General features: G+C 36.4%; 3 protein-coding genes across 4 annotated transcripts in view; 2 read left to right on the top strand and 1 right to left on the bottom strand.

Annotated features, from left to right (window-relative positions):
- The window catches only part of BOLL (boule homolog, RNA binding protein), a 25976-nt gene extending 15005 nt beyond the window's left edge, over positions 1-10971 (top strand). For both annotated transcript variants that reach the window (XM_026081656.1, XM_026081655.1), the window contains 5 exons: positions 1402-1473; positions 2465-2512; positions 3957-4085; positions 5586-5684; positions 10948-10971. In XM_026081656.1, coding sequence (XP_025937441.1) covers positions 1402-1473; positions 2465-2512; positions 3957-4085; positions 5586-5684; positions 10948-10971 — 372 coding nt within the window. The remainder of the gene's footprint in view (positions 1-1401; positions 1474-2464; positions 2513-3956; positions 4086-5585; positions 5685-10947) is intronic.
- An 11482-nt stretch (positions 10972-22453) lies between these two features.
- RFTN2 (raftlin family member 2) lies at positions 22454-57888 on the top strand. Its single transcript, XM_026081672.1, has 9 exons — positions 22454-22958; positions 27884-28067; positions 30244-30355; positions 32468-32780; positions 36032-36232; positions 41108-41229; positions 42697-42800; positions 50506-50584; positions 56427-57888. Exons 1-9 carry the CDS (start codon positions 22820-22822, stop codon positions 56694-56696), a joined length of 1524 nt encoding a protein of 507 aa, XP_025937457.1. The 5' UTR covers positions 22454-22819; the 3' UTR covers positions 56697-57888.
- A 3141-nt stretch (positions 57889-61029) lies between these two features.
- MOB4 (MOB family member 4, phocein) overlaps positions 61030-72089 on the bottom strand; it is an 11283-nt gene continuing 223 nt past the window's right edge. The window contains exons 2-8 of the mRNA XM_026081667.1: positions 70454-70516; positions 69818-69918; positions 68109-68151; positions 67752-67838; positions 65947-66026; positions 64941-65052; positions 61030-64018 (exon numbers count right to left, since the gene is read on the bottom strand). Of these exons, the coding sequence (XP_025937452.1) occupies positions 63887-64018; positions 64941-65052; positions 65947-66026; positions 67752-67838; positions 68109-68151; positions 69818-69918; positions 70454-70480 (582 nt within the window). The 5' untranslated portion in view covers positions 70481-70516 and the 3' untranslated portion in view covers positions 61030-63886. The remainder of the gene's footprint in view (positions 64019-64940; positions 65053-65946; positions 66027-67751; positions 67839-68108; positions 68152-69817; positions 69919-70453; positions 70517-72089) is intronic.

Below are 72089 nucleotides of genomic sequence, written 5' to 3'. Positions count from 1 at the left end.
CTCTATTAATTTCTGTAAAAGCAGCATTTGCTGAGGCTGTATGTACTATCTGTATGTATGAATGCAAAATCCCTTCACATATTAGGGAAAAAGATGAATGGAATCTGTTACTGCCCTCATCTCTCTTTTGGAAAAGGCTATTGTTTTTTATTTATTTTTCAGTAATTATTCCATTATGGTGTTTATTTTGGCACTGTAGAATCTTGTTCTCAGGATTTACTAACCTCTGTTTTAATCACTTCTTTTGTAATTTTTAAGCTGTTTGCTCTTCTCATGGGGAATGACATTTGTGATTGACAACCTCATAGTGCCCTCTCAGCTTTAGAGGAAGGGCATAAATACCTGTTTATGTGTTTTAGAAAGCCTTTTTGTTAATGCTCAGTAGTTTTAGAGAACTTCTTCAAACACTGCCTGTTGGAAAAGGCCATGAATATTTTTACTGTGTTCTTGTACTGAACTTTGGCACTGATGCTTTGGCCCAGGTCCATTATATTTCAAACATACACTGCTCGATGTTTCTAATTGCAAATAGTACTGCCTATTTTGGTTTCAGTTATTTACATATTCTTCACTTTCATTGTTAGGAAAGTATCTATATCAAGAATTAAAAAAACAGCAACATTGAGATTTTAGAGAGTGTTAGCTATACTGAAGGTATTAATACCTTTTTGATTGTAGTTTTTTGCATGGATAACTTTATAAAGGTCCAGGTTGGGTCTTTTTTTTTTCATGTTGCATCCTGTGTTTTCATATAGTAGAATGAATTAGAGTGGTGTTGGGGCTGTTCTTAAATATTTGCAGGAATGAGGGAGTTTCATGACATAGGGAATTATACRAAGTACCTTTAACAGATCAAAACTAGAGGTCCATGGTCCTGTGTTGTCCTCTACCTCTGGCTGTTTGTTTCTGCGCCCTTTCAGTGGTGTTTCTCTGACCCTAAACTGGCCCCCCCGAAAACAGGTACGTTTTCAGCTGGTTTACCTCCCTAAACTGGCTTACTGCCAGATCAGATGAATGCTGGGGTTGGTGAGAAGAAGGGAATGGAAAAGGGAACATAGGGTTGGGGCTACAGAGAGGGCGGGAACACATCAGTGACAATTTAAATTGCCCTGAGTTGTAAAAATGTACCTATGGTCAGGACATGTGAACGACTTTAGAGGAAGGTGCTTTTTGGAAAGGAGTAGGTACACATGCTAAAGACTTTTGCTTCATCAGTAATGAACCCTTGGAAGCAGTAGTCTTGAAGAATCAAAGTGTAAGTTAAAATTTAGTAAATCTGTTTTCAAAAGGGAGTGACTATTCAGCATATAGTACTTCAGGTCTGTTGTTAATAGGAGTGACAATTTATGAAATTGCTGCATTAAGGCTTGTAACTTACTGTTTTGTTTGTTTGTTTTTAAGTCACGCTCTGTTTCCAGTTCGCCAGTGATGGTAACTCAACCGGTTTATCAGCCTCCTACATATCATTATCAGGTATCTGTTTGAAATGGGTTTCAGAGCATCAGGATTCCTTTCAACCATGCAGTTTGATTTGCAGCACTGTGTCGGTGCTGTTTATTCTTAACAAATAGAAAGACTGTCCAGAACAGAGTCACATAAAACAGATTCTAATTTTGTCAAAGATTTTCTTTTCACTAGAACTGAATTTCTTCCTGTCTATTTAACTACCTGGAAATAGAATAAATTAAAATTTTATTTTGTGTTGCTAGACAACTGGCTTAGTACCACTCTTAATTTTTATCATCTAGTCCAGCCTCCTGCTCAAAGCAGGGCCAGTTAGATCAGCTTGCTCAGGAACTTGTCCAGTTGAATTTTAAATTTCTCCAGCAATGGAGATTGCACAACCTTTCTGGACAGGCTCTTCCACTGTCTGTACATCATGATGGTAAAAAAACTTTTTTCCTTATATCTCCTTGGAATTTGCCATGTTCCAGCCTTTGTCCATTGACTCTTGTACTTCTCTGAGCGCCTCTGAGAAAGACTCTGGTTCAGTCTTCTTTGTGCCGTCCCGCTAGAAAGTTGTAGACAGCAATAATTACCCTCTCCCCGCTTTAGCCTTCTCAGGGCTGAACAAACCCAGTCTTCTCAGCATTTCCTGGTATGTCCTGTGCTCCAGCCCCTGACCTTCTTGGTGGCCCACTGCTGGACCTCTGCAGTATGTCTGTGTCTGTCTTGTATAGTGGAAAGTTGATCACATTTTGTATCTTCTCTTTTCTTACTTAAACACATTTCTTAAATGCTTCATTATTTTAGTAGCTAAGAAATGCCCAAGTGAGAGGACTGAGTGGCAGTCAACGAGATGGACATTCCTAAATTATTGGGGGGGGGTGTTATGAAAATTAATTTTTGTTCTTTTTAATTAAGATTTGAATAAAGAGGGGAGTGATTGCAGTGTATTGGGAAGGTGTGTGAATGCATATGTTCTTAATTATATAAAGTAATATCTTTTTTTGTTTCAATGTAGGCACCAACACAGTGTCTTCCGAGTCAGTGGCAGTGGAGTGTTCAACAGGTAAATACAGTTCACAGCTGCAGCATTTTACTGTTAGTTTGCATTTAGTTTAAAGGTACAGTGTGCTCTTCCAATTTTTGTAATAGTTTGTCTTCAAATAGAATGATAAAATTAAATTTCCCACTAGTTACAACACTATTGAAATAAATATTAGTTGCTATATTTTAACAATGCATTCGTAACACTTACTGATGTAGTAGAGGGCATAAAATAGCATTTATTGACATATCAAATCTAAATTCTTTATTAAAATAGCATCTTTCTCCCTATCCCCACCAAAATATTTGGGTATAGAAGAGCAGAAAGTTTCTATTAAAAGAGCAAATATTAGTTCTCAGAAGCTGGGATAAACTGCCACGTTTTGCCTGATAGGAGAAATGAATATTAACTAGCTCACTAACTGATACCGCCTGGGATGTTTTCAGTCAGACACACAAGTATGGTGAAATTAGGCTCAGATCCTTGCAATAGGAGGAAGACCGTGAAATTGCTGACAACCTAACTTTTTATGGGTTTTATCAGTGTTGTGATCTTTATAGCAGAGGAGCGTAATATGGAAATCTTGCCGTTCAAGGGATTTGAAGAGTTTGAAGTTAAAAGGAGCATTAAGGCCCTTAAACTTGAAGCATTATGATACATCCTCATTGCTTTAGTAGCAGGTAACCTGCTCCAGTTTGGATCAGTCCCACTCTGTTAATCAGTCTGCTGCTTTGAAAACTGGGTGCTGAATTGTGTTAGGTTTGTTGTGCATAAATAATGGCGTAATACTCTTCTAAACTTTGAATGCCTTGTTCGTAGCTCCTGCTGCAGGATACCTTGCTTGAACAGTGGGACCTTGCAGTCCTGCGCTTGGACTTCCATCTTAGTCTTTCCAGTGAAACAAATTGACTAATTCTTCTTCCAGGGAACTCTTGTCTCTGGGTATGAGGAGAAAAAATATGAGGTCTGTTCAGGTAGCCAGCTGGCTAAACCAAAAATGCCTTGAAAAGCGTATCTATAGTTTAATGTTTTTAATACATGGTTAGGTAAAGATGTGTGGGTAAGCCTAAGCATTACAAAAAATACTGGKTTTTTTTTAACAAAATACTCTGTGATTTGTAATGCAACTTTTTTGCAAGAGGAAAAAACTGTACTGTTTCTGCAATTTTAAGAGTAAACGTCAGTTTTGTAAAGTCATAGTATTTCTCTCACAATGTTCTTTAAAATGTAAATAAAATATAAAAATATGTATTTTTAAGTGATCAAAGGACATTTTTATATACCATCTGACTTTTTCTGCCCACTTTCCCCTCAGTTAGTTTCTTTAGGTTAACAGAGTTGAATTTGAAACTTTCTTTAAGGCTTTAACTTCATTTATATGTAGAAAGAAGACTATAAAATAAGCTTTGCTGATTTATAGTATGGAAAACATATAATTTATTAGAAGTGATGTGTTTTATTTCAGTCTCCTGCCTCTTCACCTTCATTCTTCTATCTGCACCCATCTGAAGTCATTTATCAGCCAATAGAGATTACCCAGGAAGGTGGATGTATACCTGCTCCTCTCTCCCTGGTGGAAGCTGCAGTTCCTGAGGTATTTTTATGAAAAAATTTACTTGTAATTGAAATGTTTATCTGCAATTGAAAAACATAGCCTTTTAGTTTAAGCGCAAGTAGTTCAGAGCACTTAAGTCAACTGTACTTTTTCCCACATCCGTACTGCTGCTGTGTTAAGTTATTTCAGTAGTCTTCAAGTTAGAGCATCTCTTTCACAGTTTCCTAGGAGGATGCTTTGATTCTGATATATTTTAGAAAGTCTCCAGTGATGACAGACAGCAGTATGAAGTATGAAGACTAGTCAGATTGTTTTATTTATAAATAACAAATTTAAACAAAACGTGACTCAGACTGAACTGCGTCTTCGGAGTGCTGAATTAATCTGGCCAAATCATATCAGCTTCCTGAAAGACTTCTTTTTCTTTTTGTGTAGAAGCGAGTTTGTAAGTATTCTGAAGGTCAGAATGAATTAAGGGTAGTTGAATGACAAAATCAATTCTGCTCTTCTATGCCTATCAGTTTTTTGCTTCTCCATCAACAGCAGTTCTGGTCTTTTTAAGAGATTATTAATGTACAATAAGGCTGATTACAAAATTGAAAATATATTACAATTAATTGGTACTTCTTTAATTAATTCTTCGTTAACAGAAATGCCTGAATAAACTTTAAATTATGGCAGAAATAAAGTATTTTTACAGAAGTTAGGTACTTTATTGCCACAAGAGTAAAGTTCCAAAACTGGTATTCTAAACATCATTGATGAAAAATGCCGACACACCTAGACACTTTAGTTTCCCTACAAAGTTGTTCTTACTACTTTTCTTCAATAATAAAAGACTTCGGTTGGTGGGGTTTTTTTCTTTTTGAAAATGCCTAAACATCAGTATTTATTGTACCAGCCATAAATCCTGTCCATTTTATTGTTTTACCTCTTGTATTTCATAAATCAGATATTTATCAGCTTATATACAGAGACATTTGAAATGTGTGAATGATAAGAAAACCCATGAAATTAGTTAAGGAAAATATTTGGATGTATCATGCTCTCAGTCCACAGGTACATATTTTGCTGATGTTAAAGGAAGCTGTGTGTGGAAATTCAGAAGACTATGTAAAATTCAAAGAAAGGCACTTGTATTATTTCTATGTAAATATCTTGTAAGTGTGATAATGCTGAGTATTATTCTTCAATATGCTAATCTACACATTTAAACACTGTGCTATTATAGCTGAGTGAAATGTATTTGTAATACAGAAGCGTGCTGCTTCTGTCAAGGAAAGTGCTCTCTGGCGCTGATTTAAATAAATTGTATATACCAAAACTTTGGTACAGTGGGGGGAAACATTTCAATTTTGAAATCTCAGTTATTAAAGTCATTGATTAACCAATCAGTAGTTTAGATTAATTTAGCCCACAATTTGAAATTTTCAGGAATCTAAATCCATTTGAAAGGCTTGCAAAACCATTAGAATGTGAAACAAGCTTTTCTGCTTTTTTTTGGTAAATAAATACAATTCTTGTTTGTTTTTATACCAGCCATATTCTGATCATGGAGTTCAAGCAACATATCACCAGCTTTATGCCCAGAGTGCCATAGCCATGCCAGCACCTGTGATTCAAACTGAGCCAGTTAAAGTAAGCACTGTAGTCTTACTGTCTTCTTTTTTGAAGGGGGACAGGAAGAGAAGAGGAGCAAGGATGAAAAAGTGTTTTATTATGAATTAGTAAATAAGGAAAACAGAAATGTTGCAAAGAAACCAGGTTTTTTCTTTACTCAAGGCTTTGTTGCAGAGGACCGGAGAATCCGGAGTAGGGATTACTTGTTCTGGAACTATTCTACTTTGAGGGGGGGGGGAAAAAATAGTTGTTTTAAAACTTTTGGGATACAAAGAAAGCTGCAAATGAAACATGTATTTTGAGAGAAAACAGTGAACTTTGTTCAGTTCTTTGAAATGATAGTTATAAATTCTTGTCTTTACATCTCTGGATCTTGAGTGGTTGAATTCATTGCTTGCAGCCTTAGACAAGCACCTCATACTATGGCGAGGTGGAGTTTTGGGACAGTGAGATTGAAAAATTGTCCCTGTTGGCCACCTTCAGGTATTTTTCTGTGCAGTTCTGATTTTCAATGGCCATTTTAAGATGTCTGGTTCTTCCACACTGAGGCAAGTTCTTTAGAGTCCCAGTTGGAAGTCCTGTTGCCTAAATTACTAAAACCTTGTTTTAACATGATATGTAAACATCCTAAGTTGGATTTAGCCTCTGGTACCTGTTACCACATGATAACAAAGGGCTGAAGGTATCAGTAGTTTTACTTGGTATTACAGTGCCTGTTCGTCTGTGAAGAGAAGATGCTTACTCAAGTACAAATGACAGAATAAATATGAATGAATCAAAGATGTGTTATAGGCTGTGTCTGTCTTTTATACCTTTTTTATTTTAGGGTTTTTTCTTTTTTTTAAGAGAGAAGGGTGGGTTTTTTTTTCACAGAGTACTTATGTAACGATATCTACTAAATATTTCCAGTAGAGGGTGCTGTCACATTGTGTTGTCTTGGATTAAACCAAAAGTAGTCCAATAAAAGACAAAAATAGAAGCTGAACATGAACTTGAGAAGAATACTAATCCTGAGTGATTCGTACATTCAAGATATGTGTAAAAGGGAGGTGGTAGAGCACAGTGATCATACCCAGTGTACATTCCACTTTCAATGGTGTGTGAAAACAGTGAAAACATTGGCAATCATAGTCTCAGAATCAAAAATAAGTGTGTGCTTATTGTATCAGATAAAGAAGCATAACCTTTTTCTCATACCCAGCACGTATATTAAAGAAAGTTCTATAAACTTCAGAATACATTTCATCTGGATTAAATTCTCAGTAAAGGGATGTTAATTGTATAGGCATATACACCTATGAAGAAAAACAAAGACTAGTGTGGTCAGACATCATTTGTGGGCTTCGTTTTGTTTTTTCTTCTGCTACTGGTGAAACTTTTTTGTTATATGTAGCATGTACTCCTTTCATAGAAAGCAAGTTTTTGTACCTTGAAACTTGACTTTTATTGTCTTTCCTAGGACCAAGGCTATAGGAACGAGATAGTGTCAAGTAAGTTACAAGATAGATTTAGAGCATATTAGCTCTTCCTCTTCTACAGTAATTTACACAGTACCATGCTTTTTCTCATAGCTAAGGCAAAGTAGTTTGCTCCATGATAAGTGATACAGGGTGTGTTGATTTACAGTAGAATAAGAACATCCATGTTAAAGCCATATTTGAATGGTTACTGTGGCATAGGAAATGAGCTGCAATCCATACTCTTACTTACCTCACTATATGATGTCTTGTATGTTTATTCCTAGCTTTAGAAGTAGTTTCACACACAGCTGAAGCTGGCATAAACCAGCAATTCATTCAATTTTCCACACTACCCATTGCCAGTGTTAATGCAGGTTTTCATACAGCTGTATGGTAAGCCAGGTCAGGGAACTGATGTGGTTTAAGGGCTTTAATATAACTGCTTTAATGAAGCCCTGCTCCCACCCACATCACCCAAAAGAGCTAACTTAAACTTGAATCAGTTCCCCACACCAGTTTGTCAAACAACGGCACACAGTCTTGTACTTGAACAAGTTTTGGAATAGGCTAGAGGAAGGAAGACTCATGTTCGCAGTGCAGGTCTAAGCCTGATTAAACTAAGCACAGAACTGCTAACCCTGTTCATTGTGTTGGTTGCTCATTTTTACCTGTCTTCTCAAAAGTCTTCTGTTAATTAGAGTCCATAAATGAAAGGTATGGACTTGAAAGTTAGGAAAGTTCTGATCAGTTTTCCAGTAGATTCACAAATATAGCTAAACCCTTTTATAAGACTTTGACAATTCTGATAATTTTATTTATTACAAGATAACGATGGATACCATTTTTGGTAATTTTTTTAGCAGTTTAGTAGTAGTTAGTAGTTCTGGAGTATAATTCTTCATTTGCTTTACCTTTTCACATAATCCTAATGGCTTTGGATATATGCCATGCATAATGAATTTGATCAGCTTGTATTGTGTTTATCACTATGGCTGGGCATTCAACAAGGTTTGAAAAAAGAGCAAGTGTTGAGAGCAGACTGTGTATTAAGCGAGAGGTTGCATCGTTACCACCTGTTCCCCAGCTGTGTAAAGATACCGCCTGCTGGCTACGGTCTTAAAATACCCCAGCAAATGTATCTTTGCTGCTTGAGAAGTGCTAGGTAGTGGCTGTGTAAGAGAGAACACATTCTAAGATAAGGACATTACCTTTAAAGTAGTTGGTTAATTGTCTCCTGTACAGATTTGCATTAGGAATAAACTTTATAGATACTTTATAGAAACATACTTTATAGTAGGATCTATGGTCATATGGCAAAAGTAATATGGGTATAGCCAGTATCCAGATATTTCTGGTGTTTGTGGACTTCTATAGCTTTCAAATGTAGCTCAAACAGAGTATGTATTGCAGTTATATTGTGATGAAGTCACAAAGGTGAACAAGAAGAATGGACAAAATGCTCATCAAAGAAGAAGCTCACGGATTTCTGAGCTAGCATTTCTGTTGCTGGTGTGGATATGTAAAAAGCGAGCTCAGTTCCTTACTTTTGTAAACCATTCAGCAGATAACAAAGGAAGCTTCAGTTCTGGCATTTTTAATTGATTCTTCATTTTCTCTATTTTACCACTTTAATAGTTTTGTGTTGATGGTCTTCAAGAAGAAAATTAGAAGAAAATGCTCTGTAATTTCTGACTATGATTCATTTTTAGATCCAAATTTGGTATTTAAAATAAGGCTTGAATCCAAAATGCTAAATCCCCTTAAATCCCCTGTAAATACTTTGTATTTACAGAAGGTGTTTTCTTTGGGGATTATAGCATGTTTTGTTCATGAGTATATGGAAGTAGTTCCATCTTAAGCACAGCTATACAAATTGTTGACATTTATTCATACAGTTGACATTCATTCTCAAAGACTGCATGGATTTTTGGATGGCATTTGTTTTTTTTTTAGGAAACCTGAATTCTTTCCCATCTCTACTGGATCTTGTGCAGTGTTTCAGATCTAAAATTGCCCTCTGATACGGGGATTGATGTTTTGAGTGCCTCTAGAAGAGAGGTATGAGATTGTGTTTGGTAGTAAGATCTGTGTAGTCCACAGTAACAGCAGCCACTTGAGGGGAGACTGAAATTCACGTTCTCTGGCTCCAGACCTGGGAGAAATACTTTCGATTTAAATTTTATTTTGGTGATAGTTATCTTGGGTTTTGAAGCATTGGCCTACTAAATGTTTGTTGGATATCATGTGTATATGAGGGGGACATTGTGAGACCTGGGGAGCTGAGTAACCACAGCTGCGATTTACAAAAACTGAGCAAAGGTGTAACAAGTTCTAGCCCATGGAGGTGGTTAGGTGGGTGGTTTGGGGTTTATTGTTTTCCTTGGTTTCAGGCATTTGTTTCCTCCTCTCAGTCATCTTTTCTAACTGCGGAGTACTTTTCGGGGGGTTGGCATGGTTCTAGTCTTGGAGAGCTTTTGCTGTTCCTACAGTCTGTATCCAACTGCATTATGTGGACAACATTAACAGTATGGAATCATACAGTGTCTTTGCCTGTTGGAGACTTTTCAGGTCTGCGGGGGGAAATATCCTCTCTTCTTTTAGCGTGATCGTTTAGCTTTAGGGGAAAAAAAAAATCAGCCTTACTTTGTCTAAGTTCTTCACCCTTGTCCTCACAATAGACTAGTTTCAGATGACAAAGTCTGGCAATTTTCCCTAATCCAGTTCTTGAACCTGGACTCTGAGCACTATATACTAAATCAGAGTACAGAGCCATAGCACTACTTTTAAACTTAGCATTTTCTTCAGAAGATGTTCAGGAAAGGCACAGAGAGTGCAAGGGTAGTAAGTAGTCTTATGGTCTTTCTGAAAACCTTGTTGACTAACTTCTGAACCACAAGAACCTTTCAATGGTAGAAATGTATCTTCTTTTTCAGATTTTTTTTGTCACTACTTCAGTGTCTGTTCTCCACAATCTTTTCAATAGCTTTAAGATTGATTCTTCTACTTCCTAGGATATTCCTGTGTCAGAACAGGATTTAGGGGAGTCTCTTTGTAATATTAGTAATATTAGTGTTCATGTATGTGTGCATTCTGATTGTACTGATGCCTGAGGCGAATACCTTGGCTTTTGGGTAGTGAATGTTCTTTAAGTCTAACTGAGTTCAGAGCTCTCCATTCTCCTCTGAAGTTAGGACTAATAAGCCAAAATTTGTGCTCTCTGTGTGTGTATGTGTACATAATACTTGTAAATGCGTATATGTGTGTATGTGTATATATATACACATGCATGGCCATATACACAACTTTCAGTGATATTTTAAAGGGAAGTCTTGCTGTAATCATTTTTGAAAAGCATAGTAATTTTATACTAGTACAGTACTATTTGATGACATTCCAGCTGGAACAAAAAATTAAAACTTTCAACATTTTTATATAGGTAAGTATTTTTTTCATTTATACAGGGARTGAAATTAAGATGGAGAGAATGCATGTTTTGCTTAAAGTTACCTAAGTCTCAGAAACTTAAATATAAAACTTCTAGTTGTCCTCAAATATGATTATTAAGAGGCTTGCCACCATCTGTAATGTGGATTAGTGCCTGTAAAAGGGATGTTTTAAACTCCGATAAATACATATTCATTAATTTTATATTAACACAGAAAGGTGCAGATGGCATGCCTTTTCTCACATTGTTCCCTTCTATGTTCTCTTTACCAACTTCTTTTTTTCTATTCTAATAGTTCGTTCTCATTCCAGTTTAGTTGTTTTTTTTTTTTTCTTTGCTTTCTCTGATCTGTATGTTCTCTCTCTTTACTTGACAGACATTGTGGAGCATTCACTATTAAGCCATTTGGGCAGCTCTAGTCTACCTGTACTGATTTTCTTGTCCAGTCCTTCCCATGTGGCCGAGATCCATCATCAACATACCAGCTAGCAGCTGCCTGTTGTGAAACTTAGGGTCAGTTGTTTCATTGCAATGCTTGCTATTTACAGATTGGTAAATGATAAAACATGCTAAAATAAAATTCAGCAGAGTCTGCAATATTATTTAGTTACTTGCTGCATGTTTGTAAATTTCCTGATATTCTCTTATGTAAAACAAATTTTGTAATTCATGTCATTCATTCCTGAGATAGTCATGTATGTATTCATTCCATCATTATTTTCTTTCTAGTTCGACTTCCCAAGTTCTGTGCACGTTTGGTTTATTTTTCCCTCAGTGGTGAGGGAAATTTTCAGTACTTTAATGTATGATTTTTTTTTTCTGAAACTGTTTTAGCTTCCTTTATTAACAACTCACTTTCTCCCCTTTTCTACCTATTTTGTGTGATTTACAATGATTTGTGTTCATGGTGTTATATTCTGTGGTGAGTGCTCAACCCTGCTTTTTATTATGCAAAAGAAGGTGCTGCTTTTAGTTTCTGATTTTCTTTTAAAATCTAGTGTTTTAATAAGATGAAGTTAGGGAAGAATACATGTTTTGCACATTATAAAATGTGTGTCCCTTTCTTATTTGAAAGCCTTTTAACAACCCTGTGATTTGTAGCAGGGACTTGCTATTTGATCAGGGTGTGATCTTTGTGTCATTTATCCCCAGTTTTGGCTTTCAAAAAATATTAAAACTTTGCCTGATTTTCCCTTAGACACATTGGTGAACTTGCTGAAGATTCGGTTTGCACTTTGCGCATTGGGTTTATTGCAGGCTGTTCCATGTCTGTGTTTTGTAAGTTAAACTCAGAGTAGTTTTTCACCCTCCTGTGGGGACTAGGCAGTAGAGAGGAAAAAATATGGGTTTGTAAGAGTCAAAACTAAAGAAAGGGTAAGAGAAATAGATTGGGACTGAAGTCCTGTAAGGTTGATATAATGGCAACTGAAGCGGGCAGGGAGACTGGCACTAGATGACTACGGAAATTGAGAGTTGAGGAAGGAAATGCAAAAGATTTGGAGCTAGTAGATRATGAAAAGAGGCTAAAATCTTGAGTTAACATGGGCTGAAAATCCTGATAGGGATGTACGAACTACAGCTAGTAATACTAGGAAACTGGCAGAGCTAAAAGGGAGGGGGAAAAGATGTATTGAGTAAGTTTTAGAAAAATGCAGGCGAACTGGAAGTGCCTGGCTATGAATATAGCATTAGAAAACAAAGATGTTATTTTGAGGCTGCCATGTGCCATACTAAGAGATGGAAAGGGATGAAGGAACTCACATTGGTTAAGTAAACAGAATAAAACAGATGGGTATTCCACAAATGGGATGTAGAGCAGCTGAGATTCAAGGGGAAACAGTAAGAGAAAGGGCAGAGAACTTGATGGTAGGAAGAATAAACAGAATAATATAAAAATTCTAGAGAGAGTTCTTGCCAGCACCTAAAAAGTTACCCATGTTTTCCGAATCTTGTGGCCCTTTTGTTGTCAGCAGCTACTGACATCCACTGACAAGTTACTTAATCACAGTCCATCGCCTGTTCATTAGTTTACAAAAAGGACAGCTGTCAGTTACCCAGCTCCGGGTTTATAAAGCTGTGAGTTTTAGCTACTGAAGGGTAACGTAGGCATCATTATAAATTCCCGTAGAAATTTACCAACTCTGTTCACTTTGTTATTAAAAATACTAGAAACTGTATACAAATTAAAAGAAGTTTAAGGCAGAAAAATCATAGTTTAAGTTAGAATTAAGGTTGTTTGTACAGCATGGAGATACCTATGGTCTTGAAGGTGTCTTGGATACTGTTCCAGCTAAGTGGAGATGCTTAGGTATACTTAGGAATTGAACTAAATAAACAAACAGTTCTTGGAAATGCTTGATGCTAAGCTGAGCTTGAGATTTATTTAATGTATTGCTCTAATTTACATTACAGGAAATATAAAAGTAGAAAAAAAAAAGGTTTGGTTAAATAATTTTGCACCATAACATATTATAAAAATAATTTTCCCCGCTCATTTTGAAAGAGGGTAACAGTTCCTTTACTGATTTGACATACTTTTGGAAAGCTATATGAACAGTGAGCAAAACTTGATTTTTTTTTTTTAATAAATTAAATGTGAACTGATTTTAAGATTCCATACCTGCAAACAAATGAGTATGTTTCTTACCACTGTCAACTTCACATATATGCATGTGTAATGGAAATGTGATTTTCCTTTTTGAACCAAGTCTGTCTAGCTGACACAGCATCAAAATGAACTGTAACTTTCCACTGAAGCATTATTAATGTAGTAAATGTGATGTGGCTCTAAGAAGAGGAAACAAAACTGCATTTTTCCCCTCTCTTTAGGAACCAAGGTTACATTCTGTGAGAAGAAATTTTTCTCATCCTTTGTCTGTGAGTCTGAAACCTCGATATACACAAAGTCCCCATTTTCATCCTAGAAAAGATTATAGAGCGGAAGATAAAATTCTTACACCACCTTCTTCTACAGATTCAGTAAAACAGATTTTTAGCTATCTACCTTGCTAATGTATTTGTCACATGGAGGGTATGTAGTTCTCCAGCTTCTAACATTTGCCTGAATGTGCCTAAATTGAAACGTTACTGCTTTTCGTAGAGTAATAAAGTGAAATCTTGCAGTTTGGATGGGCAAACACATGAAATGCAGGATAAAATCATGGTTTCCTTTCTTAATAAAAAATACCTTTACAGGACAAAATTGTAATTTGTGATATACAGACTACTGTATGTACATTACTTGCTAGCATAGATTGAAAAGCAGCATACTTTTATTAAACGGAAAACTTAACATTTCACTTCTGGACTACATAAATTAAAAGATCCATTAGTTGCAAAGTAAAAGCCACTTTCCCACATATTGACAGCATTTACTTGTTGTGGATTCAAATCTGGTTATTTAAATCTGTGTGCATTTTGTTTCAATTCCAGTATAGCTTGTATACTTTTAATTTTGCTGCAATAAGAATTCTCTAATTTATAAGATGTTTTTCTTATGTGTCATTTTAGTGTTTGGGAATAATAATTTTTTTCTAAATAAAATTTGGACCACTAGCTTAATAATTACATATCTTCATATGAGGCTGACATTTTTCTTAAATATGGTAAACAATACATTTGTGGTTATGGTGTGGTTTTAGCTATAGAGAAAGGCAAGAATTGACTTCTTACTATTATAAGACCACGGGAAACTTCACCTTGCTTCTTTGAATTTCTGTTGTCTATGCAAAATTGAAAAACTCCTTGACAGTATCATGTGTTGAGATGGAATACTACTTTCTCCTCAACTGCAGGAAGATAATTTTCCACTTCTTCCCTTGCCTCCTTTCCTTCCCCCTGAATTCCTCCTATATTTTGTAAAACTGATTCCTAAAAGGTTAAAACTCAGCCTCTATAGTTAATAGGAGTGCAAGCTGTGGCTTATTGCTTCTGTAGCACTGAGGTCTTTATTTTATGTATGTAAAATACCCCTGAGCTTTTAATTTTTCATTTGCTCTGTAGTAATTTCCTAACTGCATTTTGAGGTTTTCTTTTTTATCACATGGGGATCTCGCAGAGTGGGCATTACAGTCAGTAAATAATCCACGAGTGATATGTAAATACCTTATTTAAAGATCATTCTAGCAGTCAATGGCATTCTTTCATATTGCGCTGGAAAAGAGGTGGAGTCTGGTTCTGTTCTTACACCTGTTTGACATTGTTGTGCGAGGAGATTCCCTGAAGTATGTCRTTTTATTTATGGTCTTGGTTGCAAGTTTGCTCAGATGGATTTGCCCCTTTCGCTAGGCAGAAAAAGAAATTGACACCAATATGATTTAAACCTTTTTTTTATTTAAAAAAAAAAAAAAAGGTGTTACCCTAACAGTTGTGGGGATTGTTTTAACAATAAGTATCAAAAGGAGATGCAATTTGTTAGATTCATGGGGATCTCAACCTACTTTTGATGGAGGAAAAAGCTGCTGTAGATTGTCATGTCTCTGGGCCAATCTGTACAACCCATCCAGTTGTTCTTCTGTTTGATTTAGATTTTAGAATTCATCAATATAAATATTTTAAAGAAATCTTGGCACATCCCAACAATAATTCATCTCCATGGGAGCGTTTTTAGATAGTAAATATTTCTGTAAATGATATGCTATCTCCAGAGCTACCCAGGAAAGGTTATATGTTCTGTTAGAGCCTTATTTCTCATATCATGAAATATCTGTTTGACCCAGGATTCTTAAGGTTAACCTTAAATCCTTATTTTGGGGATTTGGAGTTTTGGTTTACCAAACATGACTTCCCAGTTTTTAAAACACTTTAAAGGTCTAAGAAGTTAATTTTATACCAAGTACTATATTAAAAAATGTATTTACAGGAAAGTCTTTGGAACTGATTGCTTGACAGTGTACAAATATGGTGCAGTCACTTGCATGTCTATCAGATTAAGTGGCATTTAATCTAAATACTCACAAATGGTAGTTTATTTCCATTTATCAGGACAGATGTTAGATTGTTGATACTGACTTGATCCTGCGGCCTTTGCTTCAAAGGGGGTTTACTTTTTTTTACTTGCATACAAACTTGATCATTTGGAAGGATATGCAATTTGGGGCACAAAAGGATATTTGTAATGTTCTGCTGTGGGGACTGTAACTTCAGTCTGAAGGATACTGCTTGTTCAGATTCTGTCACCAGGGCTTTACTCACAGTGCTTTGTTTTGGTCTGAGAGACCTGGAAAAGACCAAGATGAAGCATTGACTGTTGGCTTTCCTCCAAGAACCACAGATCACTGGTCGAGTACTGAGGGCTCCCCATTGATATTTATGTATGTCGTAGGCTTATCTTTCTTTAAAACGTTTGCCAGAATGCTGGCATTGTATGAATTAGCAGTAACCTAACCGTTAAGCTTCCAGTAGTTGGATCCTTCATCAGAAACAATAGAGGCACAATAAATGACTTTTGTAATTATATTAGTATTGTATTCCTGTAATATAGAATAGGAAAGAACTACATCATTTCCTCTAAAGTAGTGCCTAAAATTGCATTATCTTGACATTGTAACATTCATGGGTTTATGGGTTGTTTTTTTTCTTCTTCTCTTATACTACACTGTATTACTTTCCTGCCATTTAAAATTTTCATAATATGGAGATTTGTATGCTAGTTGATTCCAGATAATGAGATCCTGATCCCTCACTGTGGTTTTGGGGTTTGGAGGAGGGGAACGGTCTCTTTGGGCCTGTGCAGTTTCCCATTGATAGCTGTAAGGCTTTGCACATGTGTGCTAGGAGGGATCAGATCAGATTGTGGGACTGCGGCCTATGGGCATACAGATAGCCAACAAAAAATAACATAWGGCAAATATTCACCTTCCTCCTTATGTACTGTTTGTTACATATTACTGAACCAAATTAATTTTCTGATTTCCCTGCTCGTATTTTTGGTTTTCTAGTGAGCTAGCTTTTGCAGTATTTCTAACTGATGTTTATTTAATGTTATCTTTATGTGGCAAAAGGCTGACTTTAACATTCTCTATTAGGTAACACTGAATGAAAACCTAGAGATTTAGACAATCTAAGTTATGGAAGTTATCACTCTCCTATACTTTTATGTATTTGATCAAGGAATATTTTCTTGCATTAAATAGAATTATCTTGTTCACTAACGCTTTTGGTACATGCTACTTCTGATCTTGAGCACCAGCAATATATTCATCATCCCTGTAGAACAGGTTACATTCTTCATATTAATTGGATATTTCTATGTATTCTGAAATTCATTTTCCAAAATACTTAACATTAAGTCAATGACTGTCTATTTCATAATTATTTTACCATTATGTTAGTGAGTAAACTGCATTCCAGTAGTAACTGAGGAAAAAGTAACAGAACACATGGCTCTTTCAGAATGTTTTTTCTCTGTTTTAACATAGTTCTAAAATGTGAGAAGTTGTATGGGTGTACTGTTGTACAAAAATAGGTTGGGAGCTTTGTAATGTTGAAGTACTGCAGTAGTTTCAGTTCATCTGGAATAAAATTTTCTTCATTTCTGTTTCCTATTTCAGTAAAAAACACACACTGTAAATCATTATTTTAAAGATCCAAAATATAATGCCAATGTCTTGATACATTTGCACAGTCTTGTAAGCGGTAGGCAAATCCTTATAACCTGTTATGCAGAAAATCCAAATAGAAATACAGAGAGCAGAGCTGTAATATGTAGCCCTTATTTTAACAATGCTTAATAATGTAGCTAAGATGGAATAGAAAAGCTAGATCTTATAAGGCCTTCTTAGACCTTTTGAGCCACAGCTAATTCAAAAAGTATTTAAACTGTAATTTTGAGAGCCACGTGGTTGCTTTGTACCTCCGTCCATCAACGTAGCTGTAGGCTATATAGATGTATGCATTAAAGAGAATACTGTTCATGTTTCTAATTGTTTTTTAATTGGATGGTTAAACTAGAACATCCGATTTTATTCCAGAACACATGATTTTATTTGATCAGATGGCTGTCTTATTTGATACTGTATTCCAGGTACTAATAATCTAGTTACTGCAACTTTGTTAGATGAGGTACTGTGGATGTGCATAGATAAGAGTAAGAAATTTGTAGATCTCATTTCAGTGAGCGGTTTGCCATTTTATAAATCAAAAGCTCTTTCTGTTGAAACCACTTGTAGAATACAGTAATAAAAAGCAAGTTTCTGTAGTTTGTAACTTCTAATAACATTCTGGTTTTGTAAGTAAAAGTTCAATTCAAATAAATTGGTCCCTGTCTACTGTTTGAGTTGTAACTATTGTTTATTTAATGGTGACATAGATAAGTAGTATAACATTGTACTAGAAAAATAAGAAAAATTGAATTGGTAAACTTTCATCATTAAACTTCTACAAAACAAACTGATGTTTTGTCATCTTTATGGTAATTATACTTTTTAGAATATTAAGTAGCATTGCAGGAAAGTTGGCTTTTYTGCTCAAGTTAACATGCTTAATGAGATTTTGTTTCTGTTAGATTCCTGAAGTTATTCCTTCAAAGGAATAAAAAAGGATTGGGGCCAAATTTAAAAAAAAAAAAGAAAAGAAAAAGAGTCAAAGTAAGGAGCTTTGAGAATGAAATATTGAACAGAATATTGTTGGCCGTAAAAGTCTTTAAACCCTATCTTTAAATAATGGACAAAACATCTTTCTTTAAATCATGCTACAGAGGAAGAAATAAATGTCAGTGTTTTGTTTTAGTTAAAGTAATGGGGATGGGGATGTGAGAAGTTTCTGACTATTGAATCTCAGAATTTTTGTGAAATAATTTTTTACTTTGTTTCTCACTGACCTGCCCTGAGCAAAAACTTTACATCTTCCTTGAGTCATGAAGTAAAGGAGTAAGCCTAAAAAGGAATACAGAGAGGAACTGTGAAGTGCAAAAGTGTTGCAATTTGAGATGATTAATATTCTAATTTTTTGAGTTTTTTAACGCGTTGTTGTTAAGTCCTATAACTGATTTCTGAAGAAATCTGACTAATTAGTTTTCACTTGTAATTTGTTCTCTGGACTGCTGCTATTATGTCTGTCCTCTGTTAAAATGTTCTGTATCAGTAGTGATTGATATATATCAAATAATAATGCTGATCTTTTTTTACTGTTGCTCTTATATGCCTTTGTAAGCTGCAAATACGGATGTTATGACCACAACTACGAAACATGTTTAGTCCAAAAATAATTTTACATTTTGATTTTCTTTCAGGTGAACAATGAATTACCCCTTTCTTTCTTGTTAGATGAGTCACTTTTGGTCATAGGGACATTTTTATAAATAGCAGTGATTTATGCTTCAAGTAATTGTTACAGTTTTAATATATTTGTGTTTTTGATACTTGATACTCTTTAACCTCAGATAGAAATGGATCTTCAAAGGCTGTTCAACTTGTAATAGTGAATTTATTCCAGGTGAGCTCATTAACTGGTTAAAATGTCTGAGTGAATAACTTTTGCATGAATACACAGACTGGTGTTTTTGTCCCAGTGGTGGTCTGAACAGGATGGAAAGTTTGAGATGTTCTCCTCTCAGAAGCTTCAACCAGTTCTACCTCATGGGGTTGAGAAGGAGTCATTTCTCATGACCGTGATAACTGCCTAGAGCAGTTTGTAGGCCATCTTATGTAATCCTTGACACACATTTTAAATCTTAAATAAAATATTGTTTGTTTTGAAGCTCTTTGTAATTACATAGTATTAAAGCAGTATGATTTCTTTTGCTTCGAACATACTCTAGCCCATATTTGAATTAGAAAAAGAAAGAGGTCTTTAAGGAAGTGTTTAATATGGATTCTGCTACAGCTGCATGAAGTGCATACAGGTACAAGATTGTAGTCTTTCCTGAGAAACTGTGTCCTGAAGACCACGCAGTGTACTTCTTATTCCTGTGGAAAAGTATTAATGGGGGAGTCACTTTTGCTGTCTCAGATTCCTCTTACTGAGTCTGTGAATTGTGAATTCAGTAGTGTATGATCTTTCTTGAGTTTCAGTACCCATTCAAAATTGGATGTTCATAAACCAATCCATCTGAATTTTTCTTTATTATTTTTATTTGGACGTTGCACATAGACAAGGAAAACCTTCTTTGTACCTGCACTCTTTAAATCATTTTCCTTATGTCTTGGTTTTATGTTTTTAATCAACAGGAAGCTCAGATGATTTGAAAAAAAAGAACATACAGCTATCAGTAGTTAATCTCCCATTCTTGGTCTTTTAAGAAACTGGAGGAGGCAAAGTTTAAACTGGATGATTTTATTAAATGGTTTATGCAGGTCATGGTTGGTTTTGGAGAGAAGACATTCTTTTATGTAGGCTTTCGATTCAAGTCAATTTCTAACAACTTTTCCCAAAAGCAAAAAGTGCTGCATTCGTATTTCCAGCAGGAGAGCGATCCTCCAGAAGGGGTTCCAGAGCTCGTGTTTGGTGGCAGCGCTTTGGACAAAGGCCGCCTTGGTTCCAACACCTTTGATATCTATTGCGTTAGTAGTGAGCAGATGGGCATGGAGTCAAGAACAGAGGGACATGCTATTTTAAGACCTCAGCCTCACGCATCAGGTGATGTTCTTGCCTTGAGTAAGTGTAACAACGTAATAAGAAAGAGGAAAAGTGCTTCCTGCAAAAACATTTTCAAATCCTCCATTACATTGAGAGCAGGGAGCAAAGTGCTTCCTGAACAACATACAGGACCCATCTGGAGGTCTGGGTAGACAGCAAGGTTTGCCATGTCCTTCTCTAGTCAGAACTCTGCTGGTGCAAAACTGCTGCTGCTGCTCATCTTGTGCTGCTGCGAGAAGATCGATAGTCCAGCAGCAGACCCCTGCTCCTGTTGGCGTACTTCTCTTTGCCATCTCTATCCTTTTTCCAGCTGATCAGAATGAAACTTTAGGGGGGTCCTGCAAGCCATCCGTAGAGGCATAGTTTCAGTGGGTTAATTGGTCCATTGGTCAGGTTGTGGCCTTTTCAGAAGTCCTAAAAATTATTTTAAGCTTCAGCGTGTGAGTCTTGTGCTCTTGCAGTGGGAGTTGCTGTGGTTACCACACCCCGTGAATCACAGTGCGGTGTAGGGATCTGGTCAGAGCCATTGCATTTTGGGTCACTGGAGGTGGGCTGTTTTGTTGCTTATATTCAGGCACCTTTTGAAGCCAGGAATCTTATGATCTTGTTCCTCTTCTCACTTGTTTAAATGCCTTGATCCAGTTGTAAACTCCTGTGAAGGATACTGCTAATCTTTTCTTCCTTCATTCTGTATTTTGGGGTCTTTGGTTTCACTGGTTCAGTTTCATTTCTGACTCAAGTCTTTAATGGTAACTGTTACCTGACTTCCAGTTTAGAAGCTTATAGCTGCCTCTCTAATATGGGGTTCTCCAAACTAAGGATCATCATGTCTATCCATAACAGTGTTTCTGTGTTGGTGTCATGAGAGTTTATACTRTGAAAAATCCCGTCTTGGAGGTGTAAGCCTTGTCACACCTCAAAATACATGCTTCTGGCCTCATTTAAAACAAAGCTAGTTTAGCTAAATAAAAACACAAAAGCAACCAGCTGGCAAGTGGACTGATACTGCAAAAAGTTGTTTTATTTGCCACCGTTGTAGTCATTGCCATGGCTTTATACAAGAGGTTGCAGGCAATCTGAAGATCCTTGTGGAATGGAGCAGCAGGATTCCCAGAGTCGAGCGGGCAGTTTACACATGTGTCTGCTATAGCAGCAAGCTGGGGATGCCCTTCACTGCAAAATGGGCTTTGGGAGTCAGCTCTGGGTAGGCAGCCTTGCAGGGAGCTGAGGGACTGCTTGTTTGGTATGTTTTGCTGGGTTTTAATCAAGAAGACAACACTGAGGCATACCCTCTTGGTTAAGGCACCTAGATTTATTTTAAAGAATATAGGTTTGAACAGATAATTATTGCATAGGTTCTGCGCTGCCTGATTTTTAAGTTATTCTCCAATAACTTTATAATGTGGATTTCAAAGGCAATGCAGTCTGCAGATGCATCATTGCTGGTAAGCTGCTTAAATGAAAGTTATATTACTTCCCCCCCTTCACCCCCCCATGCATTCTTACGGTCTGCATCAGGTCTAATACAGTTACAAGTGACTTGCAGTAGTTCATGTAAGAGCAATGAGTGCTTTTATGCTAGGTGACAATACACATTTAAAAAAAAAAAAAGTGTAATTTTCAGAGCTCAGTCTGAATTTTCAGGACTTAAAGGAAAATATTAGGAAACAGCGTTGGATGTCTGTGGCTGTCCTACCTGAAGTCAGCCTGACAGAGGAGGAGAGGACTTCAGCTCTTCAACACCTGTGGGGCAGAAAATCTTGTAACTGTATTCATGTTAACTTGAAACAAGAGTTTTTCCAACTTAAAATGAGAACTCATTTAGTATAACTTTCTAGGGTTTATCAAAAACAATTTTAAGTTGGTTTTATTAATGTAGATTTTTATTGTAATCATACATAATTTTCTTGACAAGAAACYTCTTTACTACAATATTTTTACATTATTACAAAATACTACTTTTTTTTTTTTTCTGGAAGAAAGTTCCTGTGGAAAGGAAATAGGACTAAACTTTGAAATCTGAAATAGAGACTAAACTGCTTTTCATTTACTTTTCTACCCTTTGAGATGCCAGAAGCAATTTCCTCTCAAAGCTGACTTCCTTTCTGGAAATGATTTTCGTCTCCAACCCTGTTGAGGCTCTTTTCTCATTCCCTCATTCTGACTAACTTGCTTTTTTTCCTCTGACTTGCTACTGCATTTGAGGAGATCTTCTGGAGGTAAGTAATTACATACAAGTTTCTCTCTTAACTTTCAGTTCTTTTTTTTTTTTCCCCCTTTTCCTCCTCAGCCAGTCCGTCTAGAAGGACAAACAAAGCACTATTGGTGTCCTCTGCAAGAGAGCACTGATAGGGGGCTGGCTGTAAATTGACGTGGCATGGAAAATCTCTGCTAGTTTGTAGCAGCTCTGACACTGCTGGGAAATCAAGCCGACTTTTGCCGAGTTGGTAGCTTGAAGTCATTTTGGGCTTACTGTTTATATGTAGAAATGAATAGAAAGTACTTTCAGTTTTTAACTTGGGAACCAGAATTTTTCAGTATTTGGATTTATGGCTAATAGAAAACAAAATCAAAGGGAATTATTACTTTTTTTTTTTTTTTAAAGGGAGAGCAACAGATCTTGCTGCTCCCCCTCCCCTTTTCCTGTAACTTAATCATTTGCAGATCTTACCATGGGGTGCGGACTGAGAAAGCTGGAAGACCCAGATGATAGCAGCCCTGGAAAAATTTTTTCTACGTTGAAGAGACCACAAGTTGAAACAAAGACGGATTCTGCTTATGAATATGTATTGCTGGATTTTACTTTAGAAGGTATTTTTTTCTGTTTTATTTTTAATATTTTGAGAAAAGAAGGGATAGTATTTCACTTAGTTCTTTCTTGTTTGACTTACAGAAAGCTTAGATACTTTTATCAAAGCTAGCCAAAATGTAAGACTTTTATTTTGAAATACAAATCATGACAAAGGTCTTCAGTTAGATAAAATTACAATGGAAACTACTGAAGTATTTTTAACAACAGATCTCTCCAAATCACACAACTGCGCTTGTTAAGGAAGCTGGCTAAAAACTGCTTGAGAGTTTTTCCTGTGAGTCAGATACTGCCATCCTTACTCACTTTGAATAATGGTTGTCTGAATTCAGTGTGACTGCTTGCAAAATTGGCTGTGCCTAAGCAAGGGTAGCAGAATGCTCTGAGTAACTATTTTTTAAAATGTGTTCAACTTCTGAAAACGGGCTGTCATTGTCCTTGTTACTTTATACAGAAATAAGTCTATTTCTTAGTTGTGTACCAGGAATAGTTTTCCCTCTTGTTCCTACCACAACCCTTTGGTAGATATTTTAATAAGAATCTTCTAGTTTCGTCTTACAGTATTTTCCAAATGCTTTATTGGTAGTTGCTGAATAGTCTTTTGAAATTGTGACCAAAATGAAATAAAATTTGTATGCGTAGCTGGAGGCAGACGGCACTCTGTGGGATACTTCCTTCCAGAGGGTGTCCCATCTCTAACAGACCAACTCCCCATTCCAGAAAGTTGAAAACATAAACAAGCCCAGATGGCTGCCCTCCGAGCACAGACAGCTCAGTTTTGCAGTCACTTTGCAGTAACTCACATTTTATAACGAACAAATCTACTGGAAATTCTTAAGAGCAAGGATTTAAAGTAAATGCAATAGCTGGAAAAAGGATTTGATAAAGGGAAAAAGTGTTAGTGTATGTGTTGTTACTTATTCAGGAACTTTTTCAAAAACAAAACTTGACCTCTGCTTAGTTTTCTTTTTGAATTACTAGACTGTAGTAATATTTTTACATATATCAGTCTGTTTATTGAAAAACTGCAAGATTATTAATAGAAAGAAAATATTCTAGTAAGTTATAGTACTTGACATCCAACAGTATTTGTAGCTCTGTTTATTTGCACATATGAAGATGAGTTGCTCATTGATTTGCTCTGTTTGGAGAAACAAACCTTTCTTTGTATTGAATAGCAATAGTAATAACATACTTGAAGTAATGCTGGGCTGCCTAATGCATACGTTGATTACCTACTGATGTACTGATAATAGAAAGGATAATAAAACTTAATTTTCTTGAAACTGAAGTGCATTTAACGTTCTTAAATAGTCTGTGTTCTGTATAGTTTTGCTTTATTTTAAAGTAACGTGTTTCTGGGAAGTATCATGGAAAGGATTTGTTATAAAGAAGATTTTTGCTTTCGAGCAAAACGCATATCAAACAAGTGCAACTAAAGATGTATCTCTATTATTTTAATAACATATCATATTATTGCAGTTTAAAAAAAGTTAATTTTTTTTGTGTTTAGTCTCATATTCAAAGCTGCTCAGCTTCAATGACATACTATAGAATTCTGAATGCTAAATGACATTGACAGTGTTCAGCTTTAGATAGTAGCCTAACTTTTTTAGGTTTCTAACTGTAGGCAATTAGGTTTGTAAACGTAGGTATCTCTTTGTAGAATAGTTTTAGCGGTATATACATATTTAACTTTACAATATTTTTTTCCTTTGAAGTCTCTACTTTTTGCACTCAGATTGTGAATACAGACAAAATATAATTGTGTGCACTGTCTTTCTGGAGACATTTCTGAATTTTGTTTGCTTATGAAATGTGGGGTTTGGCTAAAGTACTGTAGGGAATATAGTGGACTGTTTTTTCCCATTGCCATCTCTTAACCCATYCAACTCCATCCCACATATTTGTTGCCACTCCAGTATCCTTGGGCTAAATGAAGCTTTCTATCACTTTAGAACAAAGTTAGCTTTCACTCTGCTGTGAAATTGTGTTAGGTCTTCAGGGCAGTCTTTGCTAGTTTCTAGAGCAAGATCTTCCCCAACACCTGGGATTCCTGTTTGTCAGAGTGACTTGTTACCCCTAAATCCTGGATTTGGTTCCGAGTAAAACATAGAAAACCCTAACTTAGTATCCTCTCTATACCTACATTAAGGTAGAAGTACAGCAAGCATAAATGCATTATATTTTAATTTAATATGCCTTGTTCTCTCTTCATGAGATTTATGCTCTATGAAAACAAAAAAGGGGCTGTTGGGGAGACTTTCGGGAGTCCATGGTCTTCTTCCAAGCCATGACACAGATTAGGTCAACCATGCTGTAATCTAAACCTGCTGGCTGGAGTCCTTGAGCAACTTAACTAGTTATCAGCAGTGTATTGTACTTTGGCCTCTCCCCTCCTTGTCCCCAAAACACTCCCATCCCTATGGCAAAAATCAGCCTCGAGTCCCAGGGAGGTTCTTCTGCACCAGGAGAATCTCCAAGAAGAAAAGTACAGCCAGTCTCTAACTTTGCAAGAGTTGAATGGTACAAAGGAAATGGAGCAGAGGAATTTCCAAAGTGTAACTGTAAGTGCTTGTCAAGTGTTGCAAGTTTTACAGTCTGAATCATGAGGTGTATCTCAGTTACACAAACAGCTGCTATTTTTGAAGCTCAATTTAAACACAAAGTAGGAATCGCTAAAATTTTCCTAGTCAAGCAGAATGCTTCTGCCTTTTCCAAACTCTCCTGTTAGGGAAAAGAAGGAATATCAATGCAAGTGTTTTTCATTTCAGCCCCCTAAAATGACATGCTGTGAAGCTCTTGTTTGTCTGAATAAGCATTTGAATATGCATAAAATACCTGTTTTGTCATCATCGTCAATATCATGCATCTAAAATTAGCTATACAACTAAGAAGTTAGTTGTAGTTCTGTTGTTTGTAGACCTGTTTTGGTTACCTGTTGCAAGAGAACACATCAGGATGGAAATTTTGTTTAATATGGTTGCAGTCAGTGAAGTGATGATCATGTTGCATACTTACTTGCTTTTTTTGGCTTCTGTGTGTTGTAGAGTAGTTATCTCTTCAATATATATTTAGTGTCTTTTGGATTTACTGTGAGAGGACTTACGGGATAGAGGTATTATTATCTAGGACAAATACCATCAATCACTCTGTGAAAGGAAGGTCTGTAATGTGTTTTCCACTATAAAAGTATGCCTAAGTATTCCTTTTGCAGTGCAACTCCAAAAGTGGCTGGTAAGGTAGCACAAGAAAGTGCAACAGCCCAGTCCTGTGTCTGAGAATGGCAGAGTTTACATAAATTGGATGAGTTTGCTAGTTACCAGCAGTAAACCTTTTTATAGAGGGGGAAGTAGTCTAGAGAGATTGAGGCTGTACAGAACGCAACTCGTCAACCTGCAGAATTCTAGCTCAGTTTGTTAGATTAAAAAACATTGGCAAAGAAAATAGATAATAGGTTTATCATATTTTAAACCAGTAGGCTAGATCTGTGACTTTGTGACTTGCTGTGTCTTTGATAAACTCCTTATATGCCTTGTTAGCCCACGTCACTTTTCTAACCATTAGTGGGCAGGTAGGTAAAAGAGGAAATTAGAACACGAAGTGGACTCTAAGGAATACCTTTTCAAAGTGGTGAGTGAGATTTATTTTTTTTCTTTTTTCTTTTATATCAAAAATTTTTATTGTAAAATCAGGGGAGAAAAAATGTATTTACTCTTTTAGGGTTTTTTGTTTGATTTGAAAGAAAATGTTTAAAGTAGCATGTTAAAATGTTTGTATCTCCTAAAATAAGCAGTGTGGGTCAAGAACTTAAATCCAATTCAGTTGAACATCAGTAATGTCTTTCCTTATCTTAATGCACAGAAAGTCTTCCAAAGTGTGGGAACTGTCAGAATCCAAAAAAGTACTGCGTCACTTACAGCAAGGGTCACTGACAGACACCGTCATATTCCAAGCCAAGCGTTCTTGTCACAAGAGTCCACGTCTGTGATGGATGAAAAATTCAATGTTGGCAGATAAATGCTGGCAAAACTAATCTTCAGTTACTGTTCGTATATTAGTGCTGGTCCCTTGCTTTGCAGAGGTTCTGAGAGCATCTAAAATTCCAGTTGGAGTTGAGGGGAACAGGAAATACTGAGTCAGATTTACTGTGGTAGAGTATAAACTATTACCAGTACAGAATCTTCTTTTCTCTGTGCAGAAGCTGTGGATTGTACTATTCAAAAAAGGTTCTTTAAAAAGATTTTATTTTATTTTACTTTATTTTAGTTAGTTTTTGCCAACCCAGATGTAGTACCTAGCTGGTATCTATTGATCAGAAATCTGTGCTGGTACTCAGAGGGATTCTGCTTAGAAATAGTAACGCCATGTAGCTTATTGCAAAATGTACTTAGATTTATTTTAAAAAGGCGTTAGAACTATGTTAAAACTATGGTTTTCAACATATGATCCACAGATCACTTTTAAGGGTTCCAAAAAAAATATTTAAGAAAAACAAACCAGTTGTTTCTACGCTTAACTTTGTTCTAAAGAAGTTTACTTCTCAACTAGGAAAAGGGTAAAAAATACTGCTTCAGTATGTCTAAGGTTTTGGCTAGACAAAAATGTTGCTCTGTTAAATTGAAGACTGTTTTGTGTTTAGATGTTAATACAGTTCTTATAATAGATTGACAAAGCTAGATCCAATGGGAAGGTATTGCCAAATGAATTACAAGTTAATATGATCTCTCTGTTTGTAAAAATACRTACTTCAGCTAGTTGAATACTTAGTTGTGAATCTGCTCCTTCGTGTACGAAGATGGACTGTAGTTTTTCAGTAAATGCCTGGGATAGATTTTGTGTGCTTGTGTAAAAGGAACTCGCTGAAAGGTATATGTACCTCCGTAATGCCTAATGTGCATCTCTTCTGTGCTTTCAATGCTTTTAGCTTCCTCAAATCCAGAAGTTATCAAGATCAGTTCTGTGTTGGATATAGCATCAAAGGTGGAAGAATATTACAACATAGGCTATATCGTAGGAGCTGTTCATCCTGTTATACTGCCGATTGGACGTAGAAGGCATTTCCCTGCGAGTCATATGTATCGAGTGGTACTTTCACGATTAAAATTAAGGTAACAGAGAAATAATTTAGAATACGTTGGTTCATTAATTATTGAAGCCATTTCTAAGTGTATTGCTCACATGCATAATATTATTAATTTAAAATAAGCACCTCAAAGAATCAATTAAATAACTGTTCCTTGTCTAGAATGGTGAGCAACTTGGTAGCATTATTTATTTTATTAACCCTGAACATTTAATAGGGTAACACTTACTTTGCCTTAGTGTCCAAACAAATCCAAAGTCATTTATCATACTTGCAATATAATTTTAAAACATGTTTGTGGGAAGATAAATTATTACAATTTACCTCTTTGTTTTTAATAAATTTTTATAATAAGGTATCTTATGTCTTAGAACCTACAACAAACAAAAAACTAAAAGGGTATTAAGCTTCTTTTAATTCCCTCACATCTGTTCTTTTGTTCTTCATTTGCAAAACTTTGGTCTTTAGCTTTTCCCGTAAGAGTATCRCTCCCTGAAAATCACTAAAAAGTATGAAGTACTTTCAGCTTGGCTGAAATAAAGTTTCTTGTTCATTCTTATCAAGAAACAAATAATCATTCTGTGATTTTGTGGGGAATATGTATATAAAAAAATGATTTTTGTCACTGAGGGAATATAAAAAATTACTTTTGTCACTGTTGGAAAGTCAGGAGCTTTTATATTCCTGCTCCAAAATCTTGTTTATTGCTGTTGTTGTCACAACATTAAAATCACCATGTGATCATACAGAAAATTTACAAAGAAATGTTACTATTAGTTCCTTTGAATGCAGAGAAAAAAAAATTTTTTTCTTAATTTGAATAGCTAGAAAAGTGGATTTCTTACTTTATTCAGGTCTCTGATGCTTCCCCTTGCTTCCTCAATCCTAGTGCAATACGCAAAGGCGCTCTCGGTTTCTCGTGGAAGACTGGAAGGACAGGAATCTGACGGTGCCCCGTACAGCTCTGCTGATACTTCTGTAAAACATGGTTCACTTGAGAGAGTTTCTCAGTCAGATGCCTTGCTTAAACAAGCATTGTCCATGGCATTTGATGTCATTTGTTAATGAGGGCTCATACAACTTACTGTCATAAAATTCATCTGCAAAACCAGGTGAATGTTGTTCATGTGGACAAACGCTTGAAGAAGCAAGGCAGAATATTGCTCTTGAGCTGACGTTACAACGCACAGCTTCCACAACTCAGTTTATTCCCATAGCTGTGGTATCCTTACGAAGTTGTGGTTTGAACCTTTATGCCCTTGAATAACAGAAGGACAAGAACCTGCAGCCTCCACATGAAACTGCTGGGTACAAGTTCCCAGTTTCCTATGCAGATGCCATATGTACCTATGTTGGTTTTCCTGTAGACAAACAGAGTTCTCCAGCTGCTATTTGGAAAGTAACCTTTAACATCTTTCATTGATGTTTCATTCTAAGGCAAAAGCTCGTGTGAAAAAACTGAAGAAAATACCATTCTATTGTAGATGTGCACCAAATGTTGTTGTCCAGGTAACAATATTACTGGTTTTAGACAAAAAGATTCATAATATTCTCGAATGTTAACTGGGAGTTAAAGCATTTAGGATTCTGAAAGCTATGAGTAATTCAAACATTACCTCACCAAAAGTATTACTGCATTGTATTTCTAGTATTTGCCTACACTGTTATTTCATAAAATAGCTGTGACTCTGCTCAAATTTCAAAACTGAACAGCAGCCTGTTAACACTTGTGAAAGCACCATTTCTTTTCTTAGTGTTTTTTTCCTACAAAACTGGTTCTCTGTTTTGTGCTTGCTACATTTATAACTAACATCAGTATTTTTTCTGTTATTAGAGAGAGGTTTTTGGATTTATTTGCTGTGAAAGCAGGGTTCTTTTTTTAAACAAAGTTTTGTGGGTTTTTTTTTCCAGTTAAGTTCAGTTTCCAGAAAATGGCCATGAGCAGCAAGTGAAATTTATGTTAAATATTTATATTCTTACCCTGACACTGTAATACACAGTACCGCTACTTTGTGTAAGAAACTAGACAAAACAAAACACCAAAAAATGCTTGCTGAGTTTTAAGCAGAAGTATGAAAAAGTATTGCCAGATTTCATTCATAATCTTTWTTCCAAAAGAAAAGAAAAGAATTGCGCATGCAAGCATTTGCACAAGTTAGCAGCAAACTACTGACAAAGACTGCTTTCTTTCTGTGTTCTAGCCAGAAGCATACGGCACCCAGAGGACAAAGGCACCCCAGGCTGGTGATTGAGGAATGTCCTTTAATGTATGAAACACTGACAAACGAGGCAGTGAAAGAACTGTTAGAAAAGGTATTGGAGGGTTTTTTTCCAAACTTCTCGCAGGATTTTTATTTCTAACATAGATGTAATTTATAYTTAATGGTTGGGGAGCTTGAGTGTGGGTGGGTTTTTTTTCTAGCTTTGAGTTTTAACCTTATTTTTGCTTTATATAATCTACCAAGTCTTTTATTGATGTAACAAGAGTTATTTTTCTTCTTTAGTTGCTTTTTCTAATTTAGGACTTTGTCCTGAGTTCTGTAAAGTTTTTGGGGACTGGCCATTTATGCTACCAGAAGTAGAATCAGGCCTAAACTTTGAATCAGTCTTCAAAAAAATGTTTGCACAATAGCTTTTTCTGGAATTAATATTTTAAAGTTTTTGAAGATTTATGTTGTTGTGTGTTAAGTAAGGTATTCATAATGAATATAATTTCTAAGAAACCAGGTTTTTTTCATTCTTTAAATTATAACAAAAATACAAAATACACAGTAATTGTAGCACTTCTTTTGAAAATATTGTATAGTTAAAGAAAACTAAACTTACACTACAATGCAAGCTGTAGTTCTGGTTCTTTTTGTGTTTCACTTCCTCTGTAAAATTGAAGACTTGCCAAAACAGGAAGTTATTGTTATTACAAGAGTTAGTGATATCTTTCACATTAGTTGCTAAGGGAAGAAGTTGAGGAAAAAGTGTATTGGAAATATTTAATGATCTTTGAAATTATCAAAGAGATACTTAAAGTTTTTAAATGGCTTGTTTTGAAATTATTGCGTTTCAGGTGTTTCAAATTTAAAATTGGACTCCAATACACATTTACCATATGTGTATTGCCAGGTTGCCTATACAGTGGGACCAGACAAACACTTAAAGGAAAAATGTGGTTGAAATTAGCAGTGATTCAGTCTTCCAAGGAAATCTGGAATGTAAGAACTACATGAAAATAATTTGAGTTTAAAATGCTCCCAATGTTTTAAAAAGACTGAGCCAGTAATCCAGTGTAAATTTACTTTTTTTTTGAAAGACCTCCTGAGCCTGCAAGACTTTGTGATGCTTGGGGGGGAAAAAAAAATCATCATATTGCCTCTTTTTCCACATGTTGCTTGTCATGTTTACAATTTTTTTGGTTGTCTTAGAAAAACAGCTGCTCTGTGCAATCACAGTGGTGGCTGAGTTTTGGCCAACTGTAAAATCATTCCTGTGCATAGGTAATGGTGATAAACAATAACACTTCAGTCTTTCATGATACTAAGAAAGCATGGTAGTACCATCGTTATTCGACTGTTATCAAATCTGTCAACTAAGTAGTTCATATGGGTTAAGTGGGGTAGAGATCCTTCCCTCTCTCCCCCAACTTCTTTTTGCTGGGTTGGGATTTCTGTATCTCCCTGAGAAGACTTTGTTGCTCAGCGGATCCGGTAGCACAAGATGTCAGTGGGGTCTCCTTCCTAGGTTACAGCACTCCTTCTCCCAGCGAAAGAAGCCCTCCCTCCAAGAACAGCCATATCCCGCAGCTGGCACATGCTCTGCAGTGGTATTACAACACTTCAGTGGGGAGGAAGAGAAACAACTTTGGCTGGAAAAGAGTAAAGGGGATTTTAATCTGCTGCCAGCTCGCTCCTTTCCCCGTGCGCCTTACAGTGGCAGGGAGGAGCGGGACGTTAGACAGTAACAGTGAAGCTGAGTAGCCCATAAGGGAACCAGGGGATGATAAATCTTAACACAAGACAAACAGCAGCTGTTTCTATAGTATTAGTGGTTAGTAATTTTAGTACAATTAGTATCACATATGTTTAGAGGAACAATACTATTTATTGCATCAGTATATTGCTTATCAGTAGGACACAGCAAGTAAAATGCTTCGGTTTTGTTCTAAATGAAGGATTTTGTATACACTTAAGTTAGTAGCAGTACTTGCCACCTTTCTTGGCCTGAGTGCAGAGGCACTCTGGAAGGCTTCTGTTTGCTTTAAAACATGGGCAGCCTACAAACTACCTTACTATAGCTCAAAAGATTGCATCCTTTATATTTCCTTGAAAGTCAGCAATTTAATTAAACAAAACATGTATATAGATTAAAATAAAAAAAAAAAGTTATCCACTGTCTTAAAATCACTTTCCAGTTAACTTTCTGTTGTAAATGCAGGTTAATGAAGCCGCTAAAAGAGGAAAGAAGTTTGTGGGATTTATAACACAACATTTTCCTCAACCTAAAGCCTGTAATGGAACAAACACAGATGGAAATGCAGAGTGGGAATCAACGCTAGGCAGAAGAAACAGGGAACACAGAAGAAAAAATTCTGATGAAAACTATAAAAACTGGAATGAGGGGACACTGAGTGGTCAGTCATCTGAGAGTGGGATAGAAGAGGAAATGCAAGCAGAAGGCGAACTGTCACAGGATGCAGATGTCCAGTTTGGAAAAGAAGGCAGCCCTGCTAAACCACGAAAAGGAGACGGTAATAAATGCTATTTTTTACAGAAATAAGACATTTTATTGAGTTATCCTTTTTTTGTTTAAAAAGTGTTGGCAAAAATAATAGAGCAGCGTATTTTCTCAGATACTGGCTTTGGAAGACACTACTTACTTAAATGCATACTTATTTCTAAAAACATTTCCAACAAGAAGTCAGAAGAAATATTTACATTCTGCACTGTGTATGTCTGCACTGTGGTAATATGAAAACTGAAATATCATTTCTACATACAGACTATTTTAAATGTGCTGTTAAAATTGTAGTTTGTAAAATATATATATATAACATACATAATTTTGATCTTAAATATGGTGCAAACAGGTAGCTTTTTTGCTTGATATGTGATTGACAGATATGTGGCTGGAAAAATGTTTCACAAGGATGTGAATGTTTTAAAACTTTTTTCCCCATATGTGTTAGTTTTTACCTACTCTTAGTATTCAACCATAAACTTGTAATGTATGTCCAAGGTGATGCTATAATGATGACAGTCCTCTTGCCTGTTTTAAAACTCGCAACAAAGGGATCCCCTTAGGTTTAGGGCTGCTTCATGCGTCTCCCCAACTCATATAAGGCACAGCAAACAAACCCGTGGATCATCGGGGATTCCTTCTGGCTAACGTGCCCTCAAAGAAGCATCCTGAAAGAGATCACCTAAACTAATGTGGTGATCGTGGAATCAGAGGATAATTGTTACAAAATGAATTCGCATTAGCGAATATTAAGCATTAAAAAGTTGTTTAAGAATAAAAAAAACTGTTAGAAAACCTAGTTGTAGAAGAATATATAAACTACATAGCGTAGTCTGCGCAAGATGTTGTCTAAAGCAACGTCTTCTGACACTAAAGCAGTAAGGCCTTCTCTTTTGCTAGGAGAAAAGGTGAATACTTGATTTAAGTAATCTAATAAGCCCTTTCCTGGGAAAGAGAGCAAGCCCTTGGATTATTTTATTTATATGTTAAACTTCCTCTGTCGCCTCCCCCCCCCCCCCCGAAGTGACTTTCCTTCCTGCTTGTGGGGGGGCGGGTGATGAGATTACATTTGGACAAAACAGGTTCTTGGCTGATGTGCCATCCGTGCTTTAATTGCTCTCCAAAGCAACCTTTTCACTTCCCTGTTAAGAGTTAAGCAGCCTCTCTAGTTTGTAGGCTGCCAGGATAATGACTCGAAGCACTGAGATAATCAGTGTCCCTCTTCCGAATACTTGAATTAAAGCAGTTCTCCTGCAACATGCTGAGCCTTTATAGCATGATCTGTTAAAGCTTAACTCTTTCCTTACAGCTTGAAATAGTGGGTTTGTTATATATAGCAGAATGAAAATCTTGTAATTAAAAAGCAGAAAACTCTTGATTCTGAAGCGCAGAGCAGATTCTGAGCAGAGCTTTGTTCAGGCCCATTGGTGTGAGCAGGTGGATTAGCAACCCGTGCCTTGCCTGAGAGCAGAGTTGTCAGGAAACTCTTCAGAAGGTTTTGGCAGGAATATGCCTGTCTTCTCTGCTACTAGTCAAGTACTCAGTAAAGTTACTGGAGTTTATAAGACAGCTTCTGAAAATGTACCCCCTTTGCTTTGTAAATGTTTTATGCAACCATCATTTAAAAAAGTGCTGGTGGGAATTTTTAAAGAAACAGTGTTATATTCATGCAGGTACGTACTGCCACTTCAGTGTGCCACATTCGTCTCAGTCTGCACTCAAAAGATAGGAAAATTGCGTGTCTGAGTGCCAGATTTTGGGGGTGATAATGTGTGAGTTTTGATTATTTAGTTATACATTAAAAAATACCACTAGTGGAGGCAAATTTCTGATAAATATGACCAATCAAATAGTTATACTGGGAAACTCAAAACTTTTTCTGAAGAGCAGATGTAAAAGTATTACCTGAGAACATCAGCAGTGTGTACACAGGTGATACTGGCCTTTTCTACAAACTCGGTTGCGCTGCCACTTTCAGTGTACCCGTGGCGTGGTGCTGGGGTTGCGTCCTCTCGCTCCTCTGTAGATGTGCTTACAGAAACGGGCTCACTGCACCATGTGGGAAGGGAAATTAACTGTATCAGGATAAACACGCTTACGCTAATATAACCATCTGTGGAGGTGACACAAAAAACTGTGTTAAGAAAGGAAAGGCATCTCTTGCTGATAGAGTTCAGAATTTTGTCCGGAATTGAACGGGCCTCGTTGGAGGCACCTGCTGTCACTTGCAGACGTGTCATCCCTGAGGCCAGTCGGAGCCAGCGGAGGTGCTCCAGAGGGGAGGTCGCACTGCTTACAGGGGCAATTACCCTTTGGAAATCTCCTCCATTTGCGGAGCCTAGAAGGACTAGCCTCCCAGCGGGGGGCATCTAAACCAGCTTCTTCTGTCTGGCTGTGTGCGTGCTTCTGCTTTCTAGAGCTTTGTGCTCATTTAGGCTGCTCAGAAATTGAAATACTAGACAGAATCTCAGGACCTTTTTATTTTGATTGCTTTGTCTTATTTCCCCACAACAGCAACATACATATATATGAGTGCATTTGTATAATGTTCTTTTTTTAGAACCTGTATATTTAGCTAAAACTTTATCAAGGTTTTCCTAAAATACTGTGGATTTCTGAAATTTAATTCTTTTGATGAAGGTTTGTTTGTGACTGTTTTTGTAACAGAACTGTATTAATGCCTAGATATAAAAAGCATTGGAAGATGTGCAGGTTCTGTTGTTTTATTTTCCACACGAGCATGCACACGCATGTGCTTATCAGTTATTGCATGGAAAACGCCAGTAGGCAACTGGTTATACTGGTAGTTAGGCCATCTTCAGAAGAAGATGGGTACAAATTACTGCTATACAAAGCATTCCTAATGTTTAAAAATTTAGAAAATTGTCTTTAATCTTCAGTTAGTTTTGTATATTTGTAGTCAGAAGTTCAATGGGTAACAGAAATGAAGTCTGTTTTAATTGAGTTTTGTCTTGCATCTGCTATACTTCCACTACATAAAACCCACCTCCCTAAAGGTCCAATGACAACCCAACAGCAGTATATTCAACTTTTTCTTACATTTCTGAGCCCCCCCCCCCCCCGAGTGGGTTAAGGACTCAAACTAACAGTAAAGTCATATCAGGAAATAATTCTTGGAACTGTTACTTAGGATACCAGCTTGAAGTAGAGAATAATAAAAAGACAAAATATTTTTATTTTTGAACACTGTCTTCTGGAACTTCATTTTTCTTGACCATTTTGTTTCTTTTTTTCTCTTAGATAAGCTATATACAGTCTTCAATGTTTTTGATGATGATTCTACCTGCTGGACCTATCACGAGGGCATTTTGTCTATGAAAGTAACAAGAAAGGGGCCAGTTGTCAGTACCCTGGAAGCAGACTGGCTAGAACTAACCACGTTTTATTATAAACAAGGATTGTCCTTAATTGATTCTTTTGTGCACTGGGAAACTTCTAAAGGTAGGTATTATTTCTGAATATTTTGGGGCTTTTACTTATTTATATAGATCCACTTATTTTGCAGAAGAAAGTTATGTTTTGCTTTTAAGATGAAAAGCAAAATGTAAGCATGCTCAGGTAGTCATTGTAAATTTGTAGAATCTGATACCTGATAAGGAAATAAAGTGTTTTCTGGATAGCTATATCTTTGAATAATTGAAATTTCTACTGCTTTTTATCAAATTCAGGATTTCCGAAACAGAAAAGCAGCGTAGCATTATAATGCAATAAACCTTTTGTGCTGGTGGTCTTCTGCTTGTTTCCTTTATTTAAAAGGAAAAGATATTGGAACAAAAATATTTAGATACACCTTTCCCTGATGTTCATATTGTGCTGCTACTCACTCAAGACACAGTCTTGCACTTCTTCATTGAATATTTCTAATGAGACAAAAAAGCAACTTCAGTTCTTGGTGTGCTTTCTTAAGTCAAAGTAAGCCCAACGAAGAACTGAAGAAAGCAGGAAGTGTGGAAAGGCTTAAGAATTCTCTTTAAAACACCAGATTGCTTTAAAAATCTACTATTGATTCTGAAGTTTTAGATCCAGCATCCTTCTACAGGTCATTCTGGCCAGATTTGAACTTGTGCATTGAGTAGAGAAATCTGCTTCTGTTCTTGCCCTCAGCTGCAGGTAGATCCTCCAAGGTCTTTTCAGGTAGCTGGGAGAAAGATCTCCCATGGTCTCTCCTGTTTCTTGGGCTCCTATGCAGGAATCTACCTGCTCTTTTAACACTCACTCAAATTGCTATGATGACAGAGCTTCAGAGCACTGGATTTTCTTTTGGCTTTTCGAATTTCCTTGTGCATTCTGACAGTGTCAGCTCAGTCTCTGTTTTTCTTTGGAGAGACTCTTCTCGCTCTTTCACCGTTGCTAACCTTCACCATCCTGATGAACAGACGTAAGTCCCATGTCAGTACTACCCTTGCTGGCCCAAACCCATCGCTGCGCACCCTGCTGAGCGGCCAAATGCAGTGCGTCGGCAGAACCRCTAGGCATTGCGGTACCGCTGCCAGCTGTGTTCAGCACGTTCTCTGACAGAAGCTGTTCATCAGCTGAAGCTCTTTGAACTCTAAAATACTGTTGTTGCTAAAATATGTCATTAAGAAATGTATCTACATTTGAACTGAATTTGTCCGAAAGCCAGAAGTTAGAAGAGTTGCAAAAAACTGTGGTCCAATTATTTGAAACTAATGTGAAGAAAATGGTAATTTTAATGCTGTAATGTTAGGTGAACAGGCTAAGAGAGTCTGACATAATGAGTCTTTCTGGAATTTATTAATTAATATAATAAATGTTTCATACCAAATTTAGAATTTTATTTCACTATGTGAAAAGTCATATTTTGTCTTTGGCTAAATTTTTTTTTGCCTCGCTTGTACTGGGTTCTAGATTGTTGATGTTCCTTTAGAATTGCTTATGGCAGTTCAGTTTAAGTAAATAAAATACAGAGCTGCATTGGAGAAAAATTGTCTTGTTAGAAGTTTGTTGCAAATTTTCACAGACCTTAACAAACAACTTATGCAAGACTCAGACTGATTAACAAGTGTATTAATTTACTTAATAAAAATTTATTAAAGTGGCTTTCATGAGTCATTTTACATCTGCTTGTTTTTGTGTTGTTATAACATGAATTATACAATTAAGCTAGAAATACTGTTTTTTGGGTTTTGTGTATTTTTATATTTACTAATAAAATGTATTTAGTTGCTCAACATAGTTGCCTTGCAGTTTACGCTCAAGAGAAAGGCAAAGGACTCTTCTGGTGCTCTTGCAGTATATCTCCCTCTGTGGTGCTAATCACTCCAGGAGAAACTCTTTCAGTAGCTACATGTGCTTGCAGGAGAGATCCGGCTTTCTGATTTGAAAACAAAAGGATACTACAGTTAGTAGTTAATCGTACACACTATTTTAAAAGCAGTAAAAATCAAATATTTGTGATGTACTTCAGACAGCATAATTGTGAAGGCTCTTTTCCTTCTTTTTATAGTGTTATCTTTATGCTCTGCATTCCTTAATATTCATCAATCACCTTCTAATTAAGATGTGCTTTATTTAATATGGCTTTTCTTCCATGTTCTGATTAAAAATAATAGTTTGTGTTCTGTATACCCTCTGCAAGGCTTGGGTTAATGAAGGATTTAAAATTAAAGAAAAATGTTCTAAATATAAAAAATATTTGAAAGTTAAATAATGTGGCTTCTTTAAAAATCAAACCTTAAAAATAATGAGAATCATTACATTTCTTTAACTCTGTAGCAAAGTAATTTAGTAATTGTCCGAATCCATGGAGGAACTCTTAAGTGCCTCAACATCACTATATTTACATCAGATTGAATTTGTCAGATGTTTCCTCTGAAATTGCATATTTTGTGCATGTAAACAGTCTAATGGCACAGTTTGTATTGGCCATCTTGTTCGCTTTGAAATTTTAATTCCTATCTGTTGGAGTCAGTAGGAGAAGGAAGATTCCTTTGGGGGAGGAGAGGTGAGAAATCAGACCCTTAGTTTTCAATACATTTTTTTTAGAGCTACAAAATAACTCTCTGGAGATACCTTACAATTCACTGAGGAGTGTTTTCAGCAGCTGTTGAAATTAATCTCTGCAGCTGTTGTCCAGCAACAGTTTTGCAATCTTGCCGCTCCCTGAAGCTGTCTACTGTTTTCCGTATGAAGAACTATCCCATCTTTAGTAGCCAGGGTGTGACTTATTAGGGATTTTGTGCTGCCTGCTCCCAGCAGTTGGTGCTTCTGGTTCTGCCCCGCTTGACAGGCATGTATTTCAGAGCCATGGGTGTGACATTGCTGGGTTAAAATAGATATATTTGAAGGCACAACCCCGTATGTGAATGGAATTCTGCAGCTGATCAAGTGTCTGTAGCCTCAGTAAGAAATTAATTTAGCTACTGAGTTCTTCTTAAGCTAAAATGTTTGTTCATGAGATGAACATGGAAGAGTTTTACAGCCAGCTAAAATTTGCCATCCAACAGAGGGACACCTAAAATGTTTTGGGGGAAGAAAAAGTATTTAAAGATTTGCATTCATTACCATAATTATAGTACCTGTGTGTGTGCATGCATTTCCAAGCATCACCTCAGTTTTGTTTGTTTTCTCTTACATTGTGAACTGTCTATAGCAGCAATTGTCCTTCTATACATTTTAGTTAAACTAGCAAACTTTAGCTATTGCTTTAATATAAATAAAGATAATTAATTCAGGTCAAGCAGCTATAGAAATGCAGCACAATTTTCTTGGTTGGAGTATTAATATTAACAAGAGTGAACCATTGTCCTCAACAGAATGGACAGGTGAAGAAGCTAATTGCACATGTAATTTCAGTAATTTTTTTCAAGAGAGGTGATTTTGACGTGATATACTTTATGAACAAGCAATTTTTCTCAAAATACCACTGAGCAGAGGTGCCCTGTTTCAGTAATTGTTTAAAATTTAGAGTTTTTCAATCACGTTTGAATGATAGAAAAGAAATATTCTAACCTTTTATAGGTTGACTGCCCATTTTAAGTGTCTGCCTGCCCACTGCAGAAAGTTTGAAGTCCATGAATTTGTAACATTAAGTATTTTTGAATTTTTAGGAAGTGCGTACAGGTGTTCATGTGTTTGTACCTGAAGCTGTATATTCAGCTCCATACAGAATCAGGTTATATTTGTGTGTATTCTAAAAATAAAATAACATGCCCAATATCTCTATAAATATGCAGAAGAGGCATATACACTTCTAAGTATTTAAATAATCGTAACTCAAAGTACATAAATTTGCTATATGTAATACAGTAAAAATAATACAAATGAATGTGAAAAATACATGAATGCTCGTTATTTCTTATTAGCAAACAGATGTTCAAAAAACTGGAACTTCTGGTTTATTTAGGGAACTTCTGTGCCTATCTGGTCAAATTCTTACACCAGACCAGTGGTGCTCCAAAGGTTTTGCTTGTTTGCTTGCCTTTTTTTTTTTTCTTTTTTTTTTTCTTTTTTTAAACTTTATCCCCTTCACCTGAAACTGTGGCAAAAACAGCCTTCTTTTTACATTTGTGACATATTAGAGAAGATTTAAATCTGATATTCTGAGAATTACTTAGTTTTTCTGTTTAAGTTTAGTTTAATTTTTTCTTCTTAGTTTTTAAGATAGTCAGCTATTGAGGTACAACTGCACAAAAGACTTCCAGATGGCTCTTAGGAGATGCAAAACCAGAAAATGAACCAGCATGCGATGCACAACTTTAGTTTGGGCCAATTGGATATTGTCAGACTTTTACAAGAAGTAAGTCAGGGAGGTGTGCTCAGAAACTTCCTTCCCATCAGGAATCTTCCTACAATTACTTCTGTTTCAGGCTCTTCCTGTGGTCATTTATCTATTTATTTAAGTAACTGCAGCTAGGCTTTGCACTTCATGCTTCATTTATCTTGCAGCTCTCTCCCACCACCCCAAAAGCTGCATTTATTGTCAGGCAGACAACACTGAAGCTGAGTAAAGAGCCTTTGCGTACTGCAGGGCATATGCTGAATATAGGAAACCTGAAATCGGACTCAAGCATGGAAGTGGCTAATGCTTTGAGGAAAATGAAACCTGTATTGGGTTCATAGCTCAATTCCTTTAGGAAGAAAAATGGATTTTGAATAATCAACTGACCTCCATAGTTCATGAAGTTGTAACTAGATGCAGAAATAAAGGCACTGTGAATTTGAGTGAATGGATGTTTCAGGTCATTTTAGTTTAGAGGCTTTCTCATTGAGAACATGTAAGGCCATGCATAAATCACTGTAAGATAGGGACCTAAAACTTTATATTTCAGCTTACATTCATCCTTATTTTCACAGGGGACTACTTGCCCAAATCTTTAGAAGGATTATTTATATATGAAGAAGAAGGTTCTGGAGTTCCAGGTTCTAACAGGAAAGGAAACGACGCCATAGTTGTTGAGCAATGGACAGTCATTGAGGTAAATTGGTGGTGATTTAGCAATGTAATTTCCTACTTCTAGTTTTCTTTGTTTTTTTGTTAGAATGTTTGTACAAGTGTTGATAAACATTAAGGATGGTTTCTTGAAGCCACCTGGATAAGCTAAACTAGTGCTGAAGTGTTTTTAAATAAAAGGAGGAAGAAAATAGCAACAACTGGAAGTTAAACAAGTAGAAATTGATAGTGAGTGAATTACATATAGTTTTCAGATGAGTATTCTTAGTAAAATTTTAGTTTTAATGTGAAACAATTTTTATTCTATTGAAGTTACATTGTGCTACCTAGTACCATAATTTAAAATTATTTTAATGTTCTTTAATATTTTTATATTATAAGATTATTGGTGTGAATGAGTGACATCTACAAGTAAGCATTGTTGGAGTATATTAAGGGCTTATTTTTAAAATATTCAATGATGAATATATTTACTACGTGAATAGACACTGCACAAAACTTAGACCTGGCATAAAAAGGTGAACTCCACAGAGGTCAATGGATTTGCTTTACCTAAAGCACAGATCTAAATTTGACTAAAAATAGTCTTTAAAAATATTTTCCTTTGAGATCATTGCTGATAATGTGTGTTAAGGACTGGTTCTGTCTGAAGTAATCTTGCTTTCTTGATCTATTGTTGTACAGAATTTGATCTTGAATAATTGATGTGGAATGTAGTCGCACATTATTAGTGTAGAATTTTAGAGAAATACAGAGGAAAATGTCATCCCTTTCCTTTTAGTCTTCATAATTTAAAGATTTCTGTTGCCTGTGGCAAAAGCTGTTTGTCTGCCTTCAGGGAATGTGCATATGTGATAATATCTACATTTGGAAAAAGTATGATAAAACTGATCATGAAGAACTGGACCTTTTATGCACTGGCTTTTTCAGGTTTTTTATCTGTTGTGGCCTTTCAGATTCTAAGGATTCCAAAATAATATATTTTTAGATGCATATATACTTGCTCATTTTTGGATTTTATATTACTTCAGAACAGAAAGTTTTTAAGATTTCAGTCAATAGCTAGGTGAGATGTTTGTTGATCAGTTGTGAAGTGAAAAAAAAACACAACAAACCTAAATACACAATTGAGAAATCTGTTCTGCAGTTAAATTGAAAAAGTTTTGTTTTAGGCGTTAATTCAGCAACATGGCCAAATTTAGCAAGTGAGATATGTGCTCTGAAAGTCTTGCTAAATCAAGGCTCATATCTGAAGTTAATGTGCCCTGTCTGTTTTCCTAATCTTCTATAGTCTTGAACTTTTCAAATTGAAAACAATTTGAAGTAGGGTCTCTCTCTTTATACCCAACAGCACAATGGGACACAACCTCAAAGGATTGTTATATTATTTGTAAATAAGAAATAAGAAGAGTGGTTGTAATTTGTTATGTGTAGAAATGTAAATAAAACCTGCACAGAGTGTCTTTACTACTTTTTATAATTATTAATGTAGGGATGTGAAATTAAAACAGATTATGGACCATTATTGCACACATTGGCTGAGTTTGGATGGCTTCTGACCTGTGTCCTGCCTACACCTATCGTACGACATGACAGGTACCCAAACAGCAGAATACAGCATTTTTGTGTATGCTCTAAGTTATAGATCTCAGAGAATTACCTAGTGACTTTTTTTGTACTGAAATGTAAAAGGAAAAATGTTAATAATGTTAACTGCATGTAAAACTTAAGACGTAAGTAGCATTATGCTGGAGGGTTTTTTAACACATTGATTTAGGACAATTGACTTCAGTGAGTTTCAAACTAGACCAGTAATCCTCAATTTAAAATACATTGTTTATATCCAAACATGAGAATTATTTTATTTAGGAAACTTTTTATCACAGTTACAGTCCCCAGTAATGGGCCAGCAATGGGATTACTCATATGCTTCAAGTTTAAACAAATGTTGAAATGTTTCAGTAAGTAGGACCTGGGTGAATGATTGTTTTGGACTATGTGAGAAGAAGCAATGTTGTCACGAGACAGTCATGCACTACTTACYGCAAATGAGGAGGAGAAAGTGCTAATCCAGCAAGTTATTGAACTGTTTCTCTTCTTCTTTAATGTAGACATTATGTTTCATCTTAAATATAGTAGCAAACTACTGGATTTCAGTTCTGTTATTTTCTCATTGTGATATTTCTTTAGATGTCTGTGGGAGATCCATGTATATAGGAAGAGCTAATTTTAACAGGCCTAGATCCCATATATTTTCCAAACTTTATTTACTGAAAAAGAAAAAAAGTACTGTGCTTTTCTTTACAGTACCAATCTAAGAAAGTGCAAATGCATCACTGGATTAAGCTTACACAGGTTTTTAAATTCTGCTCCCATCAGATTAAGATTGCCAAGGTTTAAAAGCAAACGAGTGTGCTGAGGCATGACTTAGGGCTCATTAAAGACAAAGGAAAGACCCTGACTGACTTTAGTAGTCTTTGAATCCAGACCTCACCGTATTAAATCAAGATAGCATAAAAAGGATGTGAAGGGAAGGTTCCAAGAGAACTGCAGGAAAATGGAATTCCATTCAAGCGAGTTGACATAATTAAATCAACTCATCCATGTGAGAAAGAGGTATTTCTGGTCAGGAAATAGATTTTGGGGTTTGATTCTGTTTTTCTTTTTCTTTTTTTKKGGGGGGGGAGGGGGGATGTTATAGTTGATTTTAACCAGTTGGTTAAAAATCAAAGACAGGAGAAACTGTGGTAAAGTATATGGCATATTTTGCTATTTGAAAGGTCTCTGTATGTTTTGATCTGAAATTATGAAATTCTGAACTTATAAAGCCCCCACTCCAGAGAAGCAATTTTTATAACATGAAACAAAGCAGTTATTCTTTAATTAATTTCTTCAAACAAATGTTGTTGCCTGAGTGTATTTATTAGCTTTGACATGGTGACTTGTAAGGAGATGTGAACTGCTGAGCCTGGTAGTTTCCATAAGCAACTGATTTTTTTGGACAGATCCTAGAGCTTGAGAGCAGGCCTTCAGGATCCAGATCTACTTGGAAGGACGTGAGTGGACAATGGGAGAAAAAGTTTTTAGTAGTCTGCCTGCACTGCAGGTCATAGGATGAGGGAGGGGTTTTAACCTTGAAACTCTTTCAACCCATAAACAGTGTAACGGTATCCATCCCCGCAGGGTTTGGAGAGCCGGGGCGAAATTGTCCTGAGCAGCTGTTGGGCAGCCGCTCTGTGAGTATCAGGCTCTGCGTGCAACAGGCAATTTGATGCTCTCTGGGACCTCACAGACTGGCAGAGCAAAAGCAGGGCCATTTAGAAGTTAAGTGCTGTAGGGAAAAAGAAAAAATAAATAAATAAAATAAAATAAAAAGAAGAAAAAAAGAGTGCCGTAGGAAGTGCTAATGATTCATTAGACAGGACCTGTTCCTTGAGCCACTAAGAAGGCTCAAGGCATGGCATTAATTTGCACTTGGTGTCTGAAATACTGCTGCTTCCTAAATAAAACATGAAACAAGCAACCTGTTACTAGCTGTGATCACGTAAAAAGGGATTGTATCCTGGCCAGATGTGGAGTTGGATTAATTTTATAGCAATGCTGGAATAATTCAGATGAATATAAAGTGTTTGTTTTCTGACCTAAATGGTTGAGTGGGTGTTTGCGTGTGTTGTCTAATACCTGCTGTCTTAGAATGGCTTGTGAGATACCTTTAGAAGAAGCATGATAAATCACATATTGTGTGTTTGTCTGTAGTGTATCTAACATGTATATCTAATCAGATTTCTTAAAAAAAGAAAAAAGTCCATGAACAAGGGAATATTAAGAAGTCTTAAAAGACTTAGAAGAACGTGTTTCTGTACTGGCAGTCTGAGTAATGATTGATAAATACTATTTTTAGGCATCGATGTTGGTATTTACAGAAGAGAAGAAATTCTTGGGTGGTTACTATGTGTCTGATATGAAAGATGCTATTACTGTGGTGGTAGATGATGCTAAGAATGCAAGTTAAATGTCTGAATAAAGGAGGGCATTTTATGCTGCCCAACAGCTGTTCTTTCCCAGACTTTGAACTGTGACCTCAAAACCCAGACTGAATATTAACAGGCTTCAGAAACACTATCCAATAGACCATGCTACCAAAAACACTCACAATTAACATCTTCTTCTGTCAGAAATGAACAGCGTTTTGGGAAGTCCTGGTAAATTCACTTTTTCATATTTATTAAAAAATATAATTCATACAATATACGYAATGAAAATTCTATCTAAGAATCAGAGAAATTTTAGCAGGACAGCCTGCTCGCCATTTTTATTCTCCTTTATATTTTCCCCTTTTTTCTGTCTTACTCTTCTCCTAATTTATTGCAAAACTTACCCTAACGTGAGATCTTCTAGGATCTGTTATTAGCCATTATGCTCACTGCTTGTCTGCAGACAAAAAATGTGACTCTCAAATGTCATTACACTTATTTAAACCATCATATGACCTGGAATAGCTAACAGGTTCTGGAGTGTGACAGAATTGTCATGCATTCAATTTTTCCTTTTTTTTTTTTAAAGCATGGTTAGGATTTGAAACAGTTTAAAAAAACACTATGCTATAAAGCCTGTTCCTGTGTGATTTTGTTGTTGCTGTTTAAAGTTTTTCTTCTTTTTTACAGCTATTGTTCTCCACAAAATAAAATGTCCTGTTGCATGGAGTGTAATGCTGCATGATAGCTGAGTATTGTAGAGCAGCATGTCGTTTCAGGCGTAGGCAGCACTCTCTAGGCCTGTTTTGTCCTTTAACTCCTACTTCACAGGCTAAAACACATTGGATACAGGAACATTTCCTTAAGAAAAGTTATCTTTGCATTTACAAATAGAGCAATAGTAGATAGCATACTCTTCAAACATTCAGAGTTGCTTTTTTTGTGCAGTCTTGTTTGAAAAATAAGCATTTGTGATTTTTTAGTTTTTCAGTCAGCGCATTGTAAAACCTGCTTAAGTTCCCTTCACATAATTTCCCTGTCTTCTTCTGTCAGTGATTGTATTTTTCCAAGAGTACAAAAAAACAGATCATTGAAAAATATGCAAAAGTTGCTGTATCCATCCATATCTTGGGTACTTAAATTTTGCCAGCAGTCATTAATCTGTTTTAAGAGCATTTGAGACCAAAAAAGAATGCAAGACTGACCCACCATAATTTTGAATATATAGTAAATGACTTAAGGAGCCTTATGCATTATATACAGCTCTAACTTACTAGGTGAATACTTTCAAGACAAGAATTGATTTGACAGACATATTTGACAAGGATTATGCCAAGTTCAGAAGGTATATAGCTAGGATAACATTAACTGTCATTTTAGGAGTTAAACCTGGTGATGGAAAAATAGCACATGAGGAAATACTTTGCTAGTAATTTAGTGCCCCTGCAGTTAACATGAGTGTATCATAAGCTTCTAGAATTTAAGACATGTTTGTGGTCTAAAATTAGATTTCTTTCTGAGTTTCAATTTTTACTGGATCAGGTGACTTACTATCCAAAGCTGTATCTCATTTCTGAAAGTCTAAATACTGTGCARTTCCAAAGCACTGCAAAACACTATCTTGAGAAACACAAATTGAGTTGGTTAAAAGAATTTATCTTACTCCTTTTCTTCATTTTTCAGGAAACTTTGYCTGACCTTGATTTTAAGTGCTTCAAATGCAAAATGTTTATGCATAAAAAAACAGGCTTATAAAAATCAGAGCCATTGGCAGCCCTAGTTGGACAACTGTTTTTAAGAACTTACTTAACATACACATATAATAAGAGGACAAATTTAATGCCCATACAGCATAAGCAGACAAACAAATTGCTGGTGCTTTTAACAAAAGAATCTCTCTTGCTCTTCATCTCTCTTAAGAGAAGAGACAGGAAAAAGGCTTCCGCAGCCTTACTTTGCAGTGGCCTTTATCTCCCCTCCCTGATTACTGTAGTCACTGAAAATGGGCAGGACAGGCTGTCTACAAGCACCAGAAAGCAAACAAATACAGTGCAAAAATACTGACTTTGTGATTATTAGTTTATCATCACAAACTATTTAATCCAAGTTTTCAAAATGCCCTGACTCAAGAGGCAAAGAGCGAGTGTGGAGGCATGAGGGAAGCTGTGGAGTGGCTGGTTCTAAGCATTTTTCTAATTTAAATTCCGTGGAAATCCCACTGTCATTCAGTTCTTTGTGAATTAAGCTCATAGCTATTTTGTCGTGTGCAGCATTTTAATAAGGTTAGACTTAGAAAATTGTTAATTATTGTCTACTCACCATCGTGTCTTTTCTCTGTTCTAGTGGAATTTGTACAAGCTGAAGCTTAATGTTTGGTTTGGGTTGGGTTTTTTTCTTTGCTCTGATGGAGTGCAGACACTGTTACAAAATAAGGCAAAGGCTCTTCCCCTTGCCAGAGACTCTGCTCAGTCTTCTGGCTTAAAAGAGAGATTTCTCAATTAATGTTATGGTGTGAGTGGAGGGTGATGGAGGGTGGGTTTGGTCTTAACCAAGAGGAATAAAGTTGCAAGGTTGCCGATTTCCTTGTCATACAGTAGAATTGTAACCTATTTATTTTCTTTTAATGAATGGAGACAGCCATAGCCAAATGACTTCATTCCCCTGCCTCCCCGTTTTCCCCGCAGACTGCCGTTGAAGGTAGTTCTCTTTTCTCGTCCAAGGAAGATATGCAGCCGTGACCTGAGTTCAGCTGGAGTGAAAGGGAGATTGTGAGGGGCCGAACACCGTCACAAAATGCTTATCAGTCACTATTGAGCAGACGCAGCTGAGTACGCGGGGAACAGTGCTATTTTGTGTGTTTTCTCAGAGAGCTGGCTTACAGGAGTGCCAGTGGGGCAGGCCATTAACGACTTCTTCCCGATCGCATAGGAGCAGTTTTGATCCCTGATTTTTCTTGGAGCAAGTTCCTACCATTTCATTCCAGTTCATTCCCTCAGTCCTGATCCCGGCATGAAACATGAATTAGTTACCTCAGCTTTATATGTGCGGTTGTTAAGACTGGCATACCCATACTGAAGTGCAATCATATGTTATTTTAGTAATTCTTTCTGTAATGTTATGCATAATAATACTGTTTTATCATTGCTAGACTATGTAGAATCATAGATACTTGAAACAAACTCACACATAGTAATCGATACATGTTTAAGTAGCTGTAATTTTTGTGTTTCTATTTTGCCACTTTTCTCCAGTTTTTTCTTAAATCTGTAATCATTTTTCTGCCCAAGTGTTTCAGTGTCTTTTCTTTATGTGCATAAAGATCTCATTGAATACTGCCCTGCAATAGAGTGGGGGGAGAGAAGAGTTTATCAAAACTCACTGTCAGATATTTAGAACAGAGGAATTGTTTAAATTCTCACATCCTAGGGCTCTGGTCTTGCGATTCTTGCACTCATTTAATGACACAGTCTTGCTTTGTAGCACGTATGCATCAGTGTGCTGCCCTCTATTCCTGATGGAAAGTTGATGATAATGGAGATGCAAAATCTTCAAGTAGATGTACCATCAGTAGTACAAGAATGTAACGCTTTTGAGACATTATAGCAGTAACACTTTATTTGTTTCTGAGGAACTTTTCTACCTTTTCACACTTATTTTTTGGAGGAGTATTTCCTTTTGAACAAAGTAAATGTTGCTTCTTTACATCATTTTTGCCACAGTAGCATCAACATTGCTAAAAGTTCCAGGACTGAAGACTAAAGTTCCTCTTTTTTTTTTTTTCTTCTTCGTTTATCTGTCTTTTTTTCCTTTCTTCTTTTGTCCTGACTATGCCTGTACTTCCCATGTATAAAACAGTCAGTGTCATTTATCTTATTGTGGATGTAGAGCTTATAAAAACTGAGCTGAGGCCTTTTATTCACAGGTGGTGAATAACCAGGTACAGGTACTCTTATTCTGGTGCATTCACAGGTACAGCAGGCTTATCACATTGTGTCAGTTAGCTGTCTTCTTACAACCAGAAAACACGTTTTAGCTAGCAGTGAAGAATGTTATTTGCCACGCTGCACACCGCAAAGAATTGAGATATTTGAAGCTGTGGATCTGTTGAGATTGGACCTGTCTGTTGTGGTACTAATAGCTAATTATATGTTGCTGTATATTTGCCGGGGAAGATTAAATGAAAGAAAGAGTCTTTGAGGTTTAATTTCAGACTTTGTAAAGGTGCGAACTTGGACTAAAAGTAGGAGCTTAAACTTTCAAGAGCGATCATGTTAAGTATCTCCAATCACAGTAATAAAAATTCTTGTTATATACCTGCTTTCATGTGCAACCTTAATCCAGCTCTATGCTTCTACTTTTTTCAAAGTGATTATAGAGCTATTTAGGAATTAACATACCAGTAAATGACTGGTTTCTATACTAGATAGTTTTCTTTATTTTTAGACAATGGCTATGATTGAGTGCAAAAATTTTTATTAAGAGAGTCTTGAGGTTTCCTAGTCAGGAGTGCAAAAGTTAGGAAAAACCTGATTCAGCTGCCTGTTTGTATTAATACTTTCCATTCGTTTTTCCTCCTGTGAGGAACAGAGATGATCAAACCTCTGGTCTCCTCCCCATGGCTGAGCCAGTGGAGGTGATGAGGTGGGTGGTACGTGGCACTGGATCACCAAGCTGTTTGCTGGGCAGCCGCTGCTTAGGAAGCCGCGTTCAGTTCCAGGTCTAGGAGCGTGGCTCAGCGGTTTAGGGACCCTTTGGCTAACACAACTGCTGTCTCCATCCAGACCGCTCTGGCTCTTTAACATGCCTTGTCTGATCCCACAGGGGAGTGTTAAAAGTACAGGTGTCCCCACTGTTGTCAGTTCCTGTGCCCCAGGGATTGCCGCCGGCAGAGGGGAGGAATTGCACAGAAAGTTCGGCTTCTCTCTTGCAGCCTGGCTCAGCATGTCTAGTTCTTTTGTGGAAATAAAACAAGATCTTTATAATAATTTTGGCCATATCGGTCCCAGACTTTCTCTGAGAGAATCTTAGCATTAAAAGTGTCAAATCTTGCAAAATAAATGTCAAACCCAAATCTTTTAGAATTGACAGTGTTAAAGGTTAATGTAAGAAAAGCCTAGGGTGAAAAGGGTTGGTTAACCTTAGCTGCAGTACTGCAGGAACAGAGACAGTGCTCGGTCTCTATACTATACTCTAATCTATACTCTTCTGATGCATACAGTGTATGTGTCCTCATGTACACACAATTTACAGTTGACTGTGAAAGGTATAAACATGTTACAGTGAATGTTACTGCCTTTAAGATAATAAAAATATTCTTTAAATTGCAGTGAAGGAAATCTGGCCACAAAGCAAGTTGTTTTTCTTCAGAGACCTGTAATGTGGAATTCAGCTATCCAGACACCAGAGGTGAGTAATGTGTCAATGGTATCGGTATAAGCAAATTAGTACTGCACCTAATGGTTATGTACAGAAACAAAGTAGGTTTCAAAATCAATGGGAAAAGAGTGTCAGAAAAGGGTTTCACATGAGAAAATCAAGTCAAGTTTGCAGAGGGTTTTTGCAGTTGAACTCAAGGTTTCTTTTCTTGACAGATTTGCAATTTTCTTAATTTTTTCTCAGCTATATAGCTTTTAAGTGAAGCCGTACTTACTTGAGAACAAGAGCACAAGCATGATAAAACCTATTAATTAAAGTATTTTGTTCTAAGAAATGACTGGTTCTCTAGTAGATGTGATTGGCTATGCTGTAAGTATTTCTTTGGAAGTCTTCAGTAAAGTCTTAAATGTGTTGATTCAAATCCTGCATCTGTTCCATATGAGAAAGAAAACACTTTATTTTGACCTCCAAAATGTCTGTTTTCATCTTTGTACTAGAATAAAAGTTCAAGCTGCACCAGCAGTACTGTAATCTGGAGGTTAACAGGTGAATAAATGTTAGTTGTTGCTGCATGGAAATGTTTGTGACAAAAATACAAAACTTAAAATAATACCTGCAGCTGTTGGACCTCAACAGCTCCTTGTTGCTTTTGAGTAAATCTCCCATAATAGTGTTTGTGTGAAGGTGCTTTGAGGATTCAGCAACTGTTAATCACCACATCCTGCTCAGAGTCAAGGTCACAGCAGCACCTGTGTACATGCTACAGTAAATAACTCTGTTGCTGTGGCCGGAGAAGGATGAACTGGTGGGCTTTTCTTTGCCTTCTCTTTCTACATCCCACAATGGATTATTCCCTTTTATTATTTCTGTTTTTCAGTTGCAATTCAACCTTTCTCTAATCAAAATTCTTCTTCTGTGATAGTCTTTTAAGAAGCTATGAAAACCATGGGCATTTTCACTCACGTCCAGCACCAGATTAATAACTTTACAAATTTTGTCATTCATGACATTATAGTGTTATAAAACAATGATATCTTCTCTTCCCTTTCTCCCTCTGTATAAATAGTTCCATTAGTCYCTAAATCTCTTAAAGTCATATTTGATCTTTCTCTGTCCTTTTCTCCTCCTGTCCAGACTGTTACCATCATCTGTATTTTCCTGTGCTTAGTGTTCTTAAAATACAGTTTCCCTTTTTTGTTCTTGCTCTATGCTTTTGCTTATCTCCAGCCTAACTTCCTTCTCACTGACTCACCTGATGATTACTTCTTCTATGCCTGACTATTTGACATGCACAATTAAAATTCTGTTTTATTTCTCATCTCTACCACCATCTCAATTCCATGCTAGTGTTTGTACACTGTGTATAATTTCTCATTTCCTCATTTAAAAAGTTTGAGCTCCTTGGTTGTTCTCTTCAGGGCTCTGTGCAGTCTCCCTTGCCAATGTCTCAATCTTCTCTCCTATATTTACCCTCTTCTAAGTTCTGCCAGTTCCTCATATAATTTCTCCTTCCATTTCCCCTTATGTACCAAGCATCTTCAGCTTTTAGCTTTCAAAGAAAGCTTCTGATCCCTGCTTTCATGCCTGGTTTTGTCGTCTGCACCTTTTTTCCTAATATATTTCCAAAAGTATATTTTGGAACATAGTTTTGTATCAATACTGTAAATATATAAAACCATATGGTTTTGTGTCAGTTGTTATCAAATAACCTCATCCTTTTCCAGATGTTTCCCCACTTTTTTAATATTACGTATAATAGGGGCATGGACTCCACTATAAATACTCTTTCCTTGGTAGCTGTAAGGCATGTTACTTCTAATTATAAGCATCTCTTAAGAAGCAGCATACCAACATGATCCAAAATATAGAGGGGGTAAGACTGGACTCTGCCAAGAGAGGTTACTCTACAAACCACAATTTTGTAAAAACAATCAGTCTGAGGAACTGATAAATCCTTGAGAAGTGCTTGCTGTTTAAATTCTTTCGCCTGGTCTTGAGGTGGTCAATAGATGAATGACATTTACATTCTTTGAGTTATAGAAACATAAGGGTAAGTGTTTTGCAGTTATTCTTTTACTTTGTTTTACTGGGAAACCCTTGACTTAAGCATTATTATACTGAAAGTCTGTAAACAAGAAGTAGCTGATTCGTAGCTGCTTGCATCAGAATTATTGTGTTTAAAATCTGAACAAACTTAGTATCTAAATGTGCCCCTTCAAGTACCAGTAAATGTTTTATTTCTCTAGCAGGAAATCTTAGTGTACTGAGGTCATTTTATCAGGGGATAAATAGGTAGTTCAGGCTGGAGCTGAAATGTTTAGAGAGTAACATTTTCCTTCTGTTTTTCCAATTATGTCAGTTTTTCCCCTAAATTTTAATCTCTTTACTTCACTGCTTTTTTAACAAAATAAAATTAATCTCTGGATCGGCAAACAGCATATGCCTTTATTAAAATTTAAATTAATAGATTTCTTAGTAATACCTGACTAGTATAGCATGTCATGCTAGCTTTGCATAAAACAGCTAGATTTCAGGTATAAAATAAGCTACTGAAATCTGAAAGCATTCTTTATTACTAAGTTTTGCCCTAGAAATGTTAATAAATAGGTTTATCTAAAATGATCCCTGGACAGTCTGACAACAGAGCTGTGCAATTTTAACAAAACTTTACAAACATTTTCTTTAATTTAATTCTTATGATTCTATAGTGTAGAGCATGACATGTAATTTGTACTGTATTTCTTTTCATTGAAGTTTAAATTACATTAAAGCTGTTCAAGAAATCTTCATATCCACAGTTTAGGACATTCTTGAAACAGAGGAATACTTAAATATCTGAAACGTTATAATTTCCAAATGAAAAATTGCATCACAGTTTATGTCTGTTTAAGCATATCCTTTACATGTTTGCAACTCAGATATCTCAAGAAGAGCGATACCTGCAAGAGAGTCAAAAGATGAAACCTACTGGCTCTTTCATTAACACGAATCTTTTTAAGTAAACAAACAGCCGCATATAGTCATCCTCAAACTTAACTCTCAGGCCCTCTGAGCCTGCTACTGACCCTCAAAAATAACAACTTTTGCTTTTTAAAAAAAGCTTCATTTATTTTCTGAGTTGTTGTTTTGCAACCTCTCAAGCATTTTCAAGCATACTTTCAATCTTTTCTAACCGAAGTATTAATAAATGCTTTTTTATTTCTTTTTGAAAAGCAATCAAGATTATGAAGTAACAACATAATTCAATAGCATATGCTATAAAATAATGAGAAATAGTAACTTTGCATTTTATGTTGAAATATATTAGTTTTCATATATTTTAAAATTAACAAAATGAGAAACTGGAAGCACAGGGAATATTAGTGCTTTAAAATGTGCACTACTTTCTTTCTTCTCCTCTTGTGAGGAAACCAGAATACAGAGACTTGGGTACAGACCTGCCAGGGGGCTTACGACGCTGTAGCCTTCTCCTAAGTGCTGCCTGGTGAAGCTCAGGGCATGAGGTACGTGGTGGTTGCTGCCCTGCCGACACGCACCCGTCACTCTCCAGCCCCCGCCGCCGGGCAGCCGGCTCTGGCCCTGGCGGTAGCTCTGCCCTGCAGGCGCTTCCAGCTGTCGGACTGCTGTGGTTTCTGGTCTGGAAAATGGCAATACTGGATACTGGCTGCTTTGTGCAATCAGGGCGCCTTCCCCCCCCCCCCCTTATGTTGAGTTCGATTTCCCAGTTCTTAAGGAACTTTTGCTTCAGTGGGAATCAAGGGAAATCCCCTGTTATTTGTTCTCTTATTTCCCCCAGGCTCTCTTTTCTGAGGAGAGCGTATTTTATGTCCTCACAGCTCTTCCCTGCCTTCGTGTATTTTCATGGGATGGCGCACTATCGTCTGGTTGAGGATTTATGTAATGGTTCAAAGGCCTCTGGGATTAGAAGGGCTGTATCATTTTAGTGGGTTTTCTGCTTATCTCATTTATACCATTGCTTTCCTAAGAAAATGGTTCAAAGGAGGATGGAATTCTGGGACTGAACCACACACGTGCTTGAGGTTTATTTTATTTTACTTTTATTTTACTTTATTTTATATTTTATTTTATTTTATTTATTTCCTTTCCGTTGGGCAAGCTTTTCTGTCCTCTTACATTGGCATCCAGGCAAAGCTTATTTCCTTCTGTTTCTCCTGAGGCAACACTATTTCCCCTTAGTCCAGTTTCCCAATGTCTCTTGTAACAGCTTCCCTTAAAGACATTTCCTTTAGCCAGAAGGGCCATTGTTTTTACTGTTTCAGAAGGGCTTGGGAAAAACCTTGCAAATGTATAGAAGGGAGGCAGAACTTGCCAAAGCACAGTACAAAGTTATTTTTGTTAGTTTGTTTTTTCTTTTAAGTGTTTGCCTATACAGGAATCCTGCTTGGGCAGGTCCCCCCAGGCGCAGCTCTGCTTTGAGGCTGGATTTGCCGCGGGGGAGCCAAGCTCACTCCGTGGACAGGGTCGCACCCGTGGCCTCTCCCCTGGCGTTGCAGTGCTGGGCTCACAGCAAGAGTCCACACGGGAGCCCGTAGCCAGGGCGCTACTGCGTTCCTGCTCCAAGCACCTCGGGTAACTCGTGATGCTGAAGTACACCTAAAGATAAGCTTAATGATAGCAGGGAGAACTCCACCAGACAGAGCTGCCTGGCTTGGTATGTACGATGAGGTCTCTCTCTTCCGTTCCCCCTCCATCAGGCTCGGCTGTAGCTGTGCTGGCAGCACGGGAGGGAACGCCGGCTCYGCCAGCGTGCCCCTCACAGTTACCGCAGTTCGCGACGTGCCTGCGAAAGGCCCATCAACCTTCATTATCCAATGGCACTGGGGTTCCTGGGGGCTTCCACTTAGGCCAGGTGCCTCAGAGGAGCCTTAGCGTAGCTGAAAGGTCTGTCGTTTGCACAAATCACGGTCTGCTTACCTCGCTCTTTGACATCAGTAGCCATCGCTTCAGCAAGAAGCGTGCCAGGTGGTCTCAGCACTAACATCAGGTTGTATTTATCCTGAGTTCTCCCTGTGCAAGGTCTCTTTAGACCCCTCTAAAATCTCTGCACAGGAGAAACACTGACTTCGGTCTGCATAGATCCAGCGCACAGATGGATCTTTCCAGCATAAGCAATTCAGAAGAAACTTGCAGGTCATCCGCAACACTATGTACAGAGAGCTTGTTACCGGAGGAGGCCTCTGAAGGCCTTTCTGACCACAGCTGGAAAGATGTGAGAGCACAGCAGCCTCACCATGAGACAGATCACTGTGAAATCAGCAAACCTCTGAAGTGGTCAGATTACAGGCTTGCCAGAGCTCAGGCAATGGCTGTTTTATTCATTTTATTCATGGAGTTTAATTTGTGCCTTAATCACAAGTCACGCTACATTGCCCACGTGCACGCCACTGTCCTGTGCTCCCATCCCTGGGGGCACGAGGGGCCTCCGCCGCTCAGAGGAAACCAGTAGCAGGAGCTGTGCCACCATATGGCAGAGAGGGTCGGACTCAGGGTATGTTAGACATGTATTCCACAGAAATAAGGCTTTCTTCAAACAGCTGATTTTTATCATGTGTTAATACTTGTAAATCATTCTGGATCTGCCAACTGATATGTAAGTATTAAGTGTTGCTGAAGCAATTACATTTTCTTAGCATTTGTTTATGCTTTCTTGAATCTTGACTGTCTTTTATCTTCCTTGTCCCTCTCTGACTTTATTTATAGAGAACAAAGGGGTATCCATTGGGTTTTTCTCCAGAGGAGTTCATAGCTGAAACTAGAGAGTGAAGTGCTGCTTTATGTTAAGATGCAGCTCACTTTTGTTTTTTTGTTTTTTCTAAATAAGCTAACAGTTAAACATTCTCTTGTATTTCAGAAGAAGTCCTTAAGGCAGGTTATCAGGGAGGAAAAAGGCAAAACCTCTAGCAGAAGTGTTGGATTAGACACAGCTACTTCTCACCCTGTAGAAATTGGACAACCACCTGATGAATTTCATCTGTCTCCTTCTAAACAATGTTGGATCAAGGAGGGATCTTCCCAGTATGGAGGCTTTCCAGGATTCAGTAGCAGTGATGGAATGTTAAGGGAACTAGATGATGGACAATTTGACCAGGAAGATGGAGTCACTCAGGTCACGTGTATGTGATAAAGTAAGTAACCGCATCAGATGGACCTGTACATAATTCACACAATTATGTGGTTTTGGGTTTTTTTTAAGTTTATCATATTACTTCAATGCATTGATATAATCCTATGACTCTTCCCACACTCATTTTCTATTTGTGTTCTTTGTTGTGTTAACCTTATTATAGTAATAATACTACTGCAAAATACTTTGGTTTTCTGTCTCTCTTCAATAGAATAATTACATGACTGGGTGCTCTGCTAACTTCTTTGTTAATGCTTTTGACAAGTGAGGAAGCAAATGCTGCAAATCAGTGACAGTTTGTATTCTGTAAGAGAGAATAGAAATGGGCATGTTGAGTATTTTCCACAAGTTGGAGAAGTGGTATTTTTAAAAGGGTGTTGTAAATATTGCTGAAAAAAAAATAGAAATGAACTATCTGGCTGTCCTTAAGTTTTAATGTAACTTTCAATGTACTTGCCTTGTCTAAATTCAAAAGCCTGGGGAAAAGAAATGTCAGTCTTGTGCTAGAGAGTTAATAATTTATGTTTGGACTTGGTACATACAGAAAACCTCTGGGAGGTTGTGGGCAGACGCATCACCCTGTAATTTAGTTTCACTATACTGGATGTTTCTTTTACACCTAAACCAAAAGCTGTTCCAGCATATAGCTCATATAATGATGTATTCATAATTTACTCATGAGTGGAAATCAAGAACCACTCACCCTCAGAAAGATAACTTGCATTCTGTGAAAAAGTAATTTGAGAAGCTTTGTAAGAAGCACTGACAGCAAGGTGCACAAGATATGTATGGGGAAGAAGTAGGCAAGTTATATACCAATATGCTGATGTATATATAAAAATTTTATCTTAGCTAAATGTATATCACACTGGATAAAGTGTATTCAACTGCATTAAATTCTAGAAAGAATGTTTAGAGGAAATGATGAAACTACTGTGCATCAGTCATCACAGCAGGGAGGAGTTGTTTATGTTAAGGGAGGTTAACACACAGGTCTATGGGGAGAGGCATGAACAGGAATTATTTTTATGCTGCTGTCTTGGAATTACATTTTGCAATACTGAATTTCAGTCTAGGCTGATCTGCCACTCTAACTGGGGAAAAAAGAAGAAGCCATAGAGAAAGAAATTCCACCTTTTCTTTCAGATCAGTATTGGCGTCTTCACACAAAGTACTGTAACTTAGTTACTGCCTGTAAGAAGTTGCTATTAACTAATGGAAATTTCAAGTTTTAATAAAAAAAGTCAAGAGGAGAAGCTGAAGACAAATGTGTGTGCAGAAGATAAAGGTGATTACAAATGAAAATTGTATTTTTCAAGAAGTGTTAGAAGCAAAGACTATAAATGCACCATTATCAGTCACTAATCATGTTAATTAATTAAATGCTTATCACTGTCAAGCTAATTGAACTTAAGCTGGTCAAAGTAAGAAAGTAGGAAAGAACTGAACAAATGTATTCACAGCATTTCTCTCAACAGTTGCAGTACCAGGCGCACATCGGACAGGTATCAATGCCCCAAATTCCCCAAATCCCAGAGGCATCACTGGAGCTGGAGACATCCCTTCAGCTTCTCCTGTTCACCTCATTCAGCTCTGGCTCATTTACACAGTGTTGGAAAGTGCAACTTCCCATTTCTCACTTGAATTTCCTAGGAAAACTGCTGGCAGCCTGGCAAAACAGCTCTGCATGTGGCTGTTGTAAGGCCACATACATGCCACAGGGCAGCAGAAGCCGCCGGGCACAGGGCTGAGGGTGATGGGAGCCGCTGGCGTAGCTGCAGCAGCCGGCGCGTTATGAATAGGACAAGGTCCGTCTCTGGCGGAAAACCAGGTACTTTTAGCATACTTGACATGAGGTAACAGCTGGTTTTGCTGTGCAAACTGGAATGTGTTGCTCCACTTCCAAAAGTATTTTCCCCAAGTTAACAAAAAACTATTGTCACATTTTTTGTGTGCTTGTGTGTGTGTAGGGATGTAAGTATTGGTTTTTACTTTCCATACAAGTCAAACTTGTGAAAGCAGAAAAAAAATGGTCAAAAAAATAGGAACTCTGACTATTCAAAGTTAAAGCTTTTGAAGTATATCAGAAAAATTATTAACCTTTTATAAAAAGATGCAGTATCCCTGCTTAACTTAGTGAGCACTAGTGAATCCTAAAATAAAAAAATACAACCAAACTTCAACTATATATATAACAGGTTATAATGCAGAGTTCTAAATTAAGTATAGTTAATCGTTCTAGAATACATGTATTGCATAACAAGAATCATTTAACTTCTAACAGATTATTTTTTCATCATATCAGCTGGAGAGAATGCAGAAAATTCAAGTAAAGTAGTATCCACATGCTTTTAAAGAGGGCTCTTTCCATATACTTAAGAGGATGCCCACAAGGGAGATTCCATATTGGAACAACAGACTATTTAGAAATTGAGTATGCTGTGATTGTCCCTAGGTACCTTTTAGGATATCCCCATTTTTAGCAAGACAGGCTTTCCTTTTTCAGTTGAATTAAAGACACATTCCTTTCCAGTATACAGATGTTTGCTTGTACTTTAGTCCTTGCCTCTTAAGTCTCGTAAGGCTTTGAATAAAACTTCTGTGATTTTTTTTTTCCAATCTTATTAACTCAGTCTATAAATGCTAAATTGCATCTTCTAAATCCATTCAGCAATTCCTGTATAGTTAAGGCTATTTGACTTTTTTTATGCCATTTATCTCACATGCAGTACATAAAGTTGCCGCTGCTGCAGGAACATCATTAATCCAAATTGTTTTCCTAGCTGTTGATTGTCTTTCACCTCACAGGGCTACTACATTTAAGCTCTGTATGGAAAACAGATAGAATACAGTTCTTGCACCTGGAAAAAATGGCAATCTGACGGAAGATAAGCATGAGAGGGTAACAAAGAAATAAATTCTTCAACATTTTTTTTGATATAAGAACTCAAGGGAATTGTGAAAGTGGTGAGTAGCAGGCTTAAAACAAAAGCTCCTTCTTTATTCAGTTGACTGTAGAACTCATTGCCACAGGACACTGTATATAAAACTATGTGGACTTAAAAAGTGACTAAACAAATTCCTGAAAGGAAAAAATCCATCTTACTCCCTCTGAAAGTCACTGAATTAGAACCTGTTGGAGACTGCAAAAGTTGGTATGACTGACTGCATGTTTATCCTATTCTTTACACTTCTTGTAAGCACCGGTTCTTTGGCACTAGGTTAGCTGGCTTGAGCATAACCATTGTGAGTTTATAGCTGAGAGAGAATATCTTCCTGCTGCAGAGCTCTTTCTTTCAAAAATCAAAGTGAAGTCCGTCTTGCAAAAATCAGGGAATCAGAAAGTCACTTGCTCATGTATCCTAGAGCGTACTGCACATGAATTATCTGACTTCATGTGCTAATTTAAGAACACAAACCACCTGTTTTTGTAGGGTATGGATGTTAAAACAGATAAAAAATGAGAAAGCTTGTAAATTAAATGATGGATAATCTTCTGGTCCTTCCTATGTAGTTAAAATTCTGAAAATCAACTCTATCTTTGCAGAAGTGAAAAGGGGAGGGTGTACATTGAGTATGGGGGATTCTAATTGAATCTACTTGTTCTAATTTGTGTCAGAACAGTAAATGAAACATTAAGATATGCCTTCATTAGTACTGTGACCAGCACTTTCCATTAATTAAGTTTGTAAAGCAGAACAGCTCTCAATTAGGGAGAGAAACCCTGTTGGCAAGTTATTCTTATTTCATATGTTCCTACTGTATATAGTGTTGATAATCAGTTTGCATTTTAGCAGCATGTATTTCACATACTCGGTTATCTTATGTCTTTTTATATAATCATTGCAAGAAATAATTGCAAGTCAAACAAAGCATGGATGCATTCTCTGACAAAAAATGTAAATAAACTAATTTATTGAATAACATAGCTTCAACTGGGAACCTGTGTGCCTGAACTGTAATAGAGAAGTCCCTTACCTGTATGTGACAACAGAAATGCACTAGAACTATTAAAAACAGTAGAGATGGAAGGCAATTAAGGCTGTTTTTGAACCTCCACATAAGACACTTTCTCTGCTTCCTGGTTCTTAAATTGACTGGACAAAAAATATTTTAATAATGTTTACAAGGAGGGAGAAATTATCCAGTGCAAAAATTCTTTTTGTGCCCGGTTCATTGTTGTCACAATGACAGTTTATTACACACCTGATCAACAAAGAAGGGCCCTTAATTTCTGTATTTCAGGTTTAGAAAATATTCATTTCTTTTTGTAAAGCTAAGACTCTTTCTGTATTTCTGACAGGAAACTTCAGATCATTAGACACACTGATCAAATGAGCCATCGCTTTCTTCATTTTATTTGTCTCAAACTGACATTAAATTGGTTAGACCTCAAAAAACACCCATCCTCAGGCAAGAATTGTATTTTCTAAGCCTTGTTTCTACGTACGTATAGCGCACTAAGCAAACCTTATTAGATTTATAACCATCTATTAAAAGCTGATCAAGTTTTAAAACTTCAAGTCATTGTTTCTACAATTCCCTATGGCTTAAATTACAGAACAGAAGTGTTTGTTAGGTGTGATTTAGGTTTTCAAAAACCACTTTCCTCTCTGAGAATTTGGACAATTGGTATCAATTAAATAAGTGAACACCCTTAACTACAGGTAAGCATAACTTGAAAGAAAGTGTAGAGAAAACTGGTCTGGTGACGTATTCTTATCTGTTTAACCAGATGAAGAAACTATGACAACATCCAAGAGAATTAAAATCTTAAAAGGGAAGTAGCAAAATTACTGTGGATGTGGGTAACTTGCAAGATATGGTAATTTTCTCTCAGAAGCATTCAGTTGCCTGCATTCTTGGACAAGGTGAAAAATGAGAATCACTTATCAAAATATACTGGTATGGATAAAGAAACAGTTTAATTTTAACCTCATTTTTTCTTTCTTACAGTATCATTCAAAGACAGTCTCCCTATTATGCAGAGTGTAAATTAAATCTGTTAACGTATCTACTAGACAAATCAATGGTTTGCTTAGGCTAACTGGAGTTTCATGGTACCATTCAGGCACATGTGTGTACACAGTACTCATGTAGACAACAGCAAGGGAAAACACAAGCGGTGTTTCACTTAGGCCTTATATATTCAGCTTAGACAGTATAGCAAGTCAACTTTACAGTGCAAATCTGAACAAGAACAAACAGGATTAAAAGTTCCAGAGTTCTGTTTTAAAGTGAAACTCTTAAAGCATGAGAAGAAGAGGTTTAAAGTTTTAATGCAGTCCTGAGCACCACATCATTTTCTTCAGTTTCTTAGAGTAAATGTAGTTAGCAACACCAGTTACACCTTTTTGCCTGTCTCAGTCACCATGGCCAATTTAAGTGTGCAGAGTGACCGTACAAACGAACCACACCATGGATGGTCCTACAGCAGACTGTAAGACAACTAAATACACTTTACTACCTCTAAAAATACAGTCCTCCTACCTGCAATACAAACTTCAAAATATATATCAAAATCAAGTAACCTGGTCTATACAAGGCAAATTATAACTAAGCGTATAAACAATAACGAAAGCTACTTTCACTCAAACCACATTTCATGCAATTATCCTGTTGACAATTAAATACAATGATAAACATGAAATAAAAAGAGCTGCTGAAGAGTACAGCTGTTTGTTTAAATACTTCGTAAGCCTAGTCTCTCTATTTTCTCATTGTTTAGATTCCCTTTACATCCAGGTGGTACAGTTGCTTGAGGTGTGCTTGATTTGTTTAAAAACAAACAAAATTAAGGCATGTTCAGTATATTATGAAAAAAGACTTCTTAAAAATAGGTGGACTCCCTTATTCCCAGGTAAGCATAAGACAAAGTGTAGTTTATGGAAACTAGCTTAGTTAATCAATTCTGACCTGTTTAAACAAATAAAAGAGGGCCCCTGGCAACCTCTAAGAGAAAGAACCAGCTAACTTTAAAATGTTTTGAACAGCTAAGCAAAATTAATTTAACATAAGAACACTGCTAGTGCTTTTAGACCCTGCATTCATGTACGCTTAGCAGTATGTCTGCTATATTCATCTTTAAAACATTTAATTTTATCATTTTAGACATAACATAATTAAGCAGCACTCATGGAAATTGTCAGTTATTGCAAATCTGCAAACACAACTTGAAATAAACATTTGAAGGGGAACAGAAGTGTGAATCCAACTCTTATCTTGAAGAGTGTAATTCAGGTGAATGGATGAAAGCTAAGTGACATAGGTTGAAAACATGATTAACTATTGCGATGAGTCAGGTTCAATTTTTCAAGTATTTTTATGCTTTTGCTAGGAATACAAGCAAAGACTACACTAGTGTGTTATGTAGTGTCAAATGAATATTTATTTGAGGTATAATCTGTAAGCAATTGCCATACATATGCACAGGTATAAGCCACCAACTTTTCTGCCACCGTTACTCTTTAGAGAAGTTGTGGACGGCAGAACAGAATTCTGCTCTAATAGGACAGAAACCGTCCCCTTTCTGATGTACACAAACCTCTACTGTTATTAAAAAAAAGTCCAGAAAGTATGTCAGACATATCAAGAATATACGTTCAATAGCATAGCGAAGTTATTCTTTTGGTATTACTAATACTATAGTTCCTATTAGTGTTTAGATATACATATTCCTGAATATGTACATCCAAAAGTAAGTCTTCAAAATAAAAGCACTCTTTTTTAAAAAATAAAACCTAAATTAGGAATAAGCTACATTGCAAAGAGCTTCCTGCAGAATTACATATGGTGATAAACTCTGAACTAAGGCTAATACAGCTGCATTAGGAAATGGCTTGCTGTGAAATCTCTTTTTTTCCCACCCAATCAGACACATCTTCAGGATTGTGATTCAATGATTGTTTAGCAGCAATTTTAGAGAACTGTAAATTCTTTTATTAACAGGCATTATAAACAGATACTACTACTTTTTATTTAAAAACCATGAGTGCCACATTGATGAATATACAGCTCATGAATAACTTAAAGTATTTCCCATATTAAAAGGCAATGCACACAGCATACAAAAGAGTATACTAAACAAAGCTATGAGGATATGTGATTGAAGTGTCTAAAATGATATATACAGTACATAATTAATGTTTTGTATGTGTTCAGTACAGGCTTCTGTGCCACCATTCCCATCATGCCTCACTCTCCCCTGCCACTGAATTTTGCACTTCTTCTTCTAAAATTGGTACAATCAGGTTATCCTTGGACATCAAATTATACTTCATCACAAATTTCGTGAACCGATGACACAAGAAGGTTTCATTCTAGAGATTAAAAAAGGGGATGAAAAAAGCACAATATACACAGAAGGAATATTTTAAATAACTGAGAACATATACTAAAAAACAACTGCTCATATGTAAATTGCCTTSTTAGACTTACAAGTCTTGGAAAGAAGTAGCAATACTTAAATGGTAAAGTCATGTTACTTTACATATGCACTTTTACTGCTTGCTTGTATTTACTGCAATAAGCAAAAAATCCTATTGAAGTTAAAGCATACAGCTAAAGTCACAGCTCAGTTTTACAGCACTTAGACAAGACTTATTCAAATATCAATGTAGTCCTGTTCCACTATCCAAAAGAGAAGTTTAAATTATAATAAAACTATTTCCACAGCTGTTCCAACACTCTAAACTGGATTTACCAAGGGGTTTCCTTTTACTTCCAACTGTACCCCTCATCTTTTCTCTACTGATTTTTATTTTTCAGCCAAAAAAGTTGGAAGTTACTAGAGATGCACAAGATTCCACTACTTTCTCTGTTACTTTGTGGTTTTACAATTATAATGTTATATATATACTTATATATAYACACATGTACACACACATACTGTTGTGCAAAATGTATAGAAACAGGAAACACACATAAGCAGTACAAACGACACCAACTGCTGAATACATCCAGGAATCTTTAGAACAAGATGAATTTGGATTGCTTGTATAAAAAATCATAAATCCTGCCCTTTTATTCAAACAAGAGAAACCATAATCAACTGGGCAAAATAAATAAATACATATAAAAAAAATCTTAAATTTGAAGGCCAAAATAATTTGCAACATGGAATTTCAGTTCTTACAAAACTGCAATTTATGATAATCAATACTTCACTTGGATGCAGATATTGTGGTAATATTAAAAGAAAATACATAATGCATTCAGTTGAGAAATAAAAAGTAAACTTACTTCATATTCATCAAATATCTGCCGGTGATGAAAATAAGCATGTGAAAATATTCTGTAAATCCTTCGACACACTGATCCTAGTTTGGCTACAGAGGATTCCTTTATGCTTACCCTGTAAGTATCAGAAGAAAAGTTACAAAACATTCAGTTTTATAGATCTACTGAAATGACTACCGAAATACATACTGACTTGAATTTAAATTCTGGTTATTAAGCTATACTATGTAATTACACACAAAATTTAGACTTAAGTGTTGCAGGTATCTGTGTCTGCAATTGCTTAAAATAATAAAAATAATAAATAGTTTTTAAATGATAAAAATGTTGGTGCATCCTGCACATTTAAAAATTGTATTCTGACTACAAAAAGGCTTTGCCTGTAGTCTAGAAACATCATCAGTTACTCTGGTAACGGCTGGATTTCTGGTTCCCAGCACTGAGGGGCAAAGGGAAAAAGACTTCCAATTGTACCTCCTTGCCAAGGCAGGATTCCCAGAGAAGCACAATTTTGACATTTCCAGTTATGTTTCCATGGTCTGACATGTTGGCTACCCATTGAATGCACTCCGTCTCTGTCTTCTGTGGTCGCTAGYGCCCCACGTTAGATCAACACTGGCTTCTGGAGGCTTTTCAGTGGAGTAATGTTTAAGTCCTTTGAGTCACCCCCTCTCTCTAAAGGCTTTCCTGTTATTTAGACTGGCACTTCACCAGTGGAAACCCCCTAGTAACACTGATATTAGAAAAACAAACAAACAAAACCCTGTTTCCACCTAAAAAACACCCTTGTCTGCTCCAGTAAATGGCAAACTAATTGAACAGGCAGGAATTCTTCCTAGGCTTAAAAATGAAAAGAGCTGTAGAAACAGTGACGCATACTGCAGGATTTCTGGTATTTTTAGTAGGATTCTATGAAAAATGTGTTATGCATTTCTCTGTGTTTTGTACGTGTTCAGGTGACACCAATTCCCCTCTCTTCCCTCTCTCCCCCCAAAAAAGTATTTTTTACCTGCTGGGGAAATATTTATTGCTATTCAGAAGACATGCAGCTCCATCAAGTGTGTGTCTAGTGTAGTCTATAGCAGGACACTACAAAAGTAGAGAGAGAGTGAACACACATGAGTGCACACATGACATCATTATCATAGATCTTGTTTAAAGCAAAACACTTTGAATTATGTTTCCTGATACACAAAGACCGCAAATAAGAATCCTTTAAACTTCCCTAGCCATTTTTATTCCCAGAAGTTTCACATAGCTTCCCTGAAGGTCTGACTACATTTCCCCATAAGTGAGCCATTTCTCTCCTCTGTTTTAAGCCATGTCAGTTATTTCAGAAAAAAATGTTATTATGGAAATGTGATCATGCACACAAGTAGTGAATTTTATGCATCTCCTTAGTAAAGCCACATATTAAGAATACTGTACTGGAAGTACACTGGAAAAAAAGGACAATCATTACCTTACGGTTCATTTGTTTTCCACATAGTCAAGCTGCCAGACTGTTTCTTTTATAGCCCAAATTAACACCCTATCGAAAAAATTACTTAAAAAATTCCTGCAGCTAAATACATCAATGTTTTTTACCTTGACAAAGAAAAATGAAAACATTAATGTGGCTAAGTATATAATAAACCAACCCCTGGCTCTGAAACCAGGTACACGGAAAAAGAAGAAAGTAAAGATGAACTGTGACAGGCAGAGAGAGCAGGAACATCCGTATATTTTGTCATTCCTCAGTTTAAAGAAGACTTAACAGTTGTATATTTTCAGCAGCAGTCTCTCAAGGTTGCATAATGCACTATCTGACCATTAGTTGATAGCCACTACCAAAATGCAAAACAGATTAATGATACGTGTTTAGGGATAACCAGTATTACCTCCTCTTCTCTCTGAATGGGAACAATGCATAGGTAGAATGTGGTCAATCTATTTGCTTATAGCTCTAAGATGTAAAGCCCCTGACCAGAAGGAAGAAAAGCAGCCTCAAGGTTTCCARTATACCTAAGTAAAATAGATACATTGCATGCCAATATATTTGGGGGAAGCAGGGTTAAAGTAGGGATTGGGAAGGCAGCTGACCTTCAGAGCTAAATGAAGGCATCTTAGCAAATCCTTTAAGAAAAAGGTTACAGGACAAAAAGAAGTTTAAGAAGGACTGATACCTTATTCTGGAAGGTGACGTACAAAGATATGATAGACTGCACTAGCACCATAACCAGTAGCAACAGAGAAAGCCCTTCTGAAGGCAAGAAAAATGAGGTATTGAGTAGTTCGAATAAGAGATCTGAGCAAAGTTTCAGGTCATTGGGCACTCAGGTAAACTGTTGTTGCCATGCTGATAACCCACTTGAGAAAAGTATTTTTATGAGTCCACTACCTTTTAGGACTAACCTCCCTAAGAATGTGCACGTGCAGTCACTTCCAGAGTGAGGCTTATGTGCCCAGGCTAAGGATCAAGGCCAAATTGTTGAAGTGGACAGCCTATTCTCAGCATGTTTGCCTTCTTTCAGTTAAGCAAAGACCTTTTTCCATTGAGTTTCAGGTTGTCTCAGCACAAATTAAGAGAGGAAAAAGGGGGATGTGCAAAGTCTCTTTGATACTGCTGTAAAAAGCAGCTCCTTCCTACCTCATCCCCCTCTTCTGTAAACCAACTACAGAATGGGAAAGAAGGAAGCCTTAAGTGATATTCTCAATCCACATAAGCTCTCAGTTAGACCAAGAGGCCATTCATAATGTTGTCCCCATAAAATATCAAGCTGCAAAAGAAAGTCCTTTCACTCATGAGGTCAATTTTACAAAATATATCCATACCTCTTTGGGAGTTTTATGAGCTGCGCAAAGAAAAATCCATTGTTCAGTTGCTGTCATCTGAGTACATGTGTCTGGGTGACATTCACTCTGTTAAAACAATTGTTCAGTTAAGAAAAAACGCCCCAAAGCAAAAACGAGCTGATCTTTTCAAATCACTTTCTTGCTCCCTTCCCCCACCAAAAAAGAATATTTGTCAGAAGTCTTCTAAAACTCTAAAAAACTCTTTTCTGAAAGCACTACTTAAGTCTATGTGTATAAGTTCTGAACAAGAAAGATGTGTAAACTGATACTACATCTTACAATACATGAACAGTCCCTTCTCTGATACCAATATAAAAATATCAAGAAAAGAATTACCTGAAGCTTGACAGCTAGTCCATTGAGCTCAAGACAGAATTGTCTAAAAAAAAAAAAAAWTTTGAGCACAGCAGCATCAAAATCGAGCAATTTGTTTCCCCACTGGAAACACTCAATACAAAACAAGATTACACATTCTAATCTTCTTCACAGATCTCTAACATTTTTAAAAATTACTTTTGTAAAGAGGAAAAAATACATCAGAATAAGAAAAAAAATCCTATTTAAAGGATACCATCAAAATAATTTCACTTGATGTGACACTTGAAAGACATAGATGCAATATACTAGGAATTAACATGATATAAAGACTATAAGTTGACAGAAACAGAAGTCACACCAGTGTATTTTTTTTTATTCAGAAAAACAACTAGATTTTCTTATCTGACAGTGGAAGCTGAGCTTGACCAATAATTTAGTGGGACTGTATAATATATAAACTTCCTTAAGGAAGAAATCATTTTTTTTAATAAGTAGGGATTAAAAATATTAAAAAACACTTCAAGAAAATTAATTTGTTAAAAATGGAATCCTACAATCATTCTATCCTTTTAAAATATCTCTCTCCCACATCAGTTAAGTGGCTGAAGTCCCACCACCAAATCATCAACAGATTGGGTCTTCTAGAAATACTGTTCTTTAACCAAGGTGAAACAGATGAAATGCAATGAAGATAACAGGAAAATGCTGCTGACTTTCATTAGAATGTACCTGAAAGTGCATTCTTTAACTTAGACAACTCACCCCCTCCATCCTCCAAGGAAAATCTGAATACATTTTCTAAAAGTGACAAATACTTAGTGAGAAGTCTGTGAATCTAGGATGATTTTCAGTGGGTGAAAAGGACAGAGGGAATTCTTAAAACGTACTTCTTTTGCAATTTTATAAACATTTTTGTTTCTCTTTTGAGAAGTCCCAGTATTTATTGGAACTATTCTAGACCAGAGGAGAGAAAAACACAACAGGATGCAAATTCAGGATGTATAAATCTAGGAGCAGGTTAAAACTATTCTTTATCGAATATACTTTCAAGAATAAATTAAAAGACAAGCTCCTAAGAGGAATGATGAGGACACAAGAATGGTAAAGTAATGGCAGGAAAATAAGGATTAAAACAGAAATGTAGGGGTGAATTAACAGGCTATAAACCTACACTAAACCTGGAAAATTCTTTCAGGCACAGACTACCTAGACTGGACATATTTATTATACTGCATAAAACAAACAGAGAAGGACAAAATGTTCCGAGTTTCCTTACAATTAGAAAAAGAACTGTAAGGCATAGCTACTATAGCTTTCCCAGCTAAAAGCTATTTTCTTGCAAGTTCCAGAGAAATCATCAGGGACCATCCAGAGGGAGGGAACTAACATTCCCAGGTAGCAGAGGTAAGGAACTGATGAAATTAAGAGAAAGTGCTATGGAAATTAGTGGCTGCATTTTCATGTCCAAAACATGCTAGTACAATTTTTGAAGTACAAATATTTTCTTAAAAAAAACAAGAACACTAGATCAGAGGGCATCATAAACCTTTAAAAAAGCTAGAGACTTCAGAAAATAATTAATACAAAATTCTAAAATATTTAGTACTGAAAATATTGAATTCTGTTTAAGTTACTTTTAATCTGTCATATTCAAAAAGATTCACTACCACTATCAAGTAACAAAACTTTGAATCAGTAAACTATGTTGACAGAAGATGAATTTTTACCTTAAATGTTCATACTTCCATACACCTTCATCCTGGCCTTCAGGAGGTTCAAGGATCTTATCAATATTGGAACAGTCTGCCCTTATGTTTTGCTGGATATACTAAGAGGAGATGGGGGAGAAAAAAACATTTTCTAGATGTTGTAATTATGGTAAGACAATATATTTAGGACACTACATCTTTGAGAATTACTCTCCCAAAGATGAAAAAAGTAATTTTTCTTTACTTCAGAGAAGGAGTGATTAATGGACTTAAAAAAGAGGGAGAGCAAGAAAACTCGTGTAAAGAAAACTGGATCCGAAAAATGCCTTTCCTGAATTAGAAGAGATAAAAGAACAGGTAAGTTTTATACCTTTTTGGTAATATCCTTCTCAAAACAAAACAGAAAAGTCAGACAATCCCATTTTCTTAAATCTGATTTGTTGAAACCAGACATGGGAATTCCAGTTATTTCTGCATATAAAATTAACAATTATGTATTTTTATTTATTTATCTATGTAGGGCGTTTACAAAATTCACTCTTGTGCAGCTATACTGCAAGAAGGAAAATAACATGCCCCGTTTCCTATATCTTACCAAAATACAAAACTCAGGAGACCATTCTTATAAACAACATTTCTTATAAATAAGAATACCTGCTGAACAGCTAGTGTACTATCCATTTCTTCAAAGGATTCATCAGGCCAATTGTAAAAATCCTGTTAAAAAAAAGTTTAAACCAATTTAACATAGAGAAAGCAGGGAAGAGCAAGCACACCCCTTAGAATAAGCTTAAAAGTGCAGGAGAAGATGCAGACGTAGTTCATACAATTCCAGGAAACTACATCTTAACAGAAGCAGCACACAAACTTGGCAATAACAGGGTAAAATGGAACTTACACTCCTAATGTCATAGCGCTATCTTGAAATGAAAGTTAAAGTTCTATTTGACTTGGCATACTATAAGCATCACCATTTCCAGGCATCTTCCTATAACACCTATGTAACCTGCATTTTTTAAATGAAGTATTTGCATACAATGCCCATTTTACAACACATGTAAGAACGGGGAAGACAAAAGGTTTGTAGAGAGTGGCATTATACAAATGGTATTAAACTAAAAATCCCACTATATTCCAGTAATACACCACTGAAGACATCTTTTCTAAACTGAGATAAAATAATGGAACGCTGGCCTAACTTGGTACTATGCTCTTTGGTATGGTCAGTATCCTGCTCAACTGGATGGTCATCAGCTCTGCTAACCCACACTGTTTAGTATAGTTAATGATAAAAACCTCATCAAGTTTCACCTCAAAGCCAGCTATACTTCAATATTCTACCACAATTCACATACGGCGAAAATAGTATAATCCCAGACGTGTGCATTTGCTTACCTTGCATTTTACACATCTAAAATTTAGTGCTACTCCCTCTTATTGTCCAGAAACATTGTCCATCAGCCATCCCAGTAGACACAATGAATGATTCAATAAAAATCTTCCAACTCTAAAGCCTAGCCATCTGTTCTTGAAAGAATACACTCATCTTTATAGAAAGGTGTGAATATCCAGTGTTTAAATATCATTAAGTAATTGTACTTACATACTGAAGAGCTGTACTACAGTATCTTGAATAGACACAAAAAGTAGTATTTCATGAAGATATAAAAAATTCCTCAACCTACATGAACTTTATAACATATTCATAACTTTATCAACTCCAGTTTTATGTCCAACTTATTCTATTTTGCAGAATACCCCAAATTTATCAAGCAGAAGTCATACACTGTTCCACTTCCTTCATAAATTAAATACGTATAGAACAAACTGATTTACAAGGTAGTATTGCCTCTGTACAGTGTGACAAAAATTAGCAGGAGAAAAGACTTATTATGATGGCATTTTCCTACAACATTGTGTCATATGCTGCTCTGTTTCTGATCAGGATCTCTCCCCACAAAAGCAAAATAAGTAAATCTTGTATAAAAGTCTCACAGATGACTTCATATCAGAAACAATCTGCAAAGTGTATCTTACACATCTGAAATGTACCATTACAAGATGACCTTGAAAACCCAGGCATAAAGTGATTCCACTTTGATTAAGAGAAGCAATTTGAAAATGGTCCAGATTCACTTTTGTGAAAAGCGCGGGTTACGTAAGAGAAGGGTGACTTATATCTCCAGAAGAACAGGCCAAGTTTTATCTTGCAGAAGATGATACAGAGCTTCTAACCAAAGCCTATGTCTATGATCACACAGGGATCTCACAGAAGCTCATTATGCATTTT

The sequence above is a fragment of the Apteryx rowi genome, unplaced genomic scaffold (assembly GCF_003343035.1).
Source record: "Apteryx rowi isolate R43461 unplaced genomic scaffold, aptRow1 scaffold_559, whole genome shotgun sequence".
Taxonomy (NCBI): domain Eukaryota; kingdom Metazoa; phylum Chordata; class Aves; order Apterygiformes; family Apterygidae; genus Apteryx; species Apteryx rowi.
The sequence above is the reverse complement of the archived record's forward strand: the minus strand, read 5'-3'. Positions and strand labels throughout refer to the sequence as shown.

Excerpts from the sequence above, each read along its gene's own strand:
- RFTN2 (XM_026081672.1), top strand. The coding sequence starts at position 22,820 with ATGGGGTGCGGACTGAGAAAGCTGGAAGACCCAGATGATAGCAGCCCT. Across the intron at positions 32,781-36,031 it reads TAAACCACGAAAAGGAGACG|ATAAGCTATATACAGTCTTC; the intron begins GTAATAAATGCT and ends TTTTTCTCTTAG. Across the intron at positions 50,585-56,426 it reads CAGCTATCCAGACACCAGAG|AAGAAGTCCTTAAGGCAGGT; the intron begins GTGAGTAATGTG and ends CTTGTATTTCAG.